General features: G+C 36.0%; 3 pseudogenes; 2 read left to right on the top strand and 1 right to left on the bottom strand.

The window, feature by feature from the left end:
* Nucleotides 1-7,006: 7,006 nt before the first annotated feature.
* On the bottom strand, nt 7,007-8,655 carry LOC100791573 (protein CIA1-like; annotated as a pseudogene).
* A 47-nt stretch (nt 8,656-8,702) lies between these two features.
* On the top strand, nt 8,703-9,461 carry LOC100791048 (scarecrow-like protein 23; annotated as a pseudogene).
* A 17,448-nt stretch (nt 9,462-26,909) lies between these two features.
* On the top strand, nt 26,910-36,334 carry LOC100790526 (protein kinase PVPK-1-like; annotated as a pseudogene).
* Nucleotides 36,335-67,217: the final 30,883 nt, after the last annotated feature.

Raw genomic sequence — 67,217 nt, 5'->3', positions numbered from 1 at the left:
CACGTTAAAAAATAAATTAAATCATCAAATACAGAAGCTAAATGTAAGACGAGTAATAATCACAAACCTTCCAAAATTAAGATCACTTGCAAGGGGGTGAGGAAAGACAACAACAATAGGAGAAGTAATGAGCCTTTTGTGAGCACCTGTATGATACATTGTAATAATTGTTAGAATATTAGGACTTTCATTCTTTTAGAGCTAGTGATAAAATTCACTGCGGTACAATTTGGCCTCTATTATTAGTATAAATAGGAGTGTTAGTGGTTAGTACAAAAAAGGTTAGTCTATCCTATTCCTAATTGAATTACTGGAAGCCCATTGCGTGTGTGTGTGGAGAAGTCTCTTGCACAATGAGTTTAATGAAGAGAATATTACCCAAAGCCCATTGAACAAGGCTGTGAAATTAAAAAAAAAAGATTAGGAGCAAATGAGTTCAATTATTAGAGTGTTGCTAGGTGCACTCAGCATTATTGCTGGTGCACCCAACATTCTAAAAAAAATGGTAAAATTGTTCTTACTTGGTTTTCCTCTTACAGATCAAGTTGATCCGTAACTTGATCCGTTAGAGACTTACGGATCAACTTGATCCGTAAGAGACTTACTGAATAATTTATTAAATATACAACATATTTAAAGATATTTATTTTATAATATAATTTATAAAGATATTTATTTCATTAATTATAATATAATTAAATATATTTATTTATTTTATTAATTATAATATATTTATAAATATTGATTTATTATAAATAATTAATTTTTTAATATATTTTTTTAGAATAAATTTGTTTAGATGATATTAAAATACTTACTCAGTCCCATTATAATTATTGTTTAAGGTTATTTTATACATATTAATAAAAATCAATAAATACATAAAAGATAGTAATAATTTTATAAAATTAATATTATAATCATTAATTCATTTTTTATTTTTATAATTAATCATATCATTAGTATTATAAAGAATATAAAAAAATAATTAGTATTGTATTAAAAATTAAAATACTAACTACTTTATAATACATTTTTTTACATGATCATTAGTATAAGTGGGAAAATAGTAATTATAAGAGAATTTAAAAATATTAGTACGTTATATAAAATAAGGATCTTAGATAACGAATGATGTCCATTTTTTGTTTAATTTTTTTTTCTACAAAAATATTAATTTATTTTTTTGTATGACCTCTACTCATGATGTCCATTTTTTGTTTAATTTATTTTTTTCTACACCCTTTTAAACTTCTTTATTTTGATTATATTTAAAGTTATATTTCAAATTATTTTTTATTAGTTGGTAAACTAAGTTAACTAGACCATTTATAATAATTTACATATACTATAACTAAGTTAACTAGACCATTTTAATAACACGCATGTATATAGACACAAATGGAATACACAATCAATGAAAATAAATAAAACTAACATTACTAATGAAAATAAATAAAACCAACAATACTCATGAAATGGGTTCATGTACAATATCTGTATATACATGGAATATCAATATAAAATATGTACATAAACTATGCTTGATCCGTGCACCGCCTGCGTCTAGACCTAACATATACTAGATGGTCCTGTGTCACACTCCTGGCCAACCTAAGGCATTCTTCGATCACCTCATGTGTCGATGAGCCAGGCGTGACCACCTCTAGACTCAGATGGCGCTCCAACCTCTCAGCAATGTCATCACAAACTTCCTGTTACATACAAAACAAAATGATTACACAAATTATTATGCAAATATTGAGGTAAATGACGTAAATTATTAGTATTACTTACCATTGCATGTCTAGGCTCCTCCGCAGATGTCGATGATGCTCCTAGCTCCAGCAAGTGAGGGATATCCGTTTGCGGGGCCTGAGGGATGACTCGGGGCTGCGGGGTGTGACCATGAGGCAGAGGATCTAATGCGTGGCCTAGTGTCATGAAAGGATGGGAGATGCGGAAGAACCAGTCCATGTAGTCACTGGAACACTGGCCTAGCACAACGCACACCTCACCTGCTGGAACGATATGATCCTCGTAGTGCATCCACCTGTCGTGTATATCATCATACGAGAACCATGAATCGACAGGAGGAGCAGGAATGGTATGTGTGTATCCAAACTGCCACACGACCTTCTTCGGTCGGTAATAAACAGCAACAGGCCTCCAGCACAAGAGACCGGAATAGCATGATCTGACGTGGAAGTCTCGGACCTCCCGGTGCTCCCCACAAAGGATCCAACAGACATTTGAAATCCAGAGTCGGTCCAGGTGCTCCCTGTATGCCGACGTACGAATGCTCTTCACGGTCTTCTTGGTCGCAATCCACCTACACGCAAGCGGAGAATCCTTGTCGTACTCCCGATCAGCAGTGGAGTCTGCGACTGACGGAAAGTGCTCATAAATCCAGCACTACAGATGTAACATCAAAATTATAAACATTAATAATGAAAGTGTAACAAAATTTAAAGTTGAACATTGTTGAGGCTGAACGAATGAAAAACATATTTGTTACCTGCAGCAGTGTGATGTAACCGCCAAGCTGCCGGCTGTGGCTCATAGATGCATCGTTCAACTGGTCGTACATATGCACCAAAGCAGCCACTCCCCAAGCATACCTCTCCGTCATACTGAGGTCACGAAGGGCCTCCAAGTAGACAACATGGACATTGGTTGCACTCTTGTTAGCAAACAGAGTGCAACCTAGAAGATGAAGAAAATATGCGTGAGCCACAGCTGCCCAATGACCTGCCTGGCATCGGCGCTCTTATATATCACGTACCCATTACAGGCGTACGTACGGTCCACGGCACTGGGCTATCTCAGCCCTAGCAAACTCCGCAGAGACCATCAATAAGTCCACCAGCATCTGAACCGCATCATCCACGTGCAAGGGCTAAAAAACGTGTAAGTCGCCAATCACGGGAAGATGGAGAAGCGAGGAGACGTCGTCGAGTGTGATGGTGAGCTCTCCCACCGGGAGATGGAAACTAGACGTCTCTCGGAGCCACTGCTCCACAAACGCGGACAAAAGTCCCCGATTGCTGGTGTTTACCGAACACGCGATCAGAGGACTTAGTCCTGTACCAACAACAAGTCCCTCAATGGCAGGGACAGGCCTGCCTAAACTATGGACCTTCCTCCGATGAGAGGATAGCTTCCATTTAGGACACTCCTGAATTGAAGTATAAAGGAATGCAAAATTCGTTAAAATCATCATTTAAAGGAAAACTAATTTCAATCATAAAGTATAATTTACAAGTAACTAAAAATAAATATTATAAATACCTCTCCCATCCATACGCTGCAAGCAACGTGATCCGCATACTGGGTCAACACAGATGGGTCGCTCGGACCACCCGGAAATCCCTCATGCTCATCCTCAACAGCCTCTGCGCCTGTGTCCGCAGGAATGTCTGCCACAATGTCCTCTACAGCAGCTGGTGCCTCCATCGGGTCATCCTGAACATCTGACGCAGGGACCACTGGCTCATCGTGCGCTACAGTCACAACGACTCGCTGCCTCCGTGCGGATGCAATAAGTTGTCGATGCTGCGGAGCATCATCGGAATCATCATGATCTCCTTTGTCCACACCTTTTCCAGTAACCTGACCTAGGGCACGACCTAATCCTCTGGTCCTAACCATGATATGCAAATGAATACCGCAAATTCAATCACCGATTTCATTCACACAAAGTAACACAAATTTCACGTGGTTGATCTGAACTACAATAAACTTAACCCTAATGATGATAGGCCTTCTCATCAACAAGTTTCGTATAATCTAGCCTTCATGTACACTTGTGGTTCATGACAAGTTTTGTATAAGCTAGCAAGTACCAAAGAATTGTTCATGAGAAGCCTTCACGAATAAGCAAGTACCAAAGAATTGTTCTAGACATGGGAGTGATAAATATGTAAAGTTTGATGTTCATATTAATGACGATGAAGATAATTTGAGTGAACCAGATCAGACAGAGTTTGTGGGAACTTTTGTTAATTTGTTCCATGGACAAGGCCATAATATCAAAGTAACTAGTTTTAAGGTAGGGATATCGAAAGTGCTCGATTGTTTAGAAGCTGAAGAAGATGATGTTGTGCTAGTTACTTTGGTGCCTAAGGTTGGAAAAGGAGATGTCATCATAGGAGGCATCAAAGTTGAGTTTATTCCAAAGTACAAGGATTAGTTTTGTTGTTGTGTGTGCATCTCGAGCTCGTACACTTTCTTGGCTTGCCAAATTAACAACAAAGACTTGAAAGAAAATGTTAGCAAGATGGGTCAACAAAGCTGAGTCATTTTCAAATGTTCTGCTACCCTGAGAAACATTATTTCATGCTAATATATCAATTGCTTTAAGTTGATCAAGTTAAAGTTCTTTAAGAAGTTTATTATGTTTTAGTTATTTTTCAGGGCATGGATGGTGAATGGCAAAAAAAACCTTCTTAATTCTGCTTCGAGAATCAAGTTTGGCCCCAAAAGCTATCCCCGACCAGTCATTTTACCATATGATAATCGAAATAAAACAAATGGGTGAGAAAAGTTTAGAGACAGATAATTTATCTAGTTCTAATGAGAGGACATGTCTTAAGCATAAGCTAAAACTTATCAATTCAAAATGTGTGTCATTTTAATGTTTTAGGGATGCAAAACAAAATGTGTTCCTCAATCAATGAGATGCAATTCTTGGAGAAACTTGGAACAATGACGATGGAACGATGATTAGAGCTAGGAAAGCTAAAACAATTAAGGGATTTGATGATAACTAATTTCAAGGGAGAACTTGGATACACACTATGTTCCTCAATCAATGAGATGCAATTCTTGGAGAAACTACATATTAATACATTAGGTTATAATGAAGTGATTGACTTGAACTTTAAGTTAAAAAAGTTGCCAAATTGGATTCCACGACTCAAAAATCTTGTAAACTTGTCTTTGATGTACTCCGAGTTAACTAATGATCCATTGCATATGTGGGTATGGTGCCATGGTAGTGTGGTGGTTACTCACTAGTCACTAGCCATCAAAAGTCTTACTTGAATTGGAGTGAAAATTTGGGTTGTACATGTTAAGGTTTGGTGAACTCGTACTGTAACAAGACAAGTTGGATTTGGATTAGCACTTTAATCCTCTTAGCATAGTGCTTCAACAATTTTGGTACCAAAAATTTTAAATGTTCGGTTTTGGGTCTCATAATTTTTCAAAATGAGTAAGTGGAAAAAATAAATTATGCACGGAATGCAAAACAACTATACTTATTATTCTAAAGCTATTGTTTTTCCTTTTTCTCTCAAGTATCAACTATTGATCAAGTTTTAGGGATTTGTCCTAATCATGTTACTTTTGAACTTAATTTGCTGAGGTTGTCTAGGCGTTTGAATAAGTTTTTCGATACCACATTCAGTTCTAAGTAGCAATTACATAAAAGGAAATTACATATTGGCATTAAATCAAATTGAAACAGTAAATATTCTCCAAAATGACACTATTTATCAAATATTTAACATACATTCAGAGGTGATCCTAATAACCAAAATTCCTAATTTCAAAAAAAGCTCACAATGTATCAAATATTTGGCAATTTTTCAATTAAAATGAAGCTGTGACATTTACGGATCAGGTGATCCGTAAACTGCTCAACACACTTTACGGATTAGGTGATCCGTAAAAAGCACAGCAACTCCCGATAGCGGTTTCCGCCATCGTCGACAACAATGGTGGAAAAAACAAAAGGTTCACGACGCTTACCTTGACTATGGACGGCGAAGAAGAAGCATAAACGCGAAGAAGAAGCACCACGACACGCGAAGAAGAAGCAGAAACGCAACAATGGCGACAATGGCTTGGGAGGCAAAATGCGAAGTTCACTTGGGAGGTCCGAGGAGGTTCACGGCAACAATCACACAAGAATGAAGAAGATGCAGAAACTCAAGAAGAAGTAGAAGAATGAAGAAGCACGCGGCGCGGGAGAGAGAGTGGCGAAAGTTATTTTTTTTAAAAAAATGCTAAGGACTAAAAGGTCTTTTCCCAACAATTGCTGGGTGCACCAGCAAAACTGCTGAGTGCACCTAGCCGTACTCCAATTATTATAACTATTGGATAAAGCCCAAAAGAGAAAACAACTAGCTCCAACAGGGCAAAGCAACTAAATATATTTAATTAAATAAGAAAGTTTTCCCTGTAAACATATAAAATACATATTAATATATTTATTATTTCCCTGTATACATATAAAATCAAAGCTTGAGGAACATCTCCTAACAAATTATAGAAAATGCACCACTGGGTAGCCATCTTTATCCTAAATGATTGGTTGTAGACTTGTAGTATAAGAAGAAAGTGGAATATATTATTATTTCAAACAACGGGTCACCACTTACACCCAATTCCTAATTTTAAGGAACTTTTCTTTCAAAAGCAGAAGAGAAAACTAACATTTTAAATTAGGCCAATCTCTTAATCTTAATTCCTACTTTCCTGAAACTTTTATTTCGAAATATTATACTTTCATAATCATACAAAATGTAATATTTGAAACAATTATCATTTATTTCTTAACAATATTAACAAAAAAAAATTTGTTTCATACAAAATGTAATATTTGAAAATGAATTTCTACGAAAAACATATCACGGACACACGAGACAATCAATGCATAATTCTACCGGAAATTTAGACTAACAATACTATAGATTAATTTTTTAAATATAATATGTATTTCAATTAAATCCATATTCTTCCTGTTAAAAAAAATCAATATTATGTATTATATATTAAAAATGTAAAAAAACATTATTCTCAAAATAATAAATATATTAATATGTAAAAATCCATATTCCTGTTCAAAAAAATCCATATTATATATTATTGTCAAAATTATAATTATATAATTAGTGAAATTACATTATTTTTCCAAAATTATAATTATATAATTAAAATAACATTATTTTCAAAAATTTTAATTTGAAAAACTCACAAGGAGTATTACTGGTTGCATCACAATACCCTATAATATTCACGAGACTGTCCATATGTTTTATCCCAAAAGATAGGTCCTCTGCCACATTACATGACTATTCCTAAAGGAAAACCAGTTTCAGGATTACAAAGCAATAATAACCCATAATAATAGCATGTGCATAAATGTGTATGGTTTACATCAAATAGCTTCCTATTAAATATATGAAACGTTAAATACATATTCTAGTACTCTATGCCAGAGTGTAAAAAAGGGGCAAGAAAAAGAAACTTGTGTAATACTAACCAAGGTGCAAATCCACCACCAGATTGCGTCCCTACTCTTTCTGTTTCCCATACCTTCAGTGTAAGATCATCACTGCCATAAGGGATTGGCATCAAAATGCTGCAGAAGCTCAAAAAAATGCCAAAACAACTAGAGGTGTGAACAAAAAGAAGTGTTCCACATACCTACACGTAATCATTTTGTCACCACTCACATTGAAGGAGAGGGCCCAAACAGTGGAAGTATGACCATTGACAAATTAACACCATTATACATGAATTAATTAACATTAACATTGGTTTGAAAAAATGGTCATCCTACATAGACTAGTGTAAAACATATTCCATAAAATATGGAAAAAGCAATCATGGCTAAAAGAGAAGAAAACCAAGAAGCTTCAAAATTGGAGGTGATGGGAGAGGTCGAGAAGTAGTACTTATTGTTGGAGCATTATAAAACTGGAAGAAAATTCATTGTATTAACATTAACACTGCCAATCATCACTATCACCTTCATCCGCCCAAACCTGGAAGAAAATTCATTGCATTATAAAACTATTAATCATAACACTGCTTAATCACATTCATCCGCAAAAGAAGCAAACGTACACAACAATAAATGAACAAAAAATGAAATTAAAAAGGGAGATACTCTTTTAGCATTGGCAACAATACCTTAACACTATTATCGTAGCAACATGAAAACAAGATATCCTCTGTGGGATGCCACTTCACCATTTTCACATCCTGCGTGTGTCCTTGCAGCACTGACACACACTCAAACTCATTCCCGGGCAGCACTTCCCATATCCAAACAGACTTATCTCTACTACAAGTTGCAAGCAACGTCCCAGCCGCGTTCCAAGACACACACTTCACTTCATTTTCATGTCCCTATAGTAAAAAAACCACACATATCTCAAAAGTAAATAATAGTGATCAAATGATACACATCCAAATTAAAATAAAAAATAAAAAAGTATTTAGCAGTAACCTACCTCCAAAGTAGAAACACACTCAAAATCACCACCAACATTTTCCCAAATAGGCAGTGGTGGCATCGAAGCTTGCAGTGGCCAATAGCTTACCCGACGGTGACCAAGCACAAGATCGAACAGTTCGAGTGTGCGTTTCATCCAAAACCGCCTACAATTTATTTACATAATATCAATACAAGTTTCTTCAATTATGAAATATAAACTCAAATTGATGATGAAAATTGGGTTGAGAAAAGACTGTGCAAGCCCAGAGGCTAGAGGAGAGGTTCTGCTCCCAGATTCGGACGGTTTTGTCGCCGTTGCAAGAAGCGAAGATGAGTGGGATACCGTCGAGACTGGAGGTCGGGTTCCAAGCCAAGCTCCAAACCTTATCGGTGTGGAATTCGAGTCTCTGAATCTCTTCCAAGCAAAGCAATGTTAAGATAGTGAACAACAAGGAAGTTACCTACACAAACCTTATCGGTGTGGCCCGTTGACACCGGAGGCGATTCCCCCGTCGACGAACCTTCCTTCAAATGAACCAATTTCTCCGGCGAGAAAACTACGGTCGAAGCTGAGGATGAGCAAGCCTTCGATCCCAAGCCTCACGGCCGTGATTCTACCGGTCTCAAACTCCTCGGTCTCCTCCTCCAATGCACGGAGTGCGTCACCATGGACAACCTTGACTTCGCCAATGACCTCCTCCCAGAGATCGTGGAGCTCTCGTCGCCGTACGGGACCTCATCGGAATGCGTCAATGCATACTTCACGCAGGTGCTGCAGGCTCTCATGGTCAGCTCATGCATCGGCTCCTACTCTCCACTGACCGCGAAATCGGTAACCCTAACTTAGTTGCAGAAAATCTTCAACGCGTTCCAATCCTACAACTCGGTGTTGCCACTGGTGAAGTTCTCGCACTTCACCGTGAACCAGGCGATCTTCCAGGACTTAGACGGCGAGGATCGCGTCCACATCATCGACCTCGACATCATGCAAGGCCTCCAATGGCCAGGATTGTTTCACATCCTCGCCTCTCGCTCCAAAAAAATCCGCTCTGTGAAAATCACCGGATTCGGATCCTCCTCGGAGCTCCTCGACGACTCCATCGGCCGGAGACTCACCGATTTTGCGAGCTCGCTCGGTCTTCCATTCGAGTTTTTCCTCGTGGAAGGCAAAATCAGAAACATGGAGACCGACGGTCAAGAGCATGGAGACCGACAGACTGCTCATTCATAACGCGCGTGCTAAACACAATAAGAAGAGAGAGAGAGAGAGCGGCGTATTGGGAAGAGGAGAGCACGTGAAATGAGAAGACCCATGCTTTCGCTTTTTTTTAAAAAATTCAAATTCTCCCTCAAACAAAGACGGTTTCGTAAAAACCATTTTTGTTTTACATTATTCAAAAACGGTTTTATGAAAACCGACTTTAAAATAGTAATCATATTTACTAAAATGCCACCGCACTTTAATAACGATGTTTTTTAACTAACCGTTGTTGAACGTACGTCGTGGATACCAACTTTTTTAGTAGTGAAGGGCTGAAAAATCCTACATTTCTAGGGTACCCTACCTACATTATGGAGCCCTAAATACAAGGCCCAAAAATAATGAAACCTTAATCTAATATGTACAAAGATAAGTAGGCTCATACTTAGCTCATGGGCCCAAAATCTACCTTAAGACTCATGAGAACCCTAGGGCCTTCTCTTACATATCTGGCCCAATCTTCTCAGAGTTTTCTATTCAATGCCCTTAGGGGGTAGGATTGCATCAGTTTGTGACCCCCACCCCTACAATAATTGTCATCGAATTCATGAAGAGGTATTTTTTAACCAAAAATACACATATATAAATACCTCAACCTTAATATTGCCACAATTTATAATACACCTCGTCATAGGAATTGGAAATGGAACAACTCCACAAAATTTTATTTTGGTATACTTTAGTCAACAAGCAATTTCGTTGTTACTCATTGAACTCCATTCATGGGATCAACAATCACACGAAGACGGGTGTCCATTGTTGTAATTAAATAATGGGCTCTAGTCTCATTCCCCTCGATGACTCAAGTATTTGTTGATGCGTCAACTCTTTTGTAAGCGGATCCACAATATTATTTTCTGACCTGACAAAGTCAAGAGAAATGACACCATGAGAAATCAAATTTCTGATAGACTTATGTCTCACTCTTAAGTGTCTTCTTTTTTCACTAAAGTTTTTGCTAGTAACTTTAGATATAACAACTTGACTATCACAATGCATTGGAATTTGAGGTATAGGCTTATTGAACAATGGCAAATCACATAACAAATTTTTAAGAAACTCAGCCTCACTAGTAGCAATATCTAAAGCAATAATTTCTGCTTCCATGGTAGAACGTGAAATAATAGTTTGTTTAGCAGATTTCCATGATACTGCACCACCAGTTAAAGTAAAAACATAACCACTTATCGATTTTGTTTCATCAGAATCATAAATCCAATTTGCATCACTAAACCCCTCAATTACTACAGGAAAACATGTATAATGAATGCCATAATTAATGGTTCCTTTTAAGTATCTAAAAACTCTTTAATGCAATCCAATGAGAATGATCAGGATTATTAGTATACCTTCCTAATCTACCAACTGTATATGCAATGTCAGGCCTAGAGAAGTTTGTCAAATGCAACAAAGAACCAATAATTTGAGAATATTTATGTGAAAAAATTCCTTTACTCAAATTTTTCTTTAACTTAATGGATGAGTCATAAGGAGTAGAAACAGGTTTCACATCAAAATAATTAAACTTCTTCATTAGCTTTTCAACATAATGTGATGATTGGGTTAAAACCATGACATCATTTTTCTTTATAAGCTTAATACCCAATATCATATCTACAGGACCAAGGTCCTTCATATCAAAATTTCTAGACAAGAAAGACTTCACATCATTTATGGAATGCATATTATTACCAAATATCAAAATGTTATCCACATACAAACATAAAATGACACATTCATTATCATCAAATTTTTTCACATACACACATTTATCACTATTATTAATTTGAAAAATCATATGAAAGAACAACTTGATCAAAATTTTTGTGTCATTGCTTTGGAGCATGTTTCAAACCATATAAAGATTTAACAAGTTTGCAAACTTTCTTTTCCTTACCCGGTTCTACAAAGCCTTCAGGTTGGCTCATATAATTTTTTTTCTTTTAAATCACCATTTTAAAAAATAGTTTTTACATCCATTTGATGAATTTCTAAATTAAAAACACAAGCAAGTGAAATTAAAACTCTAATAGTAGTAACTTTAGAAACAAGAGAATATGTATCAAAGAAACCAAGTTTTATTAGTTTTAAGAGAACTCATTTCATCATTGATAGTTTCTTTCCAAAAAGGTGCATCAATAGATCTCATGGTCTCACCATAAGTTTTAGGATCATTTTCAAGTAGAAAAGAGCAAAATTCAGTTAAAAAATAATGTCCTTATTAGCATTATTACAAAATGATAAATTAGAAATTTCAGACACTTCTGAATCAACAATCAAGAATCTATAAGTAGCATTATGCAAAGAATATCTAACAAAAACACAATCAATAGTTTTTGGTCCAATTTTCCTTTTCTTATTAATAGGAATGTTAACATTTACAAGACACCCCCACAATTTAAGATATTTCAGATGTGATTCTTTTTTTTTTTTTCATAACTCATAAAGGGATTTTCAAAAAAATAATTATAAGGTAACCTAGTAAGAATATGACCCAAGTGTTGATTTTATTGCTTTGTGTGTTGTATTTTCACATGTTTATTTTTTTGGGCAAGGAACTACATATATAGAGGGAACCCGTCACCAACATATAGCAACAAAATACTTGCAACAATAACGTTAAAGACAAAAAATAAGAACCAAACAACAAACTTTCTAATTTTAAAGACTTATAACGTTCACAAAGAAATTTGACCAAGTAAAAGATAGTTTCCTAACATAGGAATGGAAGTAGTGCGATGCTTTTAGTTTTTCACGGAAACTAATTCTAAAAGCATTTTATCTTTAAAAAACATAATTGATAAAAAAATATATTTTAATTTTAAATTTCAAATTATAAGAAAATGTTTTCCAACAATCTCCCACTAATTTAAAGATTAAAGAAATAAAATAATATGATAAATTTTTTTAAAGGAGCATAATGCATTGCGTTTTCACCTGAAGATATTTTAGGCTTACTAGAAAAGAACTTAACCATATCCATGACAAATATTTTGATAAGACAGAATGCTACTGCGGAAAAGACTATACAAGAAGAAAGTAGAATTTTCTCTCTAAGACTGTTAGAAAAAATTAAAATAAAATAAAAGAAATAAATACAAAGAAAATGCATAGCCTTGAATTAAATAACCAAATAATAGTAGCAAAATAACTTTAATTGGCGGAACATGAATCAATAATGCACTCTATCATACAATAAGCACAAAGAAAAAATAATTTAGGGGAAGAAATAATTAGCCTGGGTTGAAGTGCACAAACACTATCCTTAGAGAGAAAATGCCTCCATTGCATTGGTAAGAAAATATGATTGCGCTCCTCTCCCAAGATACGACAATCCGTTGGTTTCGATCGTGTGCAGCGAAAGAATTGTCGAACCTTCTAAACACCAATGCTCTTGCTCTCACAAATAAGTTTTTATAAGAGAAAGAAGAAAAAATTTTAGGGAGAAAGAGATCAAATTGTTGTTCTGCTTGTATTTTCTAGAGGAGTGTCTTTTCTAGAGAGGAGGAAAGATATATATATATATATATATATATATATATATATATATATATATATATATATATATAGGCATAAACCTCCTTATGCAACAATAAAAATCTGATCGTTGGAAACCAACTTACAAATATCAAAACAAACGTAACAAATTGCATTGACCCATTAAAGCAAAATCTTAGAAAATATAGAAATCTAATTTTACGTAACAGATTTTGAAACAAATAGTTTATTTTATAAAAAATAATTAATATCAGTAACATATTTTTATAAATTTTAAATTATAAAAAAAATATTTACTAACAAATACTTTAACAAATCACACGGCCTCGATTTTAAATCCCTTATTGAGAACTACCAATGAAAGTTATCAACAAATGAATGGGATCCTAACTCGAATAGGAGATGCTTTGGCCATTCCTAGAAACCAGCCTAGGGATAGACATATAATTCAGGAAATACCAGTGCAAGAAAGACCAATTAATGATAATAATAATCATGAAAATGAAGTTAATGTGCCAACAAGGTTAATGAATAATAGGGAACAACTAATGTTTTGGTAAATAGAAATCAAAATGCAAAAAAAGTTTTGATTAATATGCAACAAAATCAAATACTTCAAGGACAAAATGCCCGAAATAGAGATGCAAACCTTGATGCAATTCAAAATCCTCAGATTAATCAGATGATTGAATGAATCTTGAATAGACATGGTTTTGAAACGGGAAATGCACAACCACCTTATTTTGTTTCTACCTTCCCTGATTATGTTTTGCCATATGAATTTCTAAGGGGATATAAGGTGCCAAAATTTTCAAAATATGCAGGAGAATTAGAAGAATCTACTGTAGAACATGTAGCCCATTTTCAAATAAAATGTGGTGATTTAGCCAGTGATGAATTTCTTAAAATGAAATATTTTCCTAGTTCTTTAACAAGAAACACTTTTACCTGGTTCACCATATTACTGCTAAGTTCAATATATACTTGGACACAACTCAAAAGAATGTTCCATGAACATTTCTTTAAAGGAAAGACTAAGGCTAGTCTCATAGATTTGGTAACTATTGAATGTCTTAATAATGAAATAGTTGAAAATTATTTAAATAGATTTCAACAATTGAAGTCTCGATTTTACACTCAAATTCCTGAACATGAATTAGTAAGAATGACTGTTGTAGGTTTAGATTTTTCAATTCGTAAGAAATTGGTGAATCAACAGGTTAGGGATATGGCATAGTTAACAAATAGAGTAAGAAAATTGAGCAAATAAAATATGAGAAAAAAAATAATAAGAGATTTGACAAGAATACAAGGGAGAATATAGCATATGTGGAAGCATACAAAGATAATGATAATACTATAAATTATTAATATTTAGATTTCAATAAAGACAAAGGTGAAATATGAGTGGCAGAATTGCAACCTGACCTCCCCTATACTTGTCAAATGCGTAAATTGGAGGAAAAACAAAAATTTCCTAATTTGAAATATAGTTTCGATATTACTAAGGAAGATGAATTTTTTTATGTACTCTTGAAAGATAAACAATTTGCCCTTAGTTGTGATAATAATAATCCTTCTTTTGAACAAAGAAATGGGAATAGATATTGTAAATTACATAATGTAATCTGACATTAAACTAATTGTTGTTTACGTTTTAGAGATATGTTTTAAAAAGCAGTAGACGAAGGAAGCCTGAAATTCGAAGAGAAACCAGTGAAAGTGGATAGTGATCCATTCCACATCCAGGCTAATTATATTGAACCCATGCAAATCATGATGATGGGAGCTTCGATAGGATCGCCAAAGCTGAATACTTCATTATCTAAAGAGGAGGTCAATCAGGCTTTGGAAGAATTCAAAAAGGAAGAAGAATCAGTTTTCCCACTAGTAAGGGAATCATTGGTTGAATTTCTATCGAAGAAACATAAGTCTGAGAAAAAGGTAATGTTGTGTCCTTGTTGTAGTGCCGTCTTCGAAAAATTGGCTACAAAAGCTTTCGAGGCTTCCAAAATTCGAAAGAGTTTTCAGAAAGTCTAGGAAATAGATACTAAAGGAAAGGAGAAACAATACATAAATATGATTGTAAGTCAGGTTCAAAGGCCATATAGTTTTTCTTAGAGGAAGTCGCATGTTCCTCATGCAAATGTTTCATCGAACAAATGGTTTCTACCGAGGAATAAAGGATCCAATTCTAGTTTTAAAGCATTTGGAGTTAATGATTTGATGATTCGAAGAGGAGGAACCACTGCAGGTTCTAAGAAAGAATACTACGAGTATCAAAATCCTCCATGGGTGAATAGGAACATGTCAAAAACCCAATGGAGAAGGCATCAAAGAATGAAAAGGGATGCGATATTGGGGATGCAACAAAATAATGGTGTTAGACCTTTAGTTCTTAACAGAATAACTGAAGGTCTACCTCCAGGCTTCGAAAAGAAAAGATTAAGAAAAGAGCAGGAAGATAAAGAAGTTATTATAGACTGTTTTGAGTATAGTTTCGAAGATTCTTTGGAAGCCATTTGTGGAGTAATTTCAATATTACCCGCAGATTATGCTGAAGATTATCAAAATGAGCATATGTTGAGAGATTGTGCTAGAGAAGATTACCTTGATGACCCTTTTCTAAGCCCAAAGGTAGTTTAGATCACTCAAGTTTCCTATTTTACTTCTCATCGGAATGCTGCTGATTTTGATCCTCCTACTAGTGATATGTCGTGTCACATAAAGCCACTCCACTTGACAACTATGGTGGAAGACCACATCATTAACAAGATATTGGTAGATGGAGGGGCTACATTCAACATCTTACCAACATCCATTTTACAGAGGTTTGGTAGAAATGTAGAAGACTTGATACCTCATAATATAGTGGTATCAAATTTCTGTAGAAAACCTGTTAGACAAGTGGCCTCAGATATCTTAAGAAGGGGGGGTTGAATTAAGATATCCCAAACTACTTCCCCAATTAAAAATCTATTTCACTTTTTATTCAAGTTATAAATTCCCTTAATAATGAACTTCTTAAATATTGATTCAAATAAAACAATTTGAATATGAATATAAAGCAATAATAAACAAAGGAGATTAAGGGAAGAAAAAGTGCAAACTCAGATTTATACTGGTTCGGCCACACCCTTGTGCCTACGTCCAGTCCCCAAGCAACCCGCTTGAGAGTTCCACTATCTTGTAAATTCCTTTTACAAGTTCTAAACACACAAGGACAATCCTTCCTTTGTGTTTAGAATTCTTTTACAACAAGAGACCCACGGTCTCTTAATCCCTTAGAGAATGAGGAGAAGAAGAAGAATGAATCTCTCTAGAAAGAGATAGATTTTACAGATTGAGCGCTCAAATAATTCCTTAATGAATTGCAATTGAATTGGCCAAGGAATTCTTAAGAGGATAAAATGATTTTTGCTCTTTGAGAGGATAAACACTTGTTGTTCTGAAAAATTCTGAGCAAATTCGTGTTATAAGTCACATATATATAGACCATTGGTGGTCATGAATAAAGCCTTTGAAAAGTTGTGACTCTTAGAAATATTTTCTGAAAATCCTGTCTGGTAATTGTTTACAGAAATTGTGTAATCGATTACAGCTTTTAAAATTTGAATTAAAACGTTTATTAACTACTGGTAATCGATTACCAAAATTGTGTAATCGATTACACAGTCTAAAATTCGAATTCAAATTTTAGTAGCTGTTATAAAACATATTTGGCCACTGGTAATCGATTACATCCTCTGGTAATCGATTACCAGAGAGTAAATCCTTTGAAAAACACTTTTTTTTTTAATTTAAATTACTTGGCCAAACCTTTTGCTAATTCAATTAGGAATTCCCTTCCTAATATACTAGTGATCATCTTGATGTTGTGACTTGTAATCTTGAAGTATTGTCTTGAATTTAATCTTGAAAAGCCCATATGCATCAATTGCATCATATCATCATCAAAACACCAAAGACATTTGCATCTACAATCTCCCCCTTTTTGATGATGACAATACAATACCTGAAATTAAGATTCAAGCAAGCAACAAACAATTGTATATAGATAAAATGTGCGTTTACTCCCCCTATATTTCGGAATTTATGATCACTTGATTTCTAAGTTTGTTAAGCTTTTTCTACAACCTTTTCTCGCCCTTTGGCAACATAAAAAAGCCAAAGAACTCGGGAATCAACACAGATATAACAATGGAGTAGAAAGATATAAATATCAAAGTATAAGGCATAACCATCCAAACTCACAAACAAGAAATAACCAAACCAGAATCCAAATAACTCAAAACGTCAACAACCACATAATGTCAAAGCAGAAAAGGCTGAAATCCAAATACCACAAGATAAATAAATAAAGTACTTAACATAATAATTTAAACTCTAAGAAACTAAATAGCCAAAATACACGGCTTATAAAAGACATATAATCAGAAACTAAAGTCTAAGAAGGCGGAGGTGGTGGTGGAAGATCGAAACTCTGACGAATGTATCCGACATCCTCTTCAAGCTGTGTGAGGCGAATGTCCATACCGGCAAAGCGTGTATCTAACGAGTCGAAGCGGTCACCAACATAAGAACGAAGACCCCGTAATTCGGAGAGGACTTCATTCATGAGTGCGAAATCTTCGCGCGGAGGAGGTGAAGGAGTACGTTCATCTTGAGGAGGGAGTGCATCCTTCTTCAACCATTGACCATTCCGATCTTTACGGTACCCAAAGGAGGTCACTGCACCAGCACCAATTGCAAAGGAACGCTTGACTTGAACAGAGGGTTCATCATCAAGCGGAATTTGAAAATGACGCAAAAACAGAGTAATCAAATGTGGATAAGGAAGAGGTGCATTGGCCCGTAATGCCTTATGCATTCGGTACCGAACCAAATGGGCCCAGTCGATCTGACGACCGATAAGAAAAGCCCACATAAGAATCAAATCCTCCTCAGAGGCCTGTGCTAAATTGGAAGACCGAGGAAGCAAAATTCTAACAATTATATAGTGCATGATGCGATTATCAAATGTTAATGACCCGGCCAGCAATCTACCGGTCATTTCAGCCTGATCATTGCAGACCATACGGTGAGCATCATGACTCGAATAATCAAATTTCCAGTCATCAACAATGGTGCCCTCAAAAGGTGCACCTTGACTGGGTAAATTAGTTAATGAAAAGAACAATGACTGATCAATGACCATAGAAATACCATGCACCTCAGAGATAATAATGCCATCCTGAATTTTTAAATTGCAGTAGAAGACCTTTACAAGTTTAGGATAATATGGCAATTTTAATGACATGAAATCAACAAGGCCAGAATTTTGAAACACTTGATAGCAATCAAATGTTTCATCATTAAAGAATTCTACGTCTAGGTACTTAGGGTTTAAGATGATTCTAGAAGAAAACTGAGAAAGGTACTGTAGACGCTGATCATCGGATGAAAACAATGTTGATGATCTTGGAGATGACAAAGAAGGATGAATAAGTGCTGTGGGTGCTCCGGATGGGCCGTGACGGCGATGGGCAGCAGCAGCAGCGGTGGAGGATGATCCCTTTCTCTTCTTCGATGGCTCTGCCATTTGATGAAGTTTTTGTAAATTTTGATCGGTGGAAGTGAAAGAGGAGTGAAAAAGAGGAAGATTGGGCTTTACGGGACATGATTTGGTGAAGAATTGAGTGAGATTCGAAGATTTGAAGTTTTAGGTATGGAGGAAAACGTGGAGGAGGCTTTGGCTGCACAGCAGCTCTGATTTCGTGAGTATTTATAGAAGAGGACGAATTGTAATCGATTACAGGGATTTGTAATCGATTACATGACCAATAAGCCTACTGGTAATCGATTACATGATGTTGTAATCGATTACAGGCTGCCTGTTCATGTGTAATCGATTACACTGGGTGGTAATCGATTACCAGAGCCTATCCTAGGCTAGTTTCTTAAGAGAATATCTATGTTTATGCTAAAACACATCCAATATGATTAATTATCACTACTAATGCACTTAATTTAATCATTCAATTATTACATACACAAGAAATCATAAATTCTATCATAATAATAAGAATTCAAACAAGATCAAACAAAATAATCTACAAACAATCAATAAGAGTAGATCAATCAATCAATCCCTATTTTTCTAAATCTCTTACATCTAAGAGGCCTAATTCTCTTCTAATAGAGAAGAACACTTCCTTGGGGAGAGGTTTTGTGAAAATATCAGGAAGTTGATTCTTAGTATCAACAAACTCTAATACACAATCTCCCTTTAGGACATGATCTCTAAGAAAATGGTGTCTAATCTCTATATGTTTAGTTCTAGAGTGTTGAACTGGGTTTTTGGATAGATTTATGGCACTAGTATTATCACACTTAATAGGTATGCGATCAAGAATGATGCCATAGTCAGATAATTGTTGCTTCATCCATAAAATCTGTGCACAACAACTACCGGCAGAGATATACTCCGCTTCAACAGTAAATAAAGCAACACTGTTTTGTTTCTTACTATGCCATGAGACAAGAGCCGATCCAATGAATTGAAAAGTTCCACTTGTGCTTTTTCTATCAGTTTTAGATCCGGCAAAATCAGAATCAGAATATCCTATTAAGTTACATGTTGAATTCTTAGGATACCATAATCCTAAATTGATTGTTCCTAATAGATATCTCATGATTCTCTTTACTGCACTTAAATGTGATTGTTTGGGGTTGGATTGAAACCTAGCACACATGCATACACTAAACATAATATCAGGTCTACTAGTAGATAAATAAAGAAGAGATCCGATCATACCTCGATATTGTTTTATGTCTATAGACTGACCAGATTCATCTTTATCTAAGTAACAACTAGTGCTCATCGGTGTAGACATGTGTTTTGCACTATCCATCCCAAATCTTTTGATCAATTCCTTGCAGTACTTAGATTGATTGATGAATATACCTTCTTGAGTTTGCTTGATTTGTAATCCCAGAAAGTACTTTAGTTCTCCCATCATTGACATTTCAAATTCACTTTGCATATCAAGGGAAAACTCCTTGCACAATGAATCATTAGTGGATCCAAAAATTATATCATCAACATATATTTGAATCAACAAAATATCATTATGCTTTCTCTTTATGAACAATGTGGTATCCACTTTACCTCTAGAGAATTCTTTTTCTAGAAGAAAATTGCTTAAGCGTTCATACCACGCCCTAGGGGCTTGTTTCAAACCATAAAGAGCCTTTTGTAATTTATAAACATGGTTTGGTTTATCAGGAATTTCAAAACCAGGGGGTTGTTCAACATATACCTCTTCTTGAATTAAACCATTTAGAAAGGCACTCTTAACATCCATTTGATAAAGTTTAAAATCAATTATGGATGCATATGCCAAAAGCATTCTAATGGCTTCTAATCTTGCAACAGGAGCATATGTTTCTTCATAGTCTATTCCTTCTTCTTGATTATACCCTTTTGCTACTAACCTGGCTTTATTTCTAATAATTATACCATGTTCATCTAATTTATTTCTAAAAACCCATTTTGTTCCTATGACAGGATAATTTTTAGGTTTTTCTACTAATTTCCACACATTGATTCTTTCAAATTGGTTTAGTTCTTCTTGCATGGCAATGATCCAGTTATCATCTACTATGGCTTCTTTTATATTTTTAGGTTCAATCATAGATACAAAAGCCATATTATTGCATAAATCTTTAAGAGAATGTCTAGTTGTTACCCCTTTTGAGATATCACCAATAATGTTGTCGAGGGGATGATCTCTTGAAGCTTTCCATTCTCTTGGAAGTTCATCATTGGATTGGACTTCTTCTGGAGGATCTTCATTGTTTCCTTTATCATTTCCTTTGGAATCTTGTTCATGAATATTCATATGTTCTAAAGAATCTGCAATGTCATCTAGTATATTCTTTCTTGACAAGATAGCATTAGATTCATCAAAGGTAACATGAATGGATTCCTCGATATTCATAGTTCTTTTATTATATATCCTATATGGTTTGCTTTGTAATGAATATCCAAGAAAAATACCTTCATCAGATTTTGCATCAAATTTTCCTAGATTATCTTTTCCATTATTGAGCACAAAGCATTTGCAACCAAAAACATGTAGATGAGAAATATTAGGTTTTCTACCATTAAATAACTCATATGGAGTTTTCTTTAAAATAGGTCTTATTAAGGCCCTATTCATGATGTAACATGCAGTATTGACCGCTTCAGCCCAAAAATACTTTGGAAGAGAAGTATCATTTAATAAAGTTCTAGCAATTTCCCATTGACCTATTTTTCCTCTCAACAACTCCATTTTGTTGAGGGGTTCTAGGTGCAGAAAAATTGTGTTCAATACCATGTTCATCACAGAATAATTCAAAATCTTTGTTTTCAAATTCACCCCCATGATCACTTCTAATGGATGCAATCTTAAGATTTTTCTTGTTTTGTATGACTTTAGCTAGTTTTCTAAATGCTTGGAATGAATCACTTTTATGTGTAATAAATAATGTCCAAGTATATCTAGAGAAATCATCAACTATAACTAGAGCATAGTAATTTCCTCCAAAACTCATGGTTCTAGATGGACCAAATAAATCCATATGCAATAATTGTAAGGGTTGAGTGGTTGAAACAACATTTTTAGGTTTGAATGAGACTCTTGTTTGTTTGCCCTTTTGACATGCATCACATAGTTTATCTTTTTCAAATTTCAATTTAGGCAAACCAACTACTAAATCTTTTGAAATTAATTTATTTAAGTGATCCATGTTTATGTGAGCAATTCTTTTATGCCATAACCATGGATCATCATGTTTGCTAAGAAAGCAATGATTGTTTTCTAGTTTTATGCTTAAGTCTATCATGTAAACATTATTGACTCTATGTCCTACATGCTTTATATTAATGTCTTGCTTATGTTCTATAAGACATTTCTGAGAATCAAATGATACTAGATAGCCTTTGTCGCATAATTGACTAACACTAAGCAGGCTGTGCTTAAGGCCTTCAACAAGTAGAACATTTTCAATGGAGTTTGAAGAATTTGTACCTATTTTACCCACTCCAAGGATTCTACCTTTGTTGTTGTCACCATATGTTACATGCCCGCTTTTCTTTGGAGAGATGTGTGTAAAATTTGATGCATCTCCAGTCATATGTTTTGAGCATCCGCTATCTATGTACCACTTCTTTCTCAAAGATACCTACATAATCAAGTTTTTGACTTAGGTACCCAAACTTTATTGGGTCCTTGCATGTTAGTATAAACTGAGGATCCTTTTGGAACCCATATCATTTTAATGTTACTGTAATTTTTCTTGAAGTAGCAAGTTGATATGTCATGTCCTCTTCTTCCACAGTAAAAACAAGTGATAGAATTAGAATTACATTTTTGTGTGGAAGTGGAAAAGTTTTTATGAAACTTTTGTTGTTTTTCAGATTTATACCCTAGTCCATTTTTATTAGACACATATCTTTGTTTACTTAATATAACATCTAAATTATTTTTGCTATATGAAAATTTTGCAAGTGAATTTTTCAACTCTTTAATTTCTTTTACATATTTATCACAACAACTACAAGAATCTGATATTTTCTTGTCAGAAATAGTGGAGATATTAACTTTTTCATTTGTTTTAGAAATTGAGACTTCATTTCTAAGAAGATCTAATTATTTGTTTAATTTCGAAATTTCATTTTCTAAATTTGAAATTGTTTTCTTTGAAGATGAAACTAATTTTGCAAGTTTAATTGACTCTTTATGCAGATCAGCAAATGCATCTTGCAATTCATCAAAAGAAATAGATAAGTTATTTGAAGATGTTACCTCTTCATCACTTTCGTAACTTTTAGCCATAAGGCAGAGATTTATCTCTTTATTTTCAGAATCTTCAGAAGATTCCATATCATTTTCATCCCATGTGATGTATGCTTTCTTCAGTTTCTTTTCACTATGATTTTTCTTTTCAGATTTTTCCATCTTTTTCTTGAAGATGGGACAATCAACCCTCAGATGTCCAGGTTGATTGCATTCAAAGCATTTTAGAGTAGAGGATGAAGTTTCTGTCCTTCTCTTTGATTTAAAATTGGGTCGCCTCTGATTTCCTCTTACTTTAACAAACTTGTTGAATCTTGTTACAAAAAGACTTAGATCATCATCATCATCTGGATCATTATCCTGATCACTTTCTTCTTGAATTGAGGATGATGCTTTAAGAGCAATTCCTTTCTTTTTCTTGTCATTTTCTTCATGTTGGTGTAATCTCAATAGTTCCATCTCGTGTTCCTGCAACTTTCCAAATAAAGTGGCAAGGGACATATTAGACAAATCTCTTGACTCAGTAATGGCCGTTACTTTGGGTTGCCATTCTCTACTTAAACATCTTAACACTTTGTTTATGAGATCCTCATTTTGAAATTCTTTGCCTAAGGCTGCTTGATGATTTACTATATGTGTAAATCTCTTTTGCATGCTTTGAATATTTTCATTTGCATTCATTCTAAATAATTCATACTCATGAGTTAGTGCATTTATCCTAGATCTTTTAACATCTGTAGTTCCTTCATGTGTTAATCGAAGAGTGTCCCACATTTCCTTAGCACTCTTACAATTTGAAACCCTGAAATATTCATCCATTCCCAGGGCAGATGTTATTATGTTTTTGGCTTTTAAGTTGTATTGTACTCGTTTTCTATCCTCTTCAGACCATCTATCTCTAGGTTTTTCTATAGTTATGCTTTCACTTGATGAACTACCATCTATTGTAACTCTTTCTACTGTGGTGGGTATATAAGGCCCTATTTCTATGGCTTCCCAAATATTTAGATCTATTGCCTCAATAAAAATTTGCATTCGGGTTTTCTAGTAGTGGTAACCCTCTCCATTAAAGATTGGAGGTCTATTGATAGAATTCCCTTCTGGAAATAAGGAATTTGCTGAGGCCATCTTTTTCTTGAAGCTTCTAAACTTTATACAAGAATGAAGCATCTTTTTCTTTCCCTCTCCATTAAATGTGAATGTATGTATACATGATTTTGATGATGTCAAAAGAAGAATCAAACAAGGCTCATTTTGCTTCAAGATTAATACAAGATTGTTTCAACAAACAAAGCCTTGATTCAAGATTTCTTCAAGATCAAGCCTTGCCTCACAATGAAAGGTTTCAAGTCATTCAAGGCACATGTAATCGATTACCAATACATGTAATCGATTACCAATGGTTTGAAAGTGTGTAATCGATTACACATCATATGTAATCGATTACGAGAGACTCTGAACGTGGGAAATTCAAATTTTAAATGAAGGGTCACAACTGTTGAAAAACAACTGTGTAATCAATTACACTAATTTTGTAATTGATTACCAGAGAGGATTTTCAAGGAATATCGCCAACAGTCACATCTTATCATTTGGATTTTGAATGGCCATCAAAGGGCTATATATATGTGTGACTTGGGACAAAATTGAAGAGAGAGTTTTGCTTGGAAAAAATGTCTTATCCTCTCAAAAGACAATGAGAGAGATTCCAAAAGAACTTCGTTGTCAAATGCTCTCTCAAAAGAAATCCTTGACCAAATACTTGCAAAATCTATAAGGATTTTTACATGATCTTCATTGTAATATTCTTCTCTTGAAGAGAGAATTCTTCTTTCATTCTTCTTATTCAATGAGATTGGTTAAGAGACTGTAAGTCTCTTGTTGTAAAGCATCTGAACACAAGGGATGGGTTGTCCCTGTGTGGTTCAAACTTTGTAAAGGATTTTACAAAGCTAGTGGAAATCTCAAGTGGGTTGCTTGAGTACTGGACGTAGGCACGGGAAATGGCTGAACCAGTATAAAATTGTGTTTGCATTCTCTCTTCCCTTATCTTATTTATTTTGTTGCAATCAATTGTGTCTTGCATGTTTAAAGAACATTGTTAAATTGATTGTTGTTGCTTCTTCTGCATTCTAAGCCTATCCCTCTTAAGATTATTGAGGCCACAAGGTCCAACAAAACCTTCAGATTCTAAAGGGGTTATCTGCTTAGACGTTTCTATGGGTTGCAAGAGAAGACCTATAATGTTCAGAGTGATTTCCTCGCAAGCCAACTTGAACATGTTACTAGGGAAAAAGCAGATACATGGGGTAGGAGCAGTTCCATCAACGGTTCATCAAAATCTTTTCTTTTGGAATAAAGATGGAAAATTTGAAATAGTTGAAGTGGATCAATCATCATATGGAATTTATGCTGCATTTGCAGATGAAAGCGACCAAGCTTTGGTTGCAGCTGTTCCTTTCGAAGTTGATTACTCATTTTATCTAAACAATAAGTCAGGTGAAGATATAGATAAGTTCTTTTGTTGGGATTCGACTATACGTTTCCTTTTGATTAACAAGGTGTCATGATGAGAATCCTGAAACTGGCCAAATACAGGCTAAAGGCCCAAGTGGAGAAGGACAAAGCCCCCGAGTGGAGAAGGATGAAGGCCCAGAGGCAGAGACACTATCAAGACTATTAATTGTTGCTAAAGGCCCAAATTAATTTGAAGGCCCATAATAAATATGTTCTATTTTTAATTTATAATTATTTTCGTTGTAATTTTGGCCCAAATTGTTTAGAAGGCCCATGTCTATTTTTATCTTTTTGTTCAGATACACTATAAGTATTGATTTTCATTTTCAATAAAAAACTTTTGGCATTTGATAAAATTTGGTGAGAGCTTCTCTTTGGGTTCCTTGTTGAACCAATCTCAGACTTATCAAGGTAATCCTTATGGCGTCTACCCTGACTTATCTTCCTTCACTGGAAGTGGCGTCATCCAAATCTCCGTAGCATGTATCAAACGATCCGCTCCTACTCAGGTTCACATCATCTGGTATCAGAGCTTCGGCTCTTGATACAAGTTCTATCCTATCCTATTTTTTTCTTTGTAATTTGTCCAGGTTCGTGTTTTGTCCTTGTTCTATTATTTGTTTTCTTGTTTGCGTCTTGTTGTATTCTTGTTTGTGTCTTTGTTTCGTTCTTGTTCTTGTTCTTGTCACATTTTTGTTCTTGTTTTTGTTTCTTGTGTCTTTCAGACTTTGTGTAAAAAAAAAAAATCTGTTTGAGTTCTGTTTCAAGCATTATAAAAAAAAAGTTGCAATTTTTTTTTAAAAAGAAAGAAAGAAAGAAAGAAAGTGGGTGTTTGATCTTTGAACACGAAATTGATGCAGTTTGAGGCTTTTTTTTAGCAGAAAATCGTGTACCAAATCCCCTTATCTGGATTCTCCTTTGAATTCTAAGCGTTTTGATATATAGTGGGTCTCAAATGGACAACTGTAGCAAAAGTTATGAGCATTTGAAGTTTACTAGTCATATCTGTTATCCTATCTGTTATTTTATTTGTTATCATATTTGTTATCCAAATTAAATCTAATTTGTTATCCAAATCAAATCTAATATATTATCCAAATCAAATCTAATCTTTTATCCAAATCAAATCCAATCTGCTATCCAATCAAGTCCAAGTTGTTATCCCAAATCAAATTTGTTACTTAGTCTGTCATAATTATATTGTCTTTCCTTTTATTTTATATTATCTTGTGTGTCTAATTTGATCCATTTAGGAACTTAAGAGGGAACACGAGTGGTAAAAGGCAAGAGGGAATACATTACACTAAAGCCTATATTGAGAGCATCAAACACGAGTGAACTACCATCAAAGAGAGAAACACGTGAGTAGAGTGTGGTGAGGTCCTGAATCTTTTTTTTAATTTACTGCAAAATTCTTTGTTCCTTAACCATGGCAGGAGCTAGTGACAATGGTGGTGTATATCATCAATTGGACAGATTTCAGTGCTTATTACTGGACGTGATGACTACACAAATGCAACGTTTGTTGAAACGTAACAATGAAGAGCTCTACAGGCGAATAGAAGGACTAGAGAACCAAATGAATCCAAATGCTAGGAGACCTTATGGTGGCAACAGAAGGGTCAATGATGGATCAAACCGAATAGAGGGGCAAGACAGAATTGAGGGAGTAAAACTCAATGTATCCTCTTTTAAAGGCAGGAGTGACCCAGACGCCTACCTTACTTGGGAGATGAAGATTCAGCATGCATCCTCCTACAATGATTATCCAGAAGAGCAGAAGGTGAAATTAGAAGTAGCTGCATTCTCAGACTATGCCCTTGTTTGGTGGAAGAAAAATCAAAGAGAGATGAAGAGAGAAGAAGGGCGGGAGATAGATACATGGACTGAGATGAGAAGGGTTATGCGAAAGAGGTATGTTCCAACTAGCTATAGTAGAACCATGCGACATAAACTCTAGAGGTTATCCCAGGGAAGTTTGATTATTGAGGACAAGGAGATGGAGATGGCACTAGTGAGGGCCAACATTGCAGAGGACACCAAAGCAGTGCATGATGACTTCACTTACAAGATTTCTTTCCAGCACCATGACCAGCAAATTATTTATAAACCTATATCCCTCAGAGAAGTGTGTGATAACCAAATCAGAAAGAGAGAAAAAAAAAGAACAAGAGAGAGACAATAGTGAGGCACCACAGAGGAATAGAAAAAGGAAGAGTGATAGACTTGAGAGATGGAGTGATACATAAGAGAGAGAGAGAGTGATAATTCTAATCAGTTAACTATTTATGTTTCTCCTAGTGTTCAACCCTTATTGCAGGAATTTAAAGATGTCTATCCCAAGGAGATTCCTCATGGACTGCCACCTTCAAGAAGCATAGAACATCAAGTTGATCTCCTTCCAGAAGCTTCATTGCCTAACAGGCCAACTTACAACAGCAAGCCCCAAGAGACTCAGCATAAGGATGCACAGGCCAAAGTTGAGTATATGAAAAGATTGTATAACCAAGTGAAGGTGAAAATTACAAAGAAGAATGAAAGCTATGACAAGCAAGCCAATAAGAAAAGGAAGGAAGTGGTACTTGAACCCGGTGATGATCCTGGACATTTGAGGGCAAATGTTTTCCAAGAAGGAGGGAATGATGAGAATCCTGAAACTGGCCAAATATAGGCTAAAGGCCCAAGTGGAGAAGGACGAAGGCCCCAGTGGAGAAGGACAAAGCCCCCGAGTGGAGAAGGATGAAGACCCTGAGGCAGAGACACTATCAAGACTATTAATTGTTACTGAAGGCCCAGATTAATTTGAAGGCCCATAATAAATATGTTCTATTTTTAATTTATAATTATTTTCGTTGTAATTTTGGCCCAAATTGTTTAGAAGGCCCATGTCTATTTTTATCTTTTTGTTCAGATACACTATAAGTATTGATTTTCGTTTTCAATAAAAAAACTTTTGGCATTTTATAAAATTTGGTGAGAGCTTCTCTCTGGGTTCCTTGTTGAACCAATCTCAGACTTATCAAGGTAATCCTTGTGGCGTCTACCCTGACTTATTTTCCTTCACCGGAAGTGGCGTTTACCCTGACTTATCTTCCTTCATCGGAAGTGGCGTCATCCAAAACTTTATAGCCTGTATCAAACGTTCCGCCCCGTAAGGTTCACATCATGTCACAACCTACCCTTCGACAAGAGGGCGAGGCGAAAAGCCAAAGGAGTGTCTTCCAAAAAGGAAAACGCGTGGAGTCGCCACCAACATTTATTCAAGGAAAACATTAGAAAAAACCCAAAAAGAAGGTCTGTGAATTTTGAAAATAAGGGTTCGGGAGTTGTTTACACATAGGGAAGGTATTAGCACCCCACACACCCATCATAAGGGACGACAACCTTTAATCGAGTGTGCAAAAATGTGACTTCGATATTATTTATTTTCCCTTTTTATATTTTTTTTATTTTTGGGGTCGACAAGGGTGTTGCCCTTGCTCCTACGTATCCTCAAGTGCGATGAGGAATTCATACCTATATAGTTGTTTAAGTCTAAATGTTTATGTGTTAAATTGATTATATATTTTTTGAAAGATTTATTTTAATTGCGAACAAAGAGTCATTTAAGGCGTTGGACCTCGAAATGATGTTTTAAATTTTGAAAAGCGGAGAAAATCGTTAAGGCGTTGGACCTTGAAATGATGTTTTAAATTTTGAAAAGTGGAGAGAATCGTTAAGGCATTGGACTTTGAAATGATCTCAAGTGATATTTGATAAAAAGAAGTTAGTTATGAGTTGGTTTTATCTTGGTTTTGTTTATTAACTTTCAATCTCTTTAAAGACAACTTACAACACTAGTGATCGGTTAAGATTGAACTTTACAAAGAAAAACAAGATCACCGATGATAGATGGAGAAGATGGATGTGCACAAAACAAAAAGGGGGACCCCTAAGGGTGCATAGATCACATCAGAATCTTTAAAAAAACAAAACTAACCAACGGTCACATGAAGAACACTGGACAAGGAACGATGTAGAGATTGATCACAGTCGCGATTTGGCAGCACCTCGGGATTGTTTCCTCTTCTTTCTCTCTTCTCTCAATTCTCTCCACTTCTGAACCTTCAAACCCCTTAAAACACCCTTAGGACGCCAGTTTATAGGCAAAAGGTCACTTTGGGGCAATTGCAGCTGGCCCAGGCGAGCTGAAACTTAGTGCTGAAGCAATGAGCTGGCCCAGGTGAGTTGGTTTTTTCACCATGAAGCTATTTGGTGGCCTAGGCGAGCCAAAGACTAGCCTAGGCGAGCTAGGGTCAAGGAAAACCAAGGAAAAGACCTTTTTGCCCTTTTTTTGGTATTTTTTGCATTCCTGATCAAAACGCTGAATGATCATCTATTTCGCACTATAATTGGCATTCAACACCGTAAGTCGACTAGCAAGGATCAAAAGATCAACGAATGATAGTCCTCGGACGAAATTAGGGTATGATACAAGGCCGTCGAAAATCATCCAAAGTTCAAGAGTTATGACTTCCTTAGAAGCATGTTTGAGGTTTATGGCTTTACTATCGACTTACATAGCCAATAATAAGAATCAAGCGGCTATTGCAGCCGACAATCAAATAAGTGGCTACTACAACCGTTGAAATCAAGGAAGTGGCTATTGCTTTCTTCGAAATCTAGGATGTGGCTTTTGAGGCCGTCGAAACGGAGAAGCAACTACTGCGGCTATCAAAATAAAGGATGCGACTATTGCGGCAGTACAAATGGATGAAACGGCTTCTGCGGCCAAGGAAAAGAAAAGGATGGATACTGAAGCCATCGAAAAAATTGTTGATGTAAAAAGAAAGATGGATATTGATGCCATCAAAAGTAAGAAGTATTTGTCAAAAAAGAGAAATCAAAAGAAAATATTTTCGAGCAGAAAAGTGAAGAATCAAAATTGGATTGCATTTATGACTATTCACCTTTAGGCTTTGAGAAACCAGTGTCCCTAGGATTAAAAAAGATTGAATCTTGAGATCCTTTAGAAGAAATTAACCTAGGGAATGAAATGAATTGTTAGCAAACTATTAGATACTAGACTTCAAGAAAATATAGTCTCTCTTACAAAAGTTCATGGATTGTTTCACATGAGACTGTGAAGATATGCCTAGACTCAGTAGAGAATTGGTGGAACATAGATTGCCTATCTATGAAGGGAAAAAACCAGTGAAGCATGCACCAAGAAGATTTGCTCCCAATGTCATAGAGGTCACCAAAGCATAGATAGAAAGGCTACTAAAGGCCAATTTCATTCGAACTACAAGGTATGTTGATTGGATTTCTAATATAGTTCCTATAATTTAAAAGAATGAGAAAATATGTATGTGTATAGATTTTAGGGATTGAAATGAAGCAACACCTAAATATGAGTATCCTATGCTAGTTGCTGATATGTTAGTTAATCTAACAACAAACAATGAAATTTTAAGTTCATTAGATGGTTATTCAAGATATAATCAAATATATATTGCTGAAAATGATGTATCTGAAACTGCTTTCCGATGCCTGAGGGTATTTGGAATATATGAATAGATGGTAATGCCATTTGGTCTAAAAATGTTGGTGCAACATATCAAAGGGCAACAAATCATATTTTTTATGATTTAATTGGGAGATTTATGCAAGTCTATATAGATGATGTGGTTAAGAAATAATGAGAAAGCATGGATTGAAAATGAATCCATTGAAATGTGCTTTTGGTGTCTTTGTAACTGAGTTCTTGGGTTTTATTATCCATCAGAAGGGAATTGAAATAGATAAAAATAAAGCGAAAGCCATTTTGGAGACTTCCCCTCCGAAGAATAAGAAACAACTTCAGTCATTGTTAGGTAAAGTAAATTTTTTCAGAAGATTCATTTATAATATGTCAGGAAAAACTAAAGTATTTTCACATTTACTTAGATTGAAAGATGAAGTTGAATTTTGATGGGAAAAGGAACACCAAGAAGCCTTTGATGATATCAAGAGATATCTTGCTAATCCACCAATTCTTGTACCTCTTGTGAAAGGAAGAGACTTAAAGTTGTATATTTCAACATTAGATTTGACCATGCAAGCATGCTAGTGCAGGAAGATTATAATGACATAGAATGAACTATTTATTATCTTAGTCGAATTCTTAATGATGCTAAAATTAGATATAGTGCTATAGAAAAATTATGTTCCTGCTTATATTACTCTTGTACTAAACTCAAATATTATATAAAGTCTTTCAATGTTCAAGTATTGTCTCACAATAATGTTATCAAGTTTATGCTATCTAAGTCTATTTTACATAATAGAATAGGGAAATGGACCCTTGCATTGACAAAATTTTCACTTACCTTTGTACCATTGAAAACTATTAAATGCCAAATTATAACAGATTTTCTAGCTGATCATTCAAACATAGAAATATAGGAATGTTATATAGGGATTAAACCTTGGGTATTGTATTTTGATGGTTTGAAACATGTAGATAGTTCTAGGATTGGTGTCGTTTTAATTTCTCCAAATAATACACCTTTGAAGATCCTTTTCGAAATCAAACATTTATGTTCCAATAATGAAGCAGAATATAAGGTTTTAATAACTAGTTTAGAAACATTATTAAATCTAGGTGCAAAACATGTATTAATTAGAGGAGATTCCGAGTTAGTCATCAATCAATTAACTTGAAAATTTAATTGTATTAAAAGTAATTTGCTAAAATACTTTTCATATGCTTCCAAGTTGTTAAGTAGATTTGATGAAGTTGAGTTTGAGCATGTGTTTCGAGAGCAAAATAATGAAGCTAATGATTTTTCTCAAATTGCTTTTGGTTATAAGTTGACTAAACAAAATTTTGAATCCTTGATAACTATCAAAGAAAAATTACACAAAGAAGTAGAAATTTTGAATACAAATATGTTGACAACTCTCAACTGAAGAAAGCCTTTAGTCAATTATCTTCAAAATCCTAATTTATTTGTGGGTCAAAAGATAAAGTACAAAGCTAAAAATTATGTTATTTTGGGAGATGAGTTGTATAAAAAAGGTGTAGATGAAATCTTATTAAAATGTTTAGGAGAATCAAAAGCCTACGTAGCTTTAGCAGAAATTCATGAAGGAATTTTTGGATCTCATTAAACTGGAGAAAAAAGGAAGTCAATGTTATTTCTACAAGGTTATTATTGGCCAACTATTTTGAAGGATCAGATAATCTACGCCAAATCATGTGAAGAATGTCAAAAAGATGGTCCTATACAACAAGTGACTTACATTCAGTAACAAAACCTTGGCCTTTATATAGGATGAGCTTTAGATTCGGTAGGTCAAATTCATCCATCTTCGAAAGGACATAACATTACTAAATAAATTACATTCTACGACAGCAATTCTACAACGGTTCCCAAAAACCGTCTTAGAATGTCTTTGCGGTGTCAATTTTGTAATATATACAACTTGAACGATGATGGTTTTATAAAGACCGTCTTACAATATTGAGTTCAATGACGATTGATTATATAACCATCTTGGAATGATTTTGAAATTATTTAACTCATCTGTCTATCTCTTCTCACACACACTTTTTTGTTTCTATCTCTTTCGCCTACAAGAACGTCATTAGTGTGCGATGAACATCCTTGCTTCCAAGCTTTTGCATAGGGGAGATTGGCGACCAACGTGCCTTCACACACGACCACGACTTGCACAAGCACCACCCAAGCATGTCGCCATGGGGCTGGCGTCCTCTGAAGGAAACCTCCAGAACCTCGAAAGCGCGCTACATCACAATCCTTGCAAACGAAGGGAAAGAGTTTGGAAACTGCAACAGTTGAAGAAGGATAGGAAAATGAGGACCAGTGGCAAAAAGGTTGAATCAGAATGAGGATCCTAGTGATAGGGTTTTAGAAAATGACAACATTGAATTAGAGTCTCTGTCATCATCATCAAGTGGTTTGTGCGTAGGAAGATGAAGATTGATTCCGTAGTGGGTTCCTACCTTGATCCCCTTGCTGATAAGGTATTCTTCACTCTCATCTCCCATTGCATTTGCATTTTTGTTTCATCTTCGTTCCTTAATGCAGGTCCTTATTGGTTTCATTTTCTTAATATGGTGCATAAAGATCTACTGCATCGTAAGTCATTCTGCTTGTTATGGTATGTTTTGATGATGGTTAACAATGATGTTAATTAATTATGAGTCTTGAATTGAGGAATGATGTTGAAATGTTGTTCTTGTTGTTATTGCTCAGTTGGATTCTACTCAGTTGGATGGTTTTCTGTTGATTGAATCTGTCAGAAATGGGTCTCTTGAAGATTCTCTCATGTTTTCTTTATTTTATTTTTTTGAATTTCATTATATGTATCATGTACGTTTATTAATTTTCTTTATCTTTTTATTTACATATTCTTTTTTTCTTAAAATGTCAATTTTATAGACATTTTGTAGGAGATTCTATAATTAAGAACTCTTTTGAATTAGAGTACATATTGGCAATTCACTATGCTAAGTTGGATTTTTAAGCCTGTCTAGATACCCTTCACGGAGTCACCTGTTAATGGAGTTTGTTCCTTATCATAAGTTCAGAATTCAGTTTTGGGGTACATGATGATCTTCTTTCATCTGGGACTCTCGATCCTTCGCGGCCTCCCTTGTGAGCATCTAGAAACCATGGGGGTGGTCATCAAACCAAGACCATTCACCATCAAAATAGTCATGTAATAAAAAACATTCCTATCAAGAGGGAAACAATTGGATCATGAAGGGTTGCCAACAAAATTGTGCAGTAAGCATCAACCACTTAATGATTTCAAGAATTATCAGTTAAGTGGTGTATTAGAATCTGACAATTGCATTTTAGGACCATCAAAACGAGCCATGGCTGATCATGCAAAGAGTTACTATCAGTTAGAGGTTACTTTCTATCCAAGTCCTCAAAATAGTTTCTATTCAACCACTGTCTACTCAGAAGCCAAAGAAAGTTTCACCAACACTAAGGTCAATGAGTGTGCTAGTGTTGACAAGTCTTATGAAAGTGAAGAAATGGAAAATTACTATCATATTAATGAGAATAGGAAGACCAGCATATGTAAAGCAAGTACTGGCAATGATGCTAGTGATGAGAGCAACACCAGTAGTTTGAGCAGTGTCATGTATAAACAACACAAGGCAAATGACAAAAGATGGGAAGCGATTACTGCCACCCGAGCTTGAGATGGGATGTTGGAAATGAGGCATTTCAGGTTGTTGACAAAATTGGGGTGTTGAGACATAGGGAGTGTGTATCTAGCTAAATTGAGTGGCACAAGAACTTCTTTTGCCATGGAGATCATGAACAAGACCAAGCTGGCAAATCGCAAGAAGCTTTTGAGGTCTCAAACAGAGAGAGAAATATTGCAGTCTTTAGATCATCCTTTTTTACCCACATTGTATACACACCTTGAGGCAAAGACATTTTCTTGCTTGGTAATGGAGTTCTTCCCTGGTGGGGACCTGCATCCACTCAGGCAAAGACAACCAGAGAAGTATTTTTCGGAGCATGCTGTCAAGTTAGCGATTTCTTTTCCTGCTCGACTCTTGCAATTGTATCTATATATGATAATATAACAAGGAGACACATGTACAAATAGCATGGGTCAATGAACTTGATTTTAATTAATTATATATTCCTTGGATTTATGAACTCAATTATTCCATGGCACTAGGAGCCTAGAAGGAAAACTTCACCCTTTCTTTGGGAATAAGTACCAGTTGAGGTTTTCATAATATAAATGACAAAAGATGGACTTCCAAATTTTTATTTATATCCACTTTGATCAATATGACCCCTAAAATTTCTATGTAGCTAACACCCAACATAGAGTGAAAACTTTCATGGACTGAACCCCTCAAGGACTAAGGATACAAACGGTTAGTTGTTTAATGCTATATTTCCTAGAAAACATTCAGAATAGTTTTTTTTCTAATATTATTTATACTATAGGAGTGATAGTTTCTTTTATTTATTTATGTAATGTAATATTGGCATTTGGTTAAATTAGTTGGTAAGGGAATGTGAACAATGAACATGTATGAGATTCAAAGATTTCTATATATTAGATTTTGCATTCCATTTACCCAATTTGGTCCCTCTTCCATAAAGCAAGTTTATCTAAGACTAAGTAGATATTATCATTATTATTAATTGCAAATATGAGTTGTACTTCTAGAACTACAATGCATTGTCCTGTGGAATGTGAACTTGTTGGGGCCATTCTATAGAGCACTACATCTTTTTTTTTTCCATATGTTTTATCATATCCTGCTTGATCAACTTGGAGATTTTTACTTGGCACCTCACACACTAGGAGTTTGTGAATCTATATTTGATAAATTGTATTATGATAAATTGCATTTTGTTATTAGATCGGTCTCAAGTGGAGGACAGAGAAGGAAGTCATATCTGGCAAGGGTATTATTATTCATTTGCTGACTAGTATTTCTTAGTATTGATTCCCTTAGTTCCTCCCCGTGTCTTATAGGGACTATTTCTGAAAACATATGCTTTCTGGTTTGTGTTCTTTTTTTCTCACGCAACATGTTGTTTTGAATGATATTGGCAGCATATTTGTTTTCGTAGCAAGTGATATTCTTATGATCATGTTGTAAGAAACTTTTTAGAGTTTCCATCAGAACAAAGCAGAACTAGGAAGAGTTTAAGGTTAATTTGAGGTGGAGGTCCAGTGGTTTTAGTAGACAAAGGGCCAACCTTACCTTAGTTATGGATGTTGAGGCAAAGATTGATCACTTGCCAATTGACTTGTTGGCTCATATTTTTGTTCTGTTCACTTCCTTCACTGATTTGGCACAATAAGCATATATGAGTGTTTCATTTCATTTCAGTATTTTAATAATTCATTCACCAATCATTTCATGTGGTGTTTGCTTTAAGGGCGAGTGGTGTTTGCAAGAAATGGAAACAAGGGGTGAAGGAGTCTCTTGCTCGGAGACACAATCTCAGCTTTGCTGACTAGAAGATGGATGATGACTCCATTGCTCACCTTGTTTATCATGCCTACAACCTCACTAAGCTATATATGTATGTATATATAATTATGTATGCCTTTCTTTTCTTTTTATTTTTTAGGCCCTAAGTTTTGTTCTATTTTATGCCCCTTTATAGTTATTGATAATAAGGATGGTAAAATGTTTCTGATTGCTTCCTTTTGATGATCTTTCTTGAACATCAAAGAGAAATTTCTGTATTGATTCTCAGAGCTTTGGAGATGGATTGTAAATTTGAGTTTATAAATTTTGATTGTACAAGGAATTGAGTTGGCAATTACCTCTGGTGACTTGTAGAATTTGGTTGATAACATGTTTATTTAAGGATAGATGGATAACATGTTTCTTTGTTTGAAAGCTTAGGCTTTCAATTTGGCTATTGTGGTGATTTAAATAGCAAGTAAATTGTGTAAATACATCAAATGGTAATCAGAGAAATGGGAATCTGCTAGATTTTGAACTCTAAGGTAAAAGCCATATTTGTATTTTTGTTTTGATATGAATCCACACCATTTGCCATAAGCCATATCCCTATGTTAGGGTAATAGAACAACAATCATTTTCCTTTATTTTTTCTTCTCTTGTATTAATTTTTCTGATATGGAGATGCCAATATTGAATAAGTATGAGGGATGTTTTGTACAATAGCAAATTTCAATTTGCTTTGTTCTGTCTGTCCATAAACCATGTGCATCCAATCTCTATGATGGGGTAATAATATACTCTCTTCTAGTGGTTGAAAAGGGAGAAAAAAAGGAACCCCTCCCCCAACACACACACACACACACACACACACACACACACACACACACACACACACACACACACACACACACACACACACACACACACACACACACACACACACACACACACACACACACACACACACACACACACACACACACACACACTCCTACATACCATTCAAAGAGATGAGAGTTTGATATTTTCCAAAATCCACCTTAAAAATAGAGATATCTCTTTTCTAAGGATTTTGTGGGGCTCAGACATTAGCCTATTATATGGGCCTTACAATTGGGAAACTTAGTGTCAAAGTGAAGCCTTTGGTAGACCCATAATTAGAAATCTAGTTCCAAAGCGATTTATGCCCTTTGAAACATCCATGAATGGTCATATATATATATATATATATATATATATATATATATATATATATAAATCTATATATACATACACATACATACATGCATACATAAATCTAACATAGCCACTGACAATGAGCTATGAATTGGGTGGCTTCAACTTTATTTCAATCAACACAATAATAAAGTAAAAGGAGGCTATAATAAATAATTAAGGCAGTAAAAGATGGCTTTCTTTTACTTATTTTTTTTTATTACATGGCTTTCAGTAATGGGAAATATTCTTTCCATGTGTTTGGCTGTAACAAGGAGGCTTAGTTGCAAGGGAAGACAAAGGCTGATTCTGTTGGAAACGTGCCTTATTATCTTGAGGTATGTGAAAAATGCTACAAATTATTGATAAATTCCCCATTTATTGCCTAAGGTTGGCCTTTTGTTTTAAAAGTTGTATTTATACCCAAATACCAAGCTGCGTTTGGAATGCATGAAATGGAGTTGATAGAGGGAAACAAATTAATTTTTTTTAAAAGCAGTGTTTTTTTAAAGACATTCTAAGATGATTCTTTGGAAAAATCGTCTTAGAATTTTCAATTTTCAATTTTTTTAAAAAAGATATTGTAAGATGATTTTTGAAAAAACATCTTAGAATTCTCAATTTTTATTTTTTTTAAAAAGATATTCTAAGATGATTTTTGGAAAAAACATCTTAGAATTCTCTATTTTTTTTTTAAAAAAAGACATTCTAAGATGGCTTTTTGAAAAAATGTCTTAGATTGTAGACATTCTAAGATGGTTTTTGGAAAAACTATCTTAGAATTCTCATTTTTTTAAGAAATACATTCTAAGACGGTTTTCGGTAGAGTGTCACTATTCTAAGATGTTTATTTGCCTAAAAGCCATTTTAGAATGATAGCTTTTCTAAGGAAGTGTTTTAAGAACGTCATGGAAATTCTTCACTTTTTCCATGACGTTGGATTCAAAGACATTTCAAAATCGTCTTTGAATGATTTGAAAAACCGTCGTGGAACCTTGTTTTTTCAATAGTGTAGGTACATTTTAGTTACAGTAGATTATTTTACTAAGTGGGTAGAGGCAGTTCCCTTGAATAATGTTGATCAAGGAGATATAATTAATTTCATAGAACAAAATATTATTTTTTGATTTGGTATCCCTTAAACACTTAACATATCAAGTCACCATTTTAAACTGGTAGGAAAGTAGTTTAGTATGCCAATTCTTGAAACGTGCTAATGGTGGTGTTTAGCATTGGTTGTGTGGTATGTGGGTTTTGTGGTTGATTTAGGGATGACCTTTGTGGATAACTGGGTGGTGGGTAAGGAGAAGGGTTGTTATTGGCTGAGTAATGACACCCACCATTTTTCATAATAGAACACTGGTAATGTGTCTACTATCATTGTTATCATTTCTTTCTTCATCATTGAGGGAACCACTTGGGCTGCCAGATCCCTCCACCTTTGGGCGTATTCTTTGAAAGATCTGTGCCCCCTCTTGCATATGCTCGGTAGTTGCATCCTATCCGGAGCCATATCAGAATTATACTGATACTGCCTAACGAAGGCAACCATTAGGTCCTTCCAAGAATGGACTTGGGAAGGTTCCAAGTTAGTATACCAGGTGACAGTTGCCCCAGCAAGACTTTCTTGGAAGAAATGTATCAGTAGTTTTCCATCTTTTGCGTATGCCCCCATCTTCCGACAATACATCTTTAGATGGTTCTCGGGGCAAGTAGTCCCCTTGTACTTGTCAAAGTCCGACACCTTGAACTTGGGAATGACCATGTTTGGGTACTAGGAACAACTCTTTTACGTCAGTAAAGGCATAATCTCTGCCTCCTTCAATGACCCTTAGCCTTTCCTCTAGATGATCCAACTTCTCCCATTTCTGCCATAGCATGAGGGTTTTTACCCGCTGTGGAATGCAAGGGGTGTGATTGTGGGTGATATTGAGGGCCCTCCAAAGTGTTTTGCAGGGGTATACCACCAACTGCTTGCCCTTCAGTGGCATAAGGCAAGGCTCGAAGTCGGCTAAATTGTGGTGGGGTATTTCATGTGTCTCCCCCATGGGTTGAGAGACATGTGCATGATTTGATTGAGGTTATTGGGTCTCAATGAGTATTGGAGTGGAGTTATTGACATTCTCATTGGGAGTGTACTGTTGGATCGAGTGGCCTCAGAATAATTAAGAAGGAGAGGTTGAATTAATTATTCCTAAACCTTTACCAATTAAAAAATTACTCTTTTAAGGCTTTTACTAAATTGTTAAGAGAATGAGGAGTAGAAGAGAAACTTAACAGAAAGTAAAAGCGGAAATTAAATGCACAACGGAAAGTAAAAGAGTAGGGAAGAAGGAAACAAACACACAAGAGTTTTTATACTGGTTTGGCAACAACCCGTGCCTACATCCAGTCCCCAAGCGACCTGCGGTCCTTGAGATTTCTTTCAACCTTGTAAAAATCCTTTTAGAAGCAAAGATCCACAAGGGATGTACCCTCTCTTGTTCTCTTTGAATCTAGTGGATGTACCCTCCACTAGAACTGATCCACAAGAGATGTACCCTCTCTTGTTCTCAGTCAAACCCAAGTAGATGTACCCTCTACTTGTACCACAAAGGATGTACCCTCCAATGTGTTGAGACAAAGATCTCAGGCTGTTAAACCTTTGATACTTTGTGAATGGGGATACAAAAGAATTCTCAGGCAGTTAGTCCTTTGAACACTTTTGTATTAGGGAATGGGAAGAATCAAAAGAATTCTCAAATTATGTCGTTTTGAATTCTTTGACAAGGGAGAAGGGAGACACAAAAGAATTCAGGCGGTTAGTCCTTTGTTCTTTTGGAAAAGGGAGAAGAGAGACACAAAAAGAATTCAGGCGGTTAGTCCATGGCGAATTCTTTTGGGCAAAGGGAGAAGAGAATGAAAAGATGAATAGCACAAGTTTTCAAGGTTTGGAAAACCAGAAAACTTCAAAAAGCTTTTGGTACAAAGAAGAAGAAGAAGAAGAAAGAGATTCAAGGCTTGTAAAGGATTGTATGAATATGTGTTCAAGATAATTGAAATGCAAAACAAAGCCTTGCTTTTATAGACTCTTCATGTCTGGTCAAGAAGACCATTTAGAAGAGTTATAACTTTTAGAAAAGCTTAAAACCAATTTGAAAAAGTCAAAAAACCTTTTTGAAGAGTTACATCTTCTGATTTATCAGAAACAGTCACTGGTAATCGATTACCAAATAAGTGTAATCGATTACACAAAGCTTTTGAGTGAAAGGATGTGACTCTTCACATTTAAATTTGAATTTCAACGTTCAAGGGCACTGGTAATCGATTTCCAAAACATTGCAATCGATTACAGCTTTTTGAAAATAATTGGAACGTTGTAAATTCAGTTTGAAAACTTTTTCAAACTCATTTTGCTACTGGTAATCGATTACAACAATATGGTAATCGATTACCAGAGAGTAAAAACTCTTTGGTAAAGGTTTTGTCAAAAACTCATGTGCTATTCAAAGTTTTGAAAAAAACTTTTTAATACTTATCTTGATTGAGTCTTTTCTTCATTCTTGAATCTTGAGTCTTGAATCTTGATTCTTGAGATCATGAATCTTGAATTCTTCTTGATTCTTGAACTTTTGACTTGTTCTTGATTCACTTGAGATGTTCTTTGATTCACTTGAGTTGTTCTTTGATCTTTGAGCTTTTTGTTCATCACCTTTGTCATCATCTTTTGTTATCATCATTGTTATCATCAAAACACCTTTGAATCACCTTTGATTCACTATGAAGCTTTGCTTCTACATGTACGCCTCATTGGATGGTGAATAATTGGGAGGCAAGCCATATGGCGGGAAGGCATGCTTGTTTTGAATTTGCACATAATAGGGGTTGCTCGTACTTCCCAAATCTTTGCCTACCATAGCTGAGGTTGGATGATTCATTTGGTTGAGGCCAGATGGGGGCATCAGGTTCACCTTAGCAACAACGCTGGTAGCGGCAACTGCAACCACATTGGCTTCCATTATCTTCTTCAGGCTCATCATGGCCTCCATCATTGTGGCCATTTGCTCTTTCATGGCCTCCATGTCGGCCTTCATCTGCTTTTGCACCTCCTCTACTTCACCCATTACTCTAGCTCTAGCACGGGTTCGGTAAGGGCGCCGTACAACGTGTTCTTTCCTTTTGATAACAATGATTAAGTTTGTTTTTTTTTCAAGGAAAGAATGCAATGAGAAATGCAACCAATTAAAAGCATGGATGTATGCGAATGATGCACAGTTGAAGTATTGCAAATTTTTACGCAAGACATGGGGTTGAATCAATTTAGATTTTCAACATGGTCCATGACATCTTTGTCAAGGTGAAACTAGAAGTAACAAGGACATCAACAGTCCTAAATGTGTTTGGCAGTAGACGAAGCAGCGGTGTAACCCAATCCATCTTTTGCCCCAATTTTTGCAAGATGGTTACTTCCATACTTCGACTTGACTTGATGAACCTTTTCCGTAAAGGCATGAGCTTGGTTTAACCCTATAATCCAAGGAATGACAATTTCGATTGCCAATAATTTGACAACATTTCACAGAGATGAATGACTCGAGCATACTTAGCTATGCATGGCAAATGCAATTATGAAATTGAGATGGTTGGCTCATGGTACCATGTTCAATCATTTTGTTTTTAAGTGGAATGAGTTTATGATCCCAACATGGTTGGCTCATGGTACCGAACATATGCAACTAAGAATGCAGCGTGAATTTTCATGCTTCCTTTTTTGTTTTTGTTTTGCAGAGGAAAATTCATGGATCATGCATAAGTAAACATGAAAACAAATGGTATGCAAAAACATGTTAGATGCAGATGCATGGTGATGAAGTGACTTATGCAAAATGCAATGCATGAATATGGTAAGTGAAAAATGCAGGAACGATATGTCCATTATGATGCCATGAAGAGATGCTTATGTGGTACATGATATGAATGCATTTACGGACGCGAGAGACCGAAAAATCATATCTTCTTACTTGTGCATTTGGGGGCGCAGTGCCCCATGTATGCAGTTAAGAAGGTGATATGGACCTTCCGACTTCTCGTGACAAAAGACGAGACCAACATACAACGCGTGTGTGATGACATGATGCAGACGCACAAAAGCACAACATGGGGATGCACACAGTATGGCAATATCCATAAATAATCATACAGCAAAGGCGTACATGACATTTAGGTTATATGCATGGTAATGTTTAAAAGGCACGCAATGTGTTCGCTTCATGCCCCTATTTTAGGGACCTAAACGGGAGGAACTAAGAGGCTTTTAATGATAATTCCCAAGGTGGTCATATCTCTCTTGATGGTTTCTAGAGGTATCATCCCCTTCGAAAAAACATATTGCGGCAGTAGGGACTACCAGCAACAATATGTTGTCAAAGAGAAAAACTCTAGATGAGGGTTCACTGTTATCAAGCAAGTCGGAGACCTAGCATGACCACAGATTCACCTCCACTCCTTATGTTCCCATGGACCCGGGTATAGGGCCCCTTTTCAACTCACTGTGTGTACAAATAGTGTTGGTGTTTGTGTGCATCAAATGGATAACTATCTATCTCATGCATACATTTCAAAAACACACTAAAAGCATCAAAGAGTTATATACAAGAACGTAAGAGAAATAAAAGGAAACCAACAAAAGAGGAAGTCATGATATTGCACGAGATTAGAAGGCCTAACTCTCTAAAAATAGTCCCCAGTGGAGTCGCCAACTGTCGCAACCTACCCTTCGGCGGGAGGGCGACGCAGGGCTCACAGGTGCGTCTTCCAAGAAAGGAAAATGTGCGGAGTCACCACCAACGTTTATTCGAGGAAAACATCGGAAAAATCGGAAAGGTGTGGTCTACGAACTTTAATCGTGAAAGGTTCGAGAGTTGTTTTTACGCACGAGGAAGGTATTAGCACCCCACACGTCCGTCACAAAGGACGACAAACTTTAATCAAGTGTGCAAATATGAATTCAAAATGTTTTATTTTCCCTTTTTTATGTCTTTTTGTGTTTTTATGCTTTTTGTGTTTTTTTGTATTTTTTATCTTTTTGTGGTGGACAAGGGTGTCTCCCTCGCTCCTACGTATCCTCAATTGCGATGAGGAAATCAGACCTATGTAGTTCTTTTAGAACTAAACGTTGGTTAAGTTGTTTTGATCTTTTTCCGCAAGATCGATTTTAACCAAACAAAAGTCGTTTAAGGCATTGGACCATTAAACGATCTTTTGATTTTTGGAAAGGAGAGAAACGTTAAGGCGTTGGACCATTAACGATCTCTTGGGGTGGTTGACAAAAGCGGGGTTTTTGCTCCTACGTATCCTCAATTGCGATGAGGAAATCAGACCTACATAGTTCTTTCAAAAAGCGGTAATGTTATGTGTTGATTTTATGCTTTTGAACGGTCCATGTTAACCGATAAAAGCAAAGAGGACCATTTAAGGCGTTGGACCTTAAAACGGTTTTGAGTGACTTTTGCAGACGAAGCTTGATTTGTGATTTGATTTTAGCCTTAGTTTCACTTTGGTTATTAGTCAATTCATTCAAGGAAACTTCCAAAGAAAAACGTCCGATTGATTTTTTTGATTATTTTATTCAAAGATATTTTGATTATTTTATTATTGTTTTTCAAGATATTTTGATTATTTTATTATTATTTTTCCTTTTTTTGTTTTAACCGAGGTTACAGTGTGAACGATCGGTTAGATTTTGCTTTAACAGTGATTGAACGACATTACAACACAAATGATCGGGTGAAATTCATTTTATCATTTATTAGGTGAGAAAACGACTTAAATAAACGGTTAAAAGCTCGTTAAAGCGGAAGAAAAGAAAACTGAAAGTAAGCAAAATTAAAGTGAAAGTACACAAAACAAGGAAGGACCACTAAGGGTGCATAGAATGAATTGAAAGATTTGATTTCGGGAACTTACCGGTTGAAGACTGAAGAAGGATGAAGAACGGTGAAGAACGATGAAAAATTTCCACTGAATCGCTTACGGAAGCGTTACGGAAGCACCTCGGCTTGGATTTTCTTCACGAAAACACATTTTTTCACCCAAAACAGCCGAAATGCATAGCTTAGGGGTCATGAACCTTTTTGAAACAGCCCCCTCCCCTATTTATAAGAAAAAAGAGAGGTGCTTCCTACCCAGAGGCTTCTTGAGGAAGATTTCTAAGCGCACCCCAATTACTAAGTTCACCCCCCTTTTCGTACTTTACGGAAAAGTTACGGAAGCCTTACGTAAGTGTTTCGGATTTGATTTTCATCTTTTTTTCTCTTCCCTTTCACCTATGTTAAGTGAAATATGCTTACCCAAGGTTTTTAGAAATTTTAGGGAAGCCACGGAAGCCTGGAAACTATTTTTCAACAATGTGGAGGAGCTTGCCGGCCAGTTGCTTCCTCTTTAAGCAACCCAACTTCCAAAATGTTCCAGAAGGGCCTAGATTCAAATTGCTATTTACACGCCTATCTTGATAAGTTCAGCCCCCCATTTTTGTGTTTTTGGCCGTTTTCTTTCTGAAATCTCACGGAACTTTACGGATTCCACAACGATGGGTGTTAAACATTTTGAGGTGGTCAAACGAAGGTCGCATGCCGAAAAACAATGGTCCACAGACGAAATTAAGGTATGACACCTAGGAGTTGGCATGAAAGTTTAGATCAAGTTCTTTGGGCTTATCAAAATTCACCAAAAGGGGTCACTAGTGTTACTCCTTTTAAGTTGGTTTATGAGCACAAAGTTGTTTTCCCTATCAAAATAAATCAAAATTTAATTTGAATTCAAAGACAAAATGAAATTTCGGTCCAAGACTAATATGATGTATGATGAGTTGAACACCTTAAACGAGGAACGTTTAATTGCTCTAGAAAATATTATTCGTCAAAAAGAGAAAGTTGCTAAACATTATAACAAAAAGGTCAGAAGAGGATCTTTTCAAATGGGAGACTTAGTTTGGAAAGTTAGATTACTAGTGGATAAGAAATCTAAAGTTCTTGGTAAGTTGTCACCTGTTAGTCGGTGAATACGACTAACTTTTGTGTATAAAACTTGTGTAAATTGTATCAAACTTCTCCAATTTATGGTTATTTTGTAGTGTTATAATTATTGTTTGTTAAAGATAGGTAATAAATATGTAGTACTCCCATTTTGTGTATTTAATAATCATTTTCTCTCAATTTCAGGATAATTAGGCAAGTTTTTAAGTGCTGATTTTCACCCTCTCGCTAAGCCAATCTGCTGGCTTAGCGAGCTATCCATTGAGCGCAACATTCCTTGGCTAAGTGCGAGGAAGAATATGGAAGAAGGATGAGCTGTGCTTGTTCGCTAAGCGAAGGGCCATACCGCTAAGCGCATTGCTTCGGTCCATTCGCTGAACAAGAAAAGCTACGCTAAGCCGTAATTCACTAATGCGCGCTAAGAGGTTCAAAATTGCGCTAAGCGCACGAGCACGAACAAAGCCACCTATTTAAGTCTGAAATCAGATTTTTGAGGAGAGTTTGGCCTTTTCTTGAAGCTTCTGCATAATTGGAGAGTTCTAGAGAGAGAAAGGTCCAAATTCCAAAGAGTTTGGGAGAATTTGTTGTGTGAAGATTTGCAGAGACCAAAGCTGGAAGAGGAAGCCGTCCTGAGAGCTTGAGATGAGTTTGTGAGTGATTGTGAGGTCCTACAGGTGGAGGAGACATCCCCACTACTTGTATTTCTGTAATCTTTCATCTTTCTCTTCTCTTTGTTGTAAAAGAAGCTTCCCAATTATGGAAAGCTAAATCCTCTGTTGGATTTTCCTTGTAGGTACTTGATCTAAATATCTTTTTATCTATTTAATGATGTTTTGTGTGTTCTCTGTGCTATCAGAACTTCATTCTACCATGCTTTTGCCTTGATCACGTAGATGCATGTGTTTTTAGGATCATTCAACAGTGGAAACTGGTCTGATTCTTAGAACTTGATAGGACAAGGCTAGTTTGTCGTATCTTCACGAGGAATCGGGGTACGGTAACCTAGTTGTTGTATGTTTGTCTTAATGCGGTCCTGGCCAAGTTTAGTCCAACAAGAGGAATCTGCGGACGATGCTTGATCAGGATTAGGCAAGACTTTCATGAGGAATCAAGGTTTAGCATTTTAGGAGAGACCATAGAACGCATGAGCATTGTTAAGTAGAAAATATCCTTCTAACATCAGGCACCTATTAGGAAGACCAACGTGTCGTCTACTTGTTTTTACGCATCATCTCTCACGGGATTATTTGTGAATATTTGTTCTCAATTCATATTTATCTTCTCTTATTAAATTGGATAACCGCTGTGTCTGTTAGTATTTTATATGCATAGATCTCCCACAGGCAATTTAGTTCCTCTGGACTTAGAAATTGAAGCTACATTGAGAAGGAAGAGGGCCGAGAGGAGAAGGAAACTTCTGCAAGATAGAACAGTTGCATCCATTCTTGAGGAAGAAACTCATTTTCCTAATTCATTATCACCTGATTCACCATCATCAAGGGAATCCACTACTCAATTGCCTAAAGCCACTATCATGGCAGACGAGCAACACCAGAGGATCACCCTTAAGGATTATTCAAGCAGCTCAGTACCACAATTCTTTACTAGCATTGCACACCCTGAAGTGCAAGCTCACAACATCAACTACCCACATTCTTTAATTCATTTAATACAGGGGAATTTGTTACAAGGATTACCTAATGAAGACCCCTATGCACATTTGGAAACGTTCATTGAAATATGCAACACTGTTAAGATTGTTGGTGTGCCATATGAAGCTATAAGACTCAGCATATTCTCATTCTCATTGGCAGGAAAGGCCAAGAGGTGGCTTCACTCGTTTAAGGGTAATAGTTTGAAAACCTGGGAAGAAGTTGTTGAAAAGTTTCTAAAGAAATACTTCCCAGAGTCTAAGATTATGGAAGGGAAAGCTGTAATCTCTTCATTTCATCAGTTCCCTAATGAATCTCTGAGTGAAGCATTGGAAAGGTTCAGAGGTTTATTGAGAAGAACTCCCACCCATAGGTTTTCAGAGTCAATTCAATTGAATATGTTCATAGATGGGTTGAGACCACAAACCAAGGAACTGCTAGATGCTTATGCAGGGGGAAAAATAAAGCTGAAGACCTCGAAAAAAGCAACTGAGCTAATTGAGAATATGTCAGCTAGTGATCACGCCATTTTGCACGATAGAACCCATTAACCCACAAAGAAAAGCTTGTTAGAACTATCATCACATGACGCTTTATTGGCACAGAATAAGTTGCTTTCTATGCAACTTGAGATTTTAACAGAAACACTTGGTAAGTTGCCAACGAAACTATCTATTGGTCGACCTTCACATTCTTCTGTTTTGCAGGTTACAGGTTGTACCATCTGGGAGTGTAACTATTCCTTGTTCAATTGGAGAAGTCACTGTGGGAAAGGCTCTTATTGACCTGGGAGCCAACATTAATTTAATGCCACTCTCCATGTGCAGAAGGTTGGGAGATTTGGAGATCATGCCCACTAAGATGACTTTACAACTGGCTGACCGCTCCATTACCAAACCATATGGAGTAATTGAAGATGTGCTGGTCAGAGTGAAACATTTTATCTTCTCGGCAAACTTTGTAGTAATGGATATCTGTGAAGATAATGACATTCCTGTAATATTGGGAAGGCCATTCATGTTAACTGCAAGCTACATAGTTGATATGGGTAGAAAGAAGCTGGAGATGGGTTTTGAAGATCAGAAAATTGATTTTGATTTGTTTGTTGAAAACAAGCCTGATCCAGAACAAAATGTTTGCTTACAGGTAATGGAAGTGGGTCAAGAGGTTCTGGAAGTAAGAACCAAAACATGATAGCACCCATTGAGGTAAATGCGTCAAGCTAATGACGTTAAAGAAGCGCTTCCTGGGAAGCAACCCAGTTTCAATTTCTATTATCTTTGTTTTTCATGCATATATCATGTGGAACTTGCTTTATAATTTGTACAGTGGATTATATCAGCTTATCCTTGAATTTTAGATATAAGGGTTTCTATTTGTTGAGGAAGGGACGAAAAAATAACTTGGAAAACATTTTCTGAAAAATAGTCCTTTCGCTAAGCGCAAGCCTCGTGTTAAGCGTATCTTTGTTCATGCGCTAAGCCGCGAGTCTCAACCGCTTAGCGCTCAACCCTTGCATTTGAGGCTGATTTGGTCCGCTAAGCTGGCCAAGACTAAGCTAAGCCAATTTCAATTCGATCTGAATTCGGCTAAGGGACGGCCTAACCGATAAGCGTAGTGTATTGTTTGGCTAAGTGTGACTCGTTGCCGCCAAGCTCATTTCTTTGCGGCTAGAATTGGGGTTCATGGAGCTAAGCGCTAGTCATGGTGGCTAAGCTGAATTCCTTGCGGCAATGTAAGCGCTAAGCGATTCCTTATAAGCTAAGCGATCTCTCCTTTGTACTTAAAATGCATCATTTTAGCTAAGCCGACAGAGAGCCCGGCTTAGCGAGAGTTGCAGGTTTTTTGATCTACATAACTCGCTAAGCAGTTTTATCCGAGCGCTAAGCCAAGCCTTTTTTTGTGCAAAAAAAAAATTGACTTTGAATTTGAAATGTTGGCTAAGCGTTTGGATCCGCTAAGTGAGCCTCACTAAGAAACCAAATGTCTCTTTGGCTCGCTTAGCGCAGCGGTCTGCTATACGACAGTGTCGAAATTGCTTAAGTAAGTGTAACGGCAGTTACACTCACAATTGCCAGATTTTGCAAGCTTCTTCTCTGCATTCTCTCTCTCAAAAATTTTGCACATTTTGCATCTGTGCTTTCTTTTGGCATTATCAACTTCCAATCACAAAGCATCAACGATACAAGTAAGTTACTTACTTCCTTTTCTCTTTTTCTTGTCTGAACTTTGTTGGATCAAGTGGCCTCAGAATAATTAACAAGGGGGGTTGAATTAATTATGAATGTGTCTTGACTAATTAAAAATTTATTCTTCGCAATGTTACTAGATTCAATTAGGCTTTACTACTAAGTTATAAGAAATTAAAGAACAGAAAAAATAACTTAGACAAAAGTAAAGCGGAAATAAAAAGTGCACAACAAAAAAATAAAAAGTGTAGGGAAAAAGAAAGACAAACACAAGATTTATACTGGTTCGGCCACAACCCGTGCCTACGTCCAGTCCCCAAGCAACCATCGGTTCTTGAGATTTGCAATAACCTTGCAAAATCCTTTTCAAGCAAAGATCCACAAGGGATGTACCCTCCCTTCTTCTCTTTGAACAACCAAGTGGATGTACACTCCACTTGAACTGATCCACAAGAGATGTACCCTCTCTTGTTCTCAGTATTACAACCCAAGTAGATGTACGCTCTACTTGTACCACAAAGGATGTACCCTCCAATGTGTTAAGACAAAGAATTCTTAGGTGGTTAGTCCCTTGAATCTTTGTAAGGGGAAACAAAAGATATCTCAGGCGGTTAGTCCTTTGAAATCTTTTGTTTAAAGGTAAGAGAAAGAATCAAAAGAATTCTCAAGCGGTTAGTCCTTTGAATCTTTTGGCAAGAGGGAGAAGGAAGAAAAGATAGCACATTTTTGTTTTCTGCAGAATTTCCACTTGTAGAAAAAACAAAGTTTTGAAACAAAGTTTAGAAAGCTTTTTGGCAAAGAAAAAGCAATGGGCAATGGTTAGAGAAAGATTGTGAAGACGGATTGTTTGGAAGAAGATCATATATTTTGAACGTGTGCCAAAGTCATGCTTTTATAGACTTTTCATGTCTGGTCAAAGAAATCATTGGAAGAGTTATGAATTTTGAGAAAACCATGTTAAGAGTTATAACTCTTAACTTTTTCTTTAAAACTATTCACTGGTAATCGATTACCACAAAGGTGTAATCGATTACACAATGTATTTTATGAAAAGCTGTGACTCTTCACAATTGGATTTGAATTCCAACGTTCAGATTCACTTGTAATCGATTTCTAATATAGTGTAATCGATTACACTATTTGAAAATCATTTTGGAACGTTGCAAACCATTTGAAAATATTTTGAAAACCAAACTGGTCATTGGTAATTGATTACTGCCAACTGGTAATCGATTACCAGAGAGTAATCACTCTGGTATCTTAGAAAATTTGAGAAAATTCTTTTGTAAAACAAAACTGTGCTATTTGGTTTTTGAAAAAATCTTTTAATACTTATCCTATATAAAGTCTTGACTTGTTGCTTCTTGATTTCTTCTCTTGAATCTTGAATCTTGGATTGGATTCTTGATGCTTGATCTTGAAGTCTTGAATCAATCTTGAATCAATCACTTGGGCTTTTGGCATCATCAAAATTGCTTGGTTCATCATCATGAAGCTTGCTTCTACAAACTTTAGGGTAGAAAACCTTACATTTAGCTTTAGATTTTTAGGATTTTAATGCTTTTTTTAGAAATAGTTTAAGATTAGGACTTTATATATGTTTGTACTGTATTGATTATTTTGGGAACATTGCATGTCTGATATGCCTTTTAGAGGCTTGAAAAGTGCAAGAAAATGAACTGCGTTTTCTGCATTTTCTGGAAAATGCGATGAACTCGCTAAGCGAGCATTCTGCGCTAAACGAGTTCATCAGTACTCATTGAATATAGGCGTTCTCTGAAGAACTCACTAAGCACGCTTACCGTGCTAAGCGAGTTCATCTTTTAAGGATGAACACTCATCCTTTTGCCGAGATGCCTGTGGCTAAGCGAGGCTGAATCGCTAAGCCCAGATAACTTAGTCAAATTTTTGTTGATAGCTGCACGCTAAGCCAAGCTTTCCTGAGCTAAGCGCATTTCGTCACGGCATCCATCGAGCTAAGCGAGCCCCGCTCGTTAAGCTCCCATACTTTGTATATTTTTTTTACTGTATGATTGCCGTTAAGCGCAACCATTTAGGAGCTTAGCGCAAATCCTTGCGGTAGCCATTAGGCTTAGCGGACACTTGCCAGCTAAGCTAATTATGCAGAAGCTGAAATCTGCAACTTCCGCTAAGCGGACCATGTCTCGCTAAGCCACTAGTGCCTTTTTCAGTTTTTGAATTTAAACAACTTGTGTCCTGTTTTACTGTTTGGTTTCATTATATACAGATGGCTTCTAGGAAACCCAAAAGTATTGGTTCAAGACCCACAACACAATATGATACAAGGAGATTTTCCTCCTTAGATGCTTGGAACCGGTACACAAATAATATCTTGGGGAGAAACATCTTGCCTGAGAGGAAGGTAGTCTATCACACTGAGCTAGATGATTTTAAAACTGAATTGGAGAGGCGTAATTTCCATTAACACCTCACCAATTTGGTTGATGGGAGCATAGACTTGGCTTTGGTGAAAGAGTTCTATGCAAACTTATACAGCTCTGAGGGACCTTCACCAAAACAATCTAGAGTCAGAGGCCATTTAGTGAAGATTGATGCTGACAGTCTCAACATATTCTTGGAGACACCTGTGGTATTGGCAGAAGGTGAAACTTTACCCACATACTCCAGATACTGCAGGTTGCCCATAGATTATAGAGAGATTGAGGCTGCTTTATGCATACCAGGCCAAGGGTACATCTTGAACACTGAGGGCCATCCTGGGAAGATTCTCAGGAAGGATTTGACTACTCTAGCTCAGGTGTGGAGTGTTCTCTCATACTCCAACCTGGCCCCCACATCACATACCTCTGATCTGATAGTGGACAAAGCTAGGCTGATCTTTGGCCTAGTCTCTCGCATGGACATGAACATAGGAGCACTTATTTCTGGCCAGATGACTTCTATAGCTCAGTCTAACACTTCTAGACTTGGGTTTCTTGCTCTGATCACCACATTATGTAGAGCCATAGGGGTTGTCTCTGACAGCCTTACTTTTGAGCGCCTGAGCCTGGTCATTAACTTGGCCTACATCAGGAAGAACTGTTGGAATCTTGAGGATCTAACAGTTTCTATCCTAGGGGCTAGGAGGGCGAGGGCGAGGCCAGCTGAGCTTCCTTCCACTTCTGCAGCTCCTACTCCAGCATCCACTTCAGCAGCTCCTTTTGTCCCAGCTCTGACAAATTCTCAGCACTTTGAAGCCATGCTTTAGAGTATTCATCAGGGGCAGATCATTTTATTATAGAGTTTATAGATGGTGGCGCCTCCAGGATCTATTCCTTTAGTTGAGCAGTTCAGGGAGATGGTAGCCTGGCCCGGGACCCAACCTTCTCTTCACAGGGAAGATAAAGGTCCCACAACCCAAGTACCGTAGCATGTGGAGGATGAGTCATCTGAGGCAACCATCCCAGAGCCATTTGTTATAGGGGAGGAGGCAGGTGAGACACATGTGAGATAGGTAGTTGTTGCCACTCCTGACAGATCCCTTGAGGCCACTTCAGAGCCTCCTGCACCAGTGGTGGACCTACCCTCACCTCAGCGTACAACAGACCCCTCCACTCCTATTTTAGAGATACCAGAGGACCTGACCACACCAGTCCTGGCTATGGACACTTCTCCTCCAGCTACTCTAGTACTTCATCTGACAAATGAGGAGGATGTTCAAACAAAGGACACCCAGGACCAGTCACAGGAATTCTAAATTCCTGATGATACTTTTTGCTTTTTGGATTATTATTATTATTATTATGATTATGGTTTCAGTATAGTATTTCTTTTATGTTTATATACATAGTTAGTTTTATTTATGGGTAGTTGGTTTGCTCATTTTGAAGTATATGGAACAGTTTGACTTGATTTTGATGATATGGCAGTAAAACACTTTTATCTTTTTGTGAAGATTGGTGTATGATTTGTGATGTGCCATCATTTTCTTCTATTTTCTAAACCCTTTTTGCACCATTTTAATTACAGATTGGTCTTAATTGTCAATTAATTAGGCAGTTTTATTATTTGGTCTCATTTAGCTAATTTGATGTTTTTAATCTAATTTCAGGAATTAATGAAACATTGGGCTTAATCCGGATTTTGGTTGTGGACTTGAAGAGGGCAAATAAAGCAACGCTTACCTTAGTTAATTTTTAATTAGGAAATTTCGCAATTTTATTTTATGTGGTTTAGTGTTTATTTCGTTTTGGGCCAGAGTATTGTAATAGGGCCCAGTGACTTTGAGTGACTCTTTTTAAATAGCAACCTTGGGATTCGTGCAAGGCATTCTGTTATGCCATTCATTATTCAGAGCTTTGTTTAGGGTTTTAAGTTCTTTCTATTCTAATGCTACTGTTTTCGTTCTTAATGCAATTTCCCATTTTCTGCTTCTAATTACAATTTCGTTCTTGTTTCTTCTTCTACTTTCATTTACGTTTCTGTTTTCATTTACGTTTCTGTCTCATTTACGTTTCCGTTATTTACGTTTCTGCTTCATGTTTCATTTACGTTTTTTGTTTGAATCTATGGAAGGCTAATTATTCTGGTGTTGTTTCCTTCTGAGGAAGAAGCCCAACTCTCTTTGAGGTTTCGTTTATAATGTGGTTCCCTGGCAGTTTTCCCTTCACCAGTTAACCCAAATTCGTGAACATTAATCAGTGCATGCTTTGTGTTCGATTAATTGCCTCTGAGCCTAACTTGCGTTCATGCTTAATGGACGAAGGGCTAACTGGTGTATGTGGTGCCTAATCACGTATTGACAACCCTAGGTTGATTTTCGCTTAGTAAATTGAAATAGGGTTGGATTAAGTGGTTACTGTTAGGGACGAATTCTCCATAACCCAGGATAAGAGAATGGCTTCTGAATTAGAGGAAACAACCCATTTTTATTATTATTAGTTTCGTATTCCAGTTTACTTGTTCTGCTCCTTAAATCACAAAACAAACAAACCCCCCCAATCGTTATTGTTACTGCAAGTATATTATGAAAATTTGGTTTATCATTGCTCGTTGGGAAACGACCTAGGATCACTTCCTAGTTACTGCATTATCATGTTTATTTGATTCGGGTACGGCCTTGATCAATTTGGTTTTGAATTGAATGCATGATTGTGATGAAGTTTATGTTTCTTTTCTTGAGTTTGAGCAAGTGTGTATGTTAGACAAAGAAAGAACAAGAATGAGAACTTGCAATTAGAATAGTTAGTCAGTAGACAGATTGATTGTGAAATAAAAGCTTGAACCAAAACCGGTGAGAGTGTGAACTTAAACTGTGAGTGAACGACTACCTGTGAGTAATAATCTTTGCATCAATCTCTGAATTTTAGAATAAAATGTATAAATGAGGACATGATGAAGGTCATGATTGTGCATACACAAGCCTTTTGACCAAAAAGCTTACGTTGAATTATAATTGTATCATTGTCACCCTTTGTGAGCTGAATGATTTTGTCAATAATTGAACCCTGAACCTGAATGATTATCTCCAATTACCTTGTTTAGATTCTAGGATAGCATATGGTTCAAGGCAAATTTACCCTAAATTTGGGGGAGTGGAACTAATTGGGATGCAAAGAAAGAGATAAAACATCAACACACACAACACATAAGTTGCGTGTTACAAAAAAAAAAAAAAAAAGAAAAAGAAAGCAATCAAAGGAAATGTGTGCTGATGTAATAAGGTCAAAAGCAAATGAAAGTGAAAAGCTAGTGAGCAAGCTAATTGTATTAAAAAAAAGATCACTTGGATAAGTCTAGGATTTGTGCTCTCTTAGAATCTAAGCCTTTGAATCCTAGAAAAAAAACCAATGAATTTTTGTAGCCAAGCCTCACTACAAGCCTAGGAAAGTCGTTCTGATTCTGTTTATACATTTTTGACTTTATGGCATGAGATGAAGTGCAAAGATTGGACCTCTTGCTAGTTGTTATTAATGAATAACTTAAACACTTGTGCATAAGTGAAGCAGTGGCCGTGAGACTGTGGTTTAAGCTACTTTCCTTGATATCTGTCTTATGCCTAACTTCATCTAATTGTTCAGGTTACATTTTATTCTTCTCTTTGGATAACTGCATGCCTTGTAAAAGACAAGTGATGAGGACATTTTGCTTCATTCTTTTATCATGCAATCAGTAACTTTTGTTGCATACACCTTTGTACATAGTCACTGCATGTTATTGTCACTTGGGGACCAGTGAACTATTCTTTATTTGCTTGAGGACAAGCAAAATTGTAAATTTGGGGGAGTTGTTAGTCGGTGAATACGACTAACTTTTGTGTATAAAACTTGTGTAAATTGTATCAAACTCCTCCAATTTATGGTTATTTTGTAGTGTTATAATTACTTTTTTTTAAAGATAGGTAATAAATACGTAGTACTCCAATTTTGTGTATTTAATAATCATTTCCTCTCAATTTTAGGATAATTAGGCAAGTTTTTAAGTGCTGATTTTCACCCTCTCGCTAAGCCAATCTACTGGCTTAGCGAGCTATCCGCTGAGCGCAACATTCCTCGGCTAAGCGCAAGGAAGAATCTGGAAGAAAAATAACTGAAAAATTAAAGTGCAATATTTCCATAACTGAAATAAATATTCCCATAACAGAAAATTAAAGTGCAAGTTGTTTGAAAGAAAAATTACATGAATACTAAAAATATATATTTTTTTTACAATATTTGTTCAAGAATCCACCATTGAGGAGGATTTAGTAGATCATGTGGAAGCAAAGCTTTCCAAGTTTATTTTGATGAAGACTCAAGTCAAGAATCAAGAGTCAAGCAAGTTTCAAGAATCAAAGAGTCGTTCAATCAAGAATCAAGATTCAAGAGAAGACTCAAGATGTACAAGAACTTCAAGAAAAGCATCAAGATAAGTATAAAAAGATTTTTTCAAAAGAAAAGATTGAATAGCACAATTTTGTTCAAGAGAATTTTTCAAAGAAAAATCTTTTACCAAGAGTTTTACTCTCTGGTAGTCGATTACCAGAAGGCAGTAATCGATTACCAGTAGCCAACATTCTTTTCAAACTGATTTACAAAGCTGTAATCGATTACCATGAGCATGTAATCAATTACCAATGTTTTAAAATGTTAGATTTCAAATTTCAAGAGTCACAACTTGTGATAAAACATTTTCAAATCATTTCAAACTTGTGTAATCGATTACACAATACTTGTAATCGATTACCAGTGTTTCTAAACATTGGTTTTCAAATTTAAACATGAAGAGTCACATCTGTTGATGTGTAATTGATTACACTACAATGGTAATCAATTACCAGTGACTTATTTTGAAAAAATAAATTACCAAAAGTCACAATTCTTAAAGTGACTTGTTTCTGAAGATTTTTTCAAAAGTCACAACCTTTAAGTGACTAGTTTTCAAAAGAGTCACAACTTTTAAAGTGACTAGTTTTCAAAAGAGTCACAACTTTTAAAAAGTGACTAGTTTTAAAGAAATTGTCAAGAGTCATAAACTTTTAACTTGAGTCATCAAATGACTATAAATATGTGACCATGGCACGAATTTTAAAGAGACAACTTTCAAATTTCTTTCATTCATTCAAAGCATTCTTCTAAAAGTTTTTATTCAATACTTTCTTTATTCAAGAAAAGTTCATTGGCCAAAAACTTGTGCTATTCTTTTTCTTCATTCCTTCTCTCTCTTGCCAGAAGAATTCGAAGGAATAACTACCTGAGAATTTTTTTGATTCTTCCTTCTCCCTCTTGCCAAAAGATTCAAAGGACTAACCGCCTGAGAATTATTTTGATTCTTCCTTCTCCCTCTTGCCAAAAGATTCAAAGGACTAGCCACCCGATAATTCTTTTAATTCTTTCTCTTCCCTTTAAACAAAAGATTTCAAAGGACTAACCGCCTGAGATATCTTTTGTTTCCCCTTACAAAGATTCAAGGGACTAACCGCCTAAGAATTCTTGGTCTTAACACATTGGAGGGTACATCCTTTGTGGTACAAGTAGAGTGTACATCTACTTGGGTTGTAATACTGAGAACAAGAGAGGGTACATCTCTTGTGGATCAGTTCAAGTGGAGGGTACATCCACTTGGTTGTTTAAAGAGAACAAGGGAGGGTACATTCCTTGTGGATCTTTGCTTGTAAAGGATTTTACAAGGTTAAAGGAAGTCTCAAGAACCGGTGGTTGCTTGGGGACTGGACATAGGCACGGGTTGTGGCCGAACCAGTATAAATATTGTGTTTGTCTTCTTTTTCCCTAAACTCTTTACTTTTCCCTACACTCTAAAACCTAGCATCTACCTAAAAGTTAGTACCTTTGCTTCCTTGCTCAACTTTTCCTCTGTTCTCTGCACACAATTCGCAGTCAATTCAGACCTCTTTCACGTCGTCACACTCTCTCCTTTTTTTCTCTGTGCAAATCAGGCTTAAAAAGGGCTTTCTGACCTCGAAGGCATGCTTAGCGCCATTCTGGCGCTTAGCACGAGTAAGTGATATTTGGCTTAGCGCCAATCTTGCACTTAGCAGAGAAGAGACAACCGCCTCGCTTAGCGAGCTGCATACGTGCTAAGCGAGTGTTGGTGTGGAAGAACTCTCTTCAGGCTTATCCTCATGCGCTAAGCCACTGCTGTCTCGCTTAGCGGTTTGGTCTCGCTAAGCGCATGGTTCAGGCTTAGCGAGACAACACTTTTTGAACCTTCATAATTTTCTCCTTTTTACCTGAAGTTAAAGTGAAATTTACATTAAATTCAATAGGAAGGCTTCTACTGAGCACAAATGAAAACTAAGCTAGAAATATTTACAATCCTACCAAAAAATAACCATAAATTAGGAGATTTATTTACATTTTGGAAACTTTTCTATACAAAAATTAGTCGTAAAAGACGACTAACAGCAGGTGACGTGGAGATAAGATATACACGCCAGCCCTCCTTATTAACCTTAGTATAGAAGCACGAATGCAACTCTCTTAATAGCTAGGCTATTAGGCCAGTAAGCGCTGACAATAGATTTGAATTTTAATAATATTGTTATTATCCTCTTATCAAATTGCAGGTACCCGTTTATCTAGTACTAGTGAATTATCTATAAGGTTGTTACGCTATTATAACAACACTACTAGAAAATGCAGATTTAACATTGCCAGCTTAACATCGGTTTTTGACAAAACCAATGTGAACATAAACGCGGTGACATAATTGTAAATAATGTGTATTCGTTAACATTGGTTCTTGAAAAACCGATGTTAATATTACTTCGTTAACATTGGTTTTTCAAGAACCAATGTTAATGTCAGTTAGTTAACATCAGTTTTTTAGAAGACCGATGTTAACATCGGTTAGTTAACATCGGGTTTTCAGAAGACCAATGTTAGCGTATGATAAGTTAACATCGGTTTCTTCCAAAAAACCGATGTTAATGTTAACATCATTTGATTAACATTGGTTTTTTTTTATTGAAAACCGATGTTGGGCTTACATTTAAAAATATTAGAACGCGAGCCCTATTTTGCTCGCGCTTTCTTCTTCTCTATCTAAGCTTCTTCTTCGTTACTGTATCTCTTTGTCTTTGCAACCTTATTGAGACGTTGACAACTCGCCACCTTTCGCGACTCTGTCTCAGGTACTTTTTGAAATTGCGTCTCTTGTCTCTTGTATTTCTGATTATGAATGTAGCAAATAATTGCCCAATGAGAGGGGCTAGCACTAGCTAGATAGGGTTGTGTTGCTGAGCCTGCAGATTTTGTGCATACATAGGGTGTCTTAGGTACTTTTCGAAACTCCGTCTCTTGTCTTTATAGCACGAAAGCACGCTAGGGAGTATAAACATTGTTAATCTAGTTTGTATGAAATTGTTTTTGAAAATTTTTTTTGGAACAAGTGTGTGCGGTTGAAAGTAAAGTTATTTGCTTGGAAATATTTGTTGCAGAGAATACCATCAAAGCCATCTAAGTTAAGGCTCTACCTTTGTTATGCTAAGATACACACATCGTGTTTAATGTCTTGGCTCCTTTCATCTGTTTCTTTCATCATTGTGTATCTAATTTTGTTCCATGTTGTGGAGTGGTCAAACTAAAGCTGCTCATTTATGCATGTATCCATTACCTTGTTTTGTGTACGAATGCAAAGTTGGTCTAACAACTCAAGGGATAAGCCACATTCTCAAATGATGAATCTTTTTTCAATTATAGCTTCTTGAAAGACATGCTTTTCAAGAGTGAGGCTTTCTTTATTTGCACAATCACATCGCGTATCTGTCTTGTTTTAACTTAAGTTAAGCTATATATATCCCACTAATTGCTTCTTTGGACTGGTATCAATTGCCTAAATAGAGAAATAGAGGCTAGCCAAAGAAAACCTAATAATAATAAGTTGATAACTGATCTAATGATGATATTAAGAATTAGTGTAGCTATGTATTTATATTATTAGTTATCCTTTTTCTCCTTTCAAAATGTTTGACCTACACTAAAGTAATATGGGGATTCAAACACATTTAAAAGAAGATGCTTTGTTAAGTTGTGCTCCCAGTAAATACTTTATTTTCATAGTAAGCTTTCAGTTTCTGTGATGAGTAATGCCCCCAACTAATGTCTTATGTAGGTCTCCCTTGGTTACCACCAGCTCCTATTATTATATGCTAGACAAAAAAACAAACAATGAAAGAAAAGATGTTAGAGAAGAATGTAATCAACTTTTTCATTGGATCAACCTAGGTTGGAAACCAATGCACCAAAGACCATTAAATTAGATATGGCTGTGTCACAAATTCACAACACCATAGTGAATTGATCTCCCTCTATATTGGATGTGGGCCATAAGACAGGAACCTTTCTTTTCATTAATCATAGGAAACGACCCTGAAATGAATAGTGACCTCACCAACAAGGCTTTTATATATGCCCACCCATCCAATTGAAAGTTCAACTCTTTTAATTTAAAAATGTATGCTTGTGGCCTTGTTTATTTACAAAAAATTTCCTATACAAATGCAGGAAATTTGTCCTAAGGTCTAGCATAGATATTCTAGTAGCTACTAGCTATTTATAGTAGGATAATGTTTTATAGATAATAAACATGTGAAAAATAATAGCTAAACGAATGCCTAATAATGGTTCCAAACAATGTAAGTAATTAACATTGTGAACTACAGGCCTAGAATTGGACTAATGTATGTCTGAACATGCATCTTTTATTAGGTGTTTTTAGGTGTTTGAGATCAATAATGATGATCAAATGCCTAAATTCCTTGTTCATATAAGAAAAGAAGTTTGATAAGTTAAATTTAGTTTTATAGCAGAAGCTGCAAAATGTCTAGCCCCAACAATCTTCCTATATTTGATAAGTTAAATGCACCCAACTAAGTTGTATTTGTCATAGTTTATGTTTGCTTTTCAATTCATTATTGTTCCATTTCAATGATTCAGGTACATCAAATAGACGCATCTCATTGATGTTATTGAAGTGTTTAGGTTACTTAACGCTGACAAGAAATTTCGGATAGCCAAAATTGCATATTACTTAACAATCATCTTTATATCTATCTTCAAGTTAGTTTTTTATGCCCTTAAAGTAACGTATGCTTATCTACTGTGTTTTGGGTTTTACATTCTTACTGGTTAAATTTATGTATATCTATTTTCCTTGTTAATGTGAAGAACTAGGATTGTGTTAGGCAAGCCCTATGAGTTGGTTTCTGTTACTGTTAGTTGAAGGGGTTAGAGTTAGTTATTGTTAATGAGAGAAAATCTAAGGTATTATGTTATTGTTGAGTGGATAGGTTTAAATAATGAGAGAAGATTGAAGGTATTCTATTTAGTTTGTGATCAAGTTTTGGAGGGAAAGATGTCAGTGTTTCAAAATCCTTACAATAACTACTTGTATTCATTCTTTCTTTTCATAACCTGGGTTTGTCACCCATCCAATGCTAAGGGAGATTTCATCACTAAAGTCCTATCTTTTCATTCATTCTTTCTCTGATCATCGAACTAGTAGTTATCAGATTCATACTTGAGTCAAGACACATGTAATCAGCCATGTGTCTAGTGGCCATTAAAACCTTCTACATAGATACATTTGTGGGGCAAATAAGGTGTACTAAGTTTTCCTTTAAGGTTAATTAAGGTTACATCATGGCCTTATGTGAATTTACAAATTATGTACCTTGTGTTGACCTCCTTAAACAAAATAAATTCCATACTTGTCATCACAAGGCAGAGTTGCTTCTTGATGAGGATGGATCGTTGAACAGGTTCCTGATATTCCTAGACTGCAATGACACACCTTGGAGGCTCCAATGGATTGCATCAATGACAATCGGGAACTCCTATTTGGGTCTTTAAATGCATACATTTATTTAGGGTATCATATGAGAACATTGAATTTTCTTTCTTAGGATTCTAGAAGTATGACAAATCCTAAACTCTGTATTATATGGTGTTGAGTGTTGACAACATATTTTTGGCTAAATTGTAAATATTTCACTTTGCTTGCTATTGCATTCCACTTTTGGACCTAAATTTTAGGATTAACTAAACACCAAAAAACAAAAACAAAAATTAAGAGTTTTTTTACTACATTCAAGTATTTGTTTCATATACCATTAGCTGACTGGAACTCAAAGATCTTTGCTGCTATATTAATTTGTGTTTGAGCTAAGAATCATTTTAGGAAGGTTAAGTGAACGGTGTTCGATTGGAACACCCTGTATGTTGTCTAATATAACAAATATACATACAAGAGGAGCCATGATAGTGACATAATTGTCATACCCTAATTTTATCCGGAGACTATTGTTTGTTGATCTTTTGATCCTTGCTAGTCGACTTACGATGTTGAAAGCCAGTTACAGTGCAAAGCAAGGAACCATTCAGTGTTTCAATCAGGAATACAAAAAATACCATTAAAATGGGCAAAAAGGTTTTTTCATTGAGTCTCATGGACCCTAGCTCGCCCAGGCTAGCCATTGCCCTAAGTGCCCATTTTCCTATAAATAGGTATGCTAGGGAGGCCAAGGAGAAGTTCCAAGGTTCAGTGCTTGAGGGAATTGAGAGAATTGAGAGAGAAGAAGAAGAAAGAAGAGGAAACGAAGTTGAAGCACTGCCAAATTGCGACTATGATGAATCTCTATGTGGTTCCTTGTTCGGTGCTTTTCATGCGACCGTCAGTTAGTTTTGTTTTTAAGATTCGAATGTGTTCTCTGCATCCTTAAGGGTGCCCCTTGTTGTTTTGTGCATATTCATTTCCTCCATCTATCATCGGCGATCTTGTTTTTATTTGTAAAGTTCAATATTAACCGATCACTAGTGTTGTAAAGTGTCTTTAAAAAGATTGAAAGTTAATAAACAAAACCAAGATAAAACCAACTCATAACTAACTTCTTTTTATCTACCTTAACGATTCTCTCCGCTTTTCAAAATTTAAAACATCATTTTGAGGTCCAACACCTTAAACGACTTTTTGTTCGCAATTAAAATGAATCTTTCAAAAATATAAAAATCAATTTAACACACGAACATTCAAACTTAAAGAACTACGTAGGTCTGAATTCCTCATTGCACCTGAGGATACATAGGAGCAAGGGCAGCCCCCTTGTCGACCCCCTAAAAAAAAATATAAAAAAATATAAAAAGGATAAAGTAAATAATTCTGAAGTCACGTTGCGCACACTCAATTAAAGGTTGTCGTCCCTTGTAACAGGCACATGGGGTGCTAATACCTCCCCCATGCATAAACAACTCTCGAACCCTTATCTTCAAAATTCGCAGACCCCTTTTTGGTTTTTCTAATGTTTTCCTTGAATAAACATTGGTGGCGACTCCACTCATTTTCTCCCTAGGAGACGAACGGGCTTTTTTTTTGCCTCGCCTTCCTGTTGAAAGGTAGGTTGCGACAATAATCAACAACTTCCTTCGCATTGCTGAAAATATAACCATAAACATTGCGACAGGTGAAGAGTGTTGTACTTACTATACTTGTCTCAATTACTGCAAGAGATATTGCTACTAACACGACAACACGTGCAACATGTGAATTCCCAGCTCCTAATCCATTTGAAACCCTTGTGCTGTAATCAAAGAGAAGAAAAGATAATTAGTTTAGATGCATGCTCAAGACAGTTGGGTACTAGTGTAACATTTAAACTATGAACAATGAGTATGTCTATGATGCAACCTTGTTGCAACACCAATTCCAAAGGGTATCGTATAGAGAGTTGCAATGGTGTTGAGGCTGTAGAAAAATGACAAAAAAAATTAGTTCAATCACAATAATTTATAAAATCTCTGAAATAGATTGGTACAAAATGAAATTGTAGATCATTAGTTGCAGTTTAGAGAAAACAAAAATAATGTAACATACATACTAAACTAACAGAACTGAAGTTTCAAGTTGTGGATTTGGTAAGAGTCCTGACAGCAATACAAGCAGCTCATATGATCAAATTTTATTGATATATCGAAGTTTGTGTTATATCTCACTCAGCATTGAAATATTTAATTTGTAGGCACTATTTGTCTTGTTTGCATCGTGATCACCATATTTGTTGCTAGACACTATACTAATCATCATTACAGGTATGGAAGTTTTTCATAAAATTTTTATGGTTATTTTTGTTACGAATGGTTTTGTATGTTGTTGTGTGTCATTAATGTACTTTGCTTTATATACAACTTTTGTTCATCATGAGTGAACCTTAGATTCCCGTTTGAGATTGAATACATTGATTCTTGCAGACAATTTGCATTAATCATTGTATTGAATCTTGAATTGTCTGTTTGGACAGTTTGGGAAGAGTCATATTTTTTTGGTAGATTCATGCGTTAAGGTTAAGATTATTTTGTTGAATTTGATGAAATTTTGAAACAATGCATTTCTAGTTGTTCTATGAGTGCATACTTGATTGTCGGGGAATTAATGTCATCGCTTTCATGTGGTGTACTTAGAGATCAATGCAAAATGCTGCCGAAATTTCGTCAAATTTAACAAAATAAGCTTAACCTTGACGTATGAATATACCATAGAAAATGTCTTTCTGAATGGGATAGGGCCACACCTTCAGTGAAAAAGTGAGATTTTCATGCATCGAATAACTTTCAGAGTATCACAAAGTTATTATTTAGATGGATCGAAGTTGGATGAATGAAAGTCACATGAGCCCTGCATATGTGGAAGGCGTGAAATAGTTCTTGTAATTCGCTTCGGAAAGAAGTCGACCAAATGAAAACGAGAAATGTTTTTGTCCGTGCATAGATTGTTTGAACGGGAGATGATAAAAACTCGATGATATACAAGAGCATCTATTGTGTGATGGGATTAAGAAGAATTATACAATATGGATATGGCATGGTGAATTGACAGACATGCAGAGTGGGTCCCAATCTAAACCATTTGATGTAGAAAAGAGAGATCGCTTGGAGGATATGATTCGGGACCTTGGAAAAGAGTCTTTTCAGCAAGCACATGCCCTATGTATGATACATTGCAAACTGATTCAAAGAAGCCTTTGTATCCAGGGTGTAAGAATTCCTTGACGTTATTTTTGGTGGTGTTAAGTCTAGTTAATGTGAAGGCCAAATATGGGTGGAGTGACAAAAGCTTTAGTTCACTGCTTCAAATTGTTCACAATACTTCCAGAGGAAAACATGTTGCCTAAAAGTTACTATCAGGACAAGAAGATACTGTATCCGATGGGTATGGAGTATCAGAAGATTCATGCTTGCCCGAATGATTTTAAACTGTACAGACATAAATTTCAAGAAATGCCTAAATGCCCTAGGTGTGGGGTGTCACGCTACAAAGTGAAGGATGATGACGAGTGTAATAGTGACGAAAACTCAAAGAAGGGCCCCCCAGTGAAGGTGTTGTGGTATCTTCCCATCATTCCAAGGTTTAAGCGTCTGTTTGCTAATGCAGATGATGCAAAAGACCTTACATGGGATGCAAATGGGAGAAACTGCGATGGAATGCTCTATCATCCGATTGATTCCTCCCAGTGGAAGAAGATTGATCGTTTGTATCCGGATTTCGGCAAAAAGACAAGAAATCTTAGGCTTGGACTAGCCATTGATGGAATAAATCCATATGGCAGTTTAAGCACTCAACACAATTCTTGGCCAGTTTTGCTAGTAGTTTACAATTTGTCTCCTTAGTTGTGCATGAAGTGAAAATACATGATGTTGTCTGTGATGATATCGGGCCTAAGACAACCAGGAAATGACATTGATGTTTATCTCTGTCCATTGATTGAAGACTTGACAAAGTTATGGGATGAGGGGGTTTTAGTGTTTAATGGGTTTTGAAATGAGACTTTCATTTGAGCGGTTATAGTGTTAAGGGTCATTGTGCATGCCTCATCTATGAAGAAGACATAAGCTACATACAACTGAAACATGGTAGAAAAATAGTGTACACTTAGCATCGACGTTTACTAAAACCGCATCACAGGAAATTGAAAAAAGAATTTAATGGAAGTCAAAAGCATGAAACTACACCGATACCATTAACTGGTGACTAGGTCTTCCAGCGGGTTCAACACCTGAATACTATATTTGGAAAGACTCAAAAGAAAGAAAAAAGTAAGACTTGCATATGGAAGAAGAGGTCGATTTTATTTGATATTTCATATTGGTATGATCTAGATGTTAGACATTGTATTGATGTTATGCGTGTGGAGAAAAATGTATGTGATAGTGTCATTGGGATGCTCCTTAACATTCAAGGCAAGATGAAAGATGGTTTGAATACTCGTCAAGATCTAGCTGAGATGGGTATACGATTGCAATTGCATCCAAGGTCTGATGGTAAAAAAATATATTTGCCTCCAGCTTGTCATACTTTGTCCAGAAAGAAGAAGATCAGTTTTTGTCAGTGTCTGCGCCAGGTCAAAGTCCCACCAGGATACTTTTCAAATATTAAGAGCCTTATGCAGATGTAGCTCCGTGTGGAGCTTGTAGGCTTTGGATCTTCTTCGACAATGGAGTCCTTTGCTTCTTGAAGTTCAATGGAAGTGGAATGGAGAAAGAAGAAAGATGATTGGAAACACCACTTCAAGGAGAAGATGAGTCAAGAACAAGCTCACCACCATAGGAAGCCATGGATAAGAGCTTGAAGATAGGAGAAGATGAGTGGAGGGAGAAGGAGAGAAAGAGCACGAAATTTTATGCCTCAAATGAGGTTTGAACTTTGAAGTGTAATTCTCAAATGATCAAAGTTGAAAAAATGCATACACATGGCCTCTATTTATAGCCTAAGTGTCACACAAAATTGGAGGAAATTTTGAATTTCTATTCAAATTTCACTTGAATTTGAAATTGAATTTATGGATGATTAGTGAATTTTAGCTATGGTTCAGCCCACTAATCCAAGATCAAGTTCAAAATTCTCCACTAAGTGTGCTTAGGTGTCATGAAGAATGTAAAACATGAAGGACATGCACAAAGTGTAACTATATGATGTGGCAATAGGGTGTAGCAAGCAAATGCTCACCTCCCCCTCTAAAATTTAATTGCATTGGGCTTCTCCCAATTCAATTAAATTTATTTCCCAACATACGGATCAAATATTCACTTAATTCATGTAAAAATACAAAACTACCCCTAATACAAAACTAGTCTAGGTTCCCTAAAATACAAGGGCTAAAAAATCTTACATCTTTAGGGTACCCTACCTACATTATAGATCCCTAAATACAAGGCCCAAAAATAATGAAATCCTAATCTAATATGTACAAAGATAACTGGACCCAACCTTGGCCCATGAGCTCAAAAATCTACCTTGAGGTTCATGAGAACCCTAGGGCCTTCTTCAGCAGCTCTAGCCCAATCTTCTTGGAGCCTCTTGCTCATGGCTCTGGTGATTGTTCCCTTCCTAGGGAGGATTGCATCATCCCCT

This window comes from Glycine max, chromosome 10 (assembly GCF_000004515.6).
Source record: "Glycine max cultivar Williams 82 chromosome 10, Glycine_max_v4.0, whole genome shotgun sequence".
Lineage (NCBI taxonomy): Eukaryota > Viridiplantae > Streptophyta > Magnoliopsida > Fabales > Fabaceae > Glycine > Glycine max.
Note: the sequence above shows the minus strand (reverse complement) of the source record. Positions and strands in the feature narration are given on the sequence as shown.